This window comes from Loxodonta africana, chromosome 8 (assembly GCF_030014295.1).
Source record: "Loxodonta africana isolate mLoxAfr1 chromosome 8, mLoxAfr1.hap2, whole genome shotgun sequence".
Lineage (NCBI taxonomy): Eukaryota > Metazoa > Chordata > Mammalia > Proboscidea > Elephantidae > Loxodonta > Loxodonta africana.
In genome coordinates, this window is record NC_087349.1 from 99,424,782 (window position 1) to 99,496,870 (window position 72,089).

The following is a 72,089-nucleotide window of genomic DNA, read 5'->3' on the forward strand; positions in this document are numbered from 1 at the left end:
GGGGCTGGAGCCAGTGAGTAGGGGCCTGAACTCTGACTGGTGGGGCACAGGAGAGAGGCAGAAGGGGGTGTGAAGATGGGTGGAGGGGACTAGATAGAGGAGGACAACAGGTTGGGTTGATACTGTGGTCCTCGGCAGCTGGGGCTGCCAGGATGGGGCGGTTCTTGCCCAGAGGGGTGGGGGTTGTAGAAGCATGATCCTGTGGTTACCACATGAGAGAGTCTGGGCTCCTTCTTGAGCTGCAATCAGCAAATGTGTTCTTACTTACTGCTGGGTGTGTCCGTGCCATACCTCTATCTCCTACTGAGAATTCCATGAAGGTGCCTTTCTGTGTTCTTCATGCAGGGTCGTTGGGTTTATTCCAAGATGGTCACGCTGTGTCACGCTGTTTGGCCAGGAACCTCCACCCTGTATCTCTACTCCTTCACCTTTTTCTATCAGTTTCTTCTTCTTGATGTCTTCTGATCTAATATTTTATCTCTTCATTTAAAGTTCAGGGCTGCAGGACTGAAACCTGTATCTGTTTTACTTGGTTTTTCAAGTCTTTGTTGCAGTGGGATGGCTTAATGAGTCTGACTAGTCTGCCATCTTGGCTCTGCACTCAGCCAGGGTATTTTCATGTCCCCTCATATGCATGCAGAAACTGGACAATGAATAAGGAAGATCAAAGAAGAATTGATGCATTTGAATTATGATATTGGCAAAGAATATTGAATATTCCATGGACTGTTAGAAGAACTAACAAATCTGTCTTAGAAGAAGTACAGCCAGAATGCTCCTTAGAAGTGAGGATGGCAAGACTTTGTCTCATATACTTTGGACATGTTATTAGGCGGGACAAGTCCCTGGAGAAGGACATATGCTTGGTAAAGCAGAGGGTCAGTGAAAAAGAGGAATACCCTCGATGAGATGGATTGACACAGTGGCTGCAATGATGGGCTCAAACATAGCAGCGATAGTGAGGGTGGCACAAGATTAGGCAGTGTTTCCTTCTATTGTACACTATGAGTTGGAATCGACTCGATGCCACCTAATTTTTTTACAATTTTTACAACAGAAATTGTAAAAGCCTAGATTGCCTTGAAGGGGCTGTTGGTAGAATTATGGACATCAAAGGTTACTCTGGTAAGGGCTCAGAAGGAAATGAGAAGAACCATAGAGAAAGTCTCTATTGTTTTAGAGAATACATATGAGGCCATCAGCAGAATGTTGCTAGATTAGTGGATGTTAAATGTGTCTCTGGTGAGGCTTTAAAAGGAAATTATGAACATATGATTGGATATTGGAAGGAGGGTGATGCATTTTATGCAGTGGCAAGGAACTTGTCTAAATTATGTTCAAATGTTTTATAGAAGATGGAACTTGTAAGTGATGAATTTGGGTATTTGGCTGAGGAGCTTTCTAAGGAAGATCTCAAAGGGGCCTCCTGGGTTCTCCTTGCCACTTGTAGTAAAATGCAAGAAGAAAGAGATGAGCTTAAAAATGAATTGCACAAAATGAAAATATAACATTAAGATTTGGAAAATTATGTTGTACAAATGCAGGACATGTGTGCTGGAACTTTAACCAAGGACATGGCTACACAATCTTTTGTTAAAGAAATTAAGCCTGTGACTGATGAATCTAATCAACTATCACAGCAGAAAACCCTCATCTTAGACCAAAGGTGACAGAGATAGGATGAAAGGAAGGAAAGCTCTTGAAATTCTACAAACAGGATGTTGTCCTCCAAGAAAAGTAAAACAGCATCCCTGGAGAAGCTCGAAGATCAGCAGAACTGTTAGAAGGAACTCAGGAAGCAGGGCTACCTTGGTTTCAAAGGGCAGACTCACAGTCTGCTAGGTTTCGAAAGGTAGAGCCAGTGCTACCACCTCAGTTCCTGAAGCGGGGGCTGCCATTTCAGGTGATCCAAGAAAATGGAATTCAGTGTTGAGGGCCTGTCATGCCTAAGGTCCAGAAGGATGGGGCCTATACCCATAGTTCAGGGGGCAGCACAGCCATTGCTAAGGGGCAGGGGAACGGAGTTGTCTGGGGCCAAGGAAGTGGGGTCACCACTCAAGTGGACCAGGCCAACAGGGCCACCCAAAGCTGAGGGGGTGAGGTTTCCATCCCAGTGGGCCTGAAAGGTGGGTTCTCCACCCAAAGCCAAGGGACCTCCACCCAAAATCAGGAGAGCATTGCCAACACCCAGAATCTAGAGATTGGGCCATTGCCCAGAAGGTCTGGGGGAACAAAGGGTTATTTTTAAGTCTTGAGAGTTAATGTAATTTGTTCTGCTAGGTTTTGGGTTTGTTTAGTACCAATGACTCCCTCTTTCCCTCCAGTATCTCCCATTTGTAATGGAAATGTCTACCTTGTGCCTATTCCACCATTATACTTTGGAAACTGATAACTTGTATTCTAGATTTCGTAAGTTCACTGATGAAGAGGAATTTTGCCCCAGGATGGAACACCTAAAGTCCCACTATATTTGATTTAGATGATTTAGAAGATGGGATTTTGGACTTGGAGTTGATTTAAGACTTTTGGGATGATGTGATGGAGTGAATGTGTTTTGCGTGTAGAAAGGACATGAATTTTGGGGTGCCAAAGTATGAAATGTTTGGAATGAGCTGTGTCCCGCCAAAATATGTGTTGTAAATTGGTCATAATCCTATCTGGGAATGGGTTTCTTTGTTATATTAATGAGGCAGTATTAATGCAGGGCGTGTCTTGAATCAATCTCTTAGATTGATACAAGACACGCCCTGCATTAATAAAAAATTAACCTGCATTAATTTTTTATTAATGCAGGGTGTGTCTTGAATCACTCTCTTTTGAGATATAATACAGCAGATTAAACAAGCAAGCACAAATGGAGGGGAAGATATACACTACATGATTGCCAAGGAACTGGGAGTAGAAGCAGAAGACAGACAGGGACCTTCCCCTAGAGCCAACAAAGAGAAAGCCTTCCTATAGAGCCAGTGCCCTGAATTTGAACTTCTAGACTCCTAAACTGTGAGAAAATCACTTTATGTTTGTTATAGCTGCCCTACTTGTGGTATTTCCAGTATAGCAGCACTAGATAACTAAGAAAAACTATATATATTATTTACATTTATATGTTTTCGACATATTTATATCTTTTCTATTAACAAACTGGGGGAAGAAAAAAAAAAACCTTTAAGTTAACAGAGAGTTGGAAGATGAAGTGAAGAAATCTCCCAGAATGTACAATAAAAAGACAAAAAGAAGGAAAATTGAAATTAAGATTAATGAGCAGGAGGCAGAGCTAAGATGGCAGAATAGACAGACTCTTTAGGAGAGCCCTCTTTACAACAAAGACCTGAAAAAACAAGTGAAACAAGTATATTTGTGACAAGCTGGGAGCCCTGAGCATCAAAGGCAAGCTTAGACAACGAACTGAGGGGCAGGAGAAGGAAGAGACCGTTCAGAAGCGGAGAGGACTTACTAGACCTGAATCACGGGGAGCCCTCAGGAACCATTCCCGGAGCAGCAGCAGAGGCGGCAGAGGTGGGCTGGTCCTAGCGTTCTGCCGCAGTTTGCTCAGGGAGGAGCAGCCAGCCACACAGCCCACTCACACCTCCGGAACCTGAGGAGAAGGGTGCTCTCAGCAAAAGCTAAGTACCTGCACATATTTTACTGTGCCCCCTGCCAACCCCAAGCCAGCTTTAGCGGCTGAATCCCTGGGCCTGAGATAGACCCTGGTGAGCAGCTGGAACCTTCCTTCCAGCCTTGGGGAAGGAAAAAATTTGCAACTGGGGGGAAAAGACAATTTGCTAGCTCCATTAACTGGGGGAGCTCAGGACAGAAGTGGCTCCTGTTTAGGCATAAACCATCCGTGGACCTTGAGCACCTTTCCCTTCTGCATGGACCTGTGTGGGCCTATTTTGGGAGAATAGGCCCTTGTTGGCAAACTCCAACCATTTCAGCAGTGCGGTGGAGAGGTGGGTGTTTGATGTTTGGCATTGCTTTGCCTATTAAACAAGGTCCTCACCTACCTACAACAGGGACCTAAGGACTGGTGGCTCCACTTGGGTCACCCAGCCACCCGCGACAGGGGTCCAGGGATAACTGGTACCTCCCAGTCCTTACAACAAAAACTTTGGGTACCCATGGTCCCTCTGCAGAGCCCACCCACCAGGACGCTTTAGGCAACAGAGACACGTTTGCCTCAGAGACACTTGGGGGTCAGTTTTCAGCCCCCTGCCTTGTTCAGAGCGTGACCCCCTGCTGCAATCAGATACCGGTATATACGCCAATCACCCCTGTGCCTCTAAGAATGTAGGACAGAGCCTATACCACACACTTGATATCAGCTACCTGGAAACCTGACCTAAATTCATACAAGAAAACTGAATGGACTCCTAGACTGATATACCTGATAACAGCTCTAGCCAGCTGAGGACAGGACACCAGAGCTCCAAAGGTGAGAATAATCAAGCTAGCTCACTCAAGCAACCCATAAGGGTATACCAAAACAAAACAAAGCAAGCAGCTATGACACAGTAAGCAAGCATAAACTAATACAATAACTTCTAGATGGCTTGGACAACAGTCAATATCAAGTCACATAAAGAAACAGGCCATGATCACCTCTACAGGCTCTCAAAACAAAGAATCCAGGGATCCTTCAGATGGAAGTACATTCCTGGAATTACCAGATGCAGAATACAAAAGTTTAATATACAGAACCCTTCAAGACATCAGGAAGGAAATGAGGCAATACACAGAACAATCCAAGGAACACACAGACAAAGCAACTGAAGAAATCAGAAAGATTATTCAGGAACATAATGAAAAGCTTAATAAGCTGGAAAAATCCATAGACAGACAGCAATCAGAAATTCAGAAGATTTACAATAAAATTACAGAATTAGATAACTTAATAGAAAGTCAGAGGTGCAGAATTGAGCAAGTACAAGCTAGAATTTTGGAACTTGAAGATAAATCACTTAGCACTAATATATTTGAAGAAAAATCAGATAAAAGAATTTAAGAAAATGAAGAAACCTTAAGAATCATGTGGGACTCTATCAAGAGAAATAACCTACGAGTGACTGGAGTACCAGAACAGGGAGGGATAAAAGAAAACACACAGAAAATTGTTGAGGATTTGTTGGCAGAAAACTTCCCCGATATTGTGAAAGATCAGAAGATATCTATTTATCGAACTCCACATAAGGTAGATCTTAAACGAAAGTCACCAAGACATATTATAATCAAGCTTGCCAAAACCAAAGATAAAGAGACAATTATAAGAGCAGCGAAGGATAAAAGAAAAGTCACCTTAAAGCCAATAAGAATAAGCTCGGATTCCTCGGCAGAAACCATGCAGGCAAGAAGGCAATGGGATGACATATTTAAAAAACTGAAGGAAAAAAATTGCCTGCCAAGAATCATATATCCATCAAAACTGTCTCCTAAATGTGAAGGTGAAATTAAGATATTTCCAGATACATACAAGTTGAGGGAATTCATAAAAACCAAACCAAAACTACAAGAAATACTCAAGGGAGTTCTTTGGTTAGAAAATCAATAATATCAGGTATCAACCCAAGACTAGAACACTGGGCAGAGCAACCAGAAGTCAACCCAGACTGGGAAATCCAAAAAAAAAAAAAAAAAAGATTAAAAAAAAGGCCCAATACAGGGTAACAGTGATGTTATTATATAAAAGAAGACAGCATTAAAATAATAAAGAGGGACTAAGAAATGTAATCATACACCTTCCATATGGAGAGGCAGATATGGCAATAAAAGAAATAAAAGTTAGTTGTAAATTTAGAAAAATAGGGGTAAATAATAAGGTAACCACAAAGGAGACAAACTATCCTACTCATCAAAATAAAATACAAGGGAAAAATACAGACTCAGCAGAAACCAAATCAACAGCAACAAATGTGAGGAAAGGAAAATATATAAAGAAAATCTACTCAGCACATAAAATCAAGTGGGAAAAAGAAACTGTCAACAACACACCAAAAAAGGCATCAAAATGATAGCACTAAATTCATGCCTATCCATAATTACCCTGAATGTAAATGGACTAAATGCACCAATAAAGAGACAGAGAGTGGCAGAATGGATTAAGAAACAAGATCTGTCTACATGTTGCCTACCAGAGACGTACCTTAGACTTAGAGACACAAACTAAAACTCAAAGGATGGAAAAAATACATCAAGCAAACAACAATCAAAAAAGAGCAGGAGTGGCAATATTTATTTCTGACAAAATAGACTTTAAAGTTAAATCCATCAAAAAGGATAAGGAAGGACATTATATAATGATTAAAGGGACAATACACCAAGAAGATATAACCATATTGAATATTTATGCACCCAAAGACAGGGCTGCAAGATACATAAAACAAAACTCTATCAGCATTGAAAAGTGAGATAGACAGCTCCACAATAATAGTAGGAGACTTCAACACACCACTTTCAGTGAAAGACAGGACATCCAGAAAGAAGCTCAATAAAGACACGGAAGATCTAAATGCCACAATCAACCAACTTGGCCTAATAAACATATACAGAATATTTCACCCAACAGCAACCTAGCATACTTTCTTTTCTAGTGCACATGGAACATTCTCTAGAATAGACCACATACTAGGTCATAAAGCAAGCCTTAGCAGAATCCAAAACATTGAAATATTACAAAGCATCTTCTCTGACCATAAGGCCATAAAAGTGGAAATCAATAACAGGAAAAGCAGGGAAAAGAAATCAAACACTTGGAAACTGAACAATACCCTGCTCAAAAAAGACGGGATTAAAGAAGACATTAAGGATGGAATAAAGAAATTCAGAGAATCCAATGAGAACAAAAACACTTCCTATCAGAACCTTTGAGACACGGCAAAAGCGGTGCTCAGAGGTCAATTTATATCAATAAAGGCACACATCCAAAAAGAAGAAAGGGCCAAAATCAAAGAATTATCCCTACAACTTGAACAAATAGAGAGCAATAAAAGAAACCCACAGGCCCCAGAAGAAAACAGATAATAAAAATTAGAGCTGAACTAAATAAAATAGAAAACAGAAAAACAATTAAAAGGACTAACAAGACCAAAAGCTGTTTTTTTGAAAAACTCAACAAAATTGATAAACCATTGGCCAAACTGACAAAAGAAACACAGGAGAGGAAGCAAATAACCCGAATAAAAAAGAGATGGGCCATATCACAACAGACCAAACTGAAATTTAAAGAATCATATGAGATTATTATGAAAAATTGTACTCTAACCAATTTGAAAACCTAGAAGAAATGGATGAATTCCTAGAAACACACTACCTACCTAAACTAACACAAACAGAGGTAGAACAACTAAACAGACCCATAACAAAAGAAGAGATTGAAAAGGTAATCAAAAAACTCCCAAGAAAAAAAGCCCTGGTCTGGATGGCTTCACTGTAGAGTTCTACCACACTTTCAGAGAAGAGTTAACACCACTACTACTAAAGGTAGTATTTCAGAGAATAGAAAAGGATGGGATACTACCAAACTCATTCTATGAAGCCACCATATCCCTGATACCAAAACCAGGTAAAGACACCACAAGAAAATTATAGACCTATATCCCTCATGAACTTTGATGCAAAAATCCTCAACAAAATTCTAGCCAATAGAATTCAACAACATATCAAAAAAATAATTCACCATGACCAAGTGGGATTCATACCACTATGCAGGGATGATTCAACATTAGAAAAACAATTAATGTAATCCACCACATAAATAAAACAAAAGACAAGAATCACATGATTTTATCAATTGATGCAGAAAAGGCATTTGACAAAGTGCAACACTCACTCATAAAAACTCTCAGCAAAATAGGAATAGAAGGAAAATTTCTCAACATAATAAAGGGCATTTATACAAAGCCAACAGCCAACATCACCCTAAATGGAGAGAGCCTGAAAACATTCCCATTGAAATCGGGAACCAGACAAGGATGCCCTTTATCACCACTCTCATTCAACATTGTGCTGGAAATCCTAGCCAGAGCAATTAGGCTAGATAAATAAAGGGCATCCAGATTGGCAAGGAAGAAGTAAAAGTACCTCTATTTGCAGATGACATGATCTTATACACAGAACATCCTAAGGAATCCTCCAGAAAACTACTGAAACTAATAGAAGAGTTCAGCAGAGTATAGGGATACAAGATAAACATACAAAAATCAGTTGGATTCCTCTACACCAACAAAAAGAACATCGAAGAGGAAATACTAAATCAATGCCATTTACAGTAGCCCCCAAGAAGATAAAATACTTAGGAATAAATCTTACCAGAGATGTAAAAGACTTATACAAAGAAAACTACAGTACACTTCTGCAAGAAGCCAAAAGAGACTTACATAAGTGGAAGAACATACCTTGCTCATGGATAGGAAAACTTAACATTATAAAAATGTCTATTCTACCAAAAGTGATCTATACATTTAATGGAATTCTGATCCAAATCCCAAGGACATTCTTTAATGAGATGGAGAAACAAATCACCAATTTTATATGGAAAGGAAAGAGGCCCCGGATAAATAAGGCATTACTGAAAAAGAACAAAGTAGGAGGCCTTACTTTACCTTATTTTAGAACCTATTATACCACCACAGTAATCAAAACAGCCTGGTACTGGTACAACAACAGATACATGGACCAATGGAACAGAATTGAGAATCCAGACATAAATCCATCCACATATGAGCAGTTGATATTTGACAAAGGCCTCAGAACTGTTAAATGGGGAAAAGACAGTCTTTTTAACAAATGGTGCTGGCAGAACTGGATATCCGTCTGCAAAAAATTTAAACAAGACCCATACCTCACTCCATGCACAAAAAACTAACTCAAAATGTATCAAAGACCTAAATATAAAATCTAAAACGTTAAAGATCATGGAAGAAAAAATAGGGGCAACGTTAGGAGCCGTAATACATGGCATAAACAGTATACAAAACATTATTAAGAATGTAGAAGAAAAACTAGATAACTGGGAAAAAAAAAAAAAAAAAAACTGGGAGCTCCTAAAAATCAAACACCTATGCTCATCCAAAGACTTCACTAAAAGAGTAAAAAGACTACCTACGGACTGGGAAAAAGTTTTTGGCTATGACATTTCTGATCAGCCCCTGATCTCTAAAATCAACATGATACTGCAAAAACTCAACTGCAAAAAGACAACCCAATTAAAAAATGGGCAAAAGATATGAATAGACACTTCACTAAAGAAGACATTCAGGTAGCTAACAGATATATGAGGAAATGTTCATGATCATTAGCCATTAGAGAAATGCAGATCAAAACTATAGTGAGATTTCATCTTACTCCAACAACTATGAATTTCCCAGTGAGATAAAAGAGGTCACATACAAAGGATCCAGAATCAGGATAACTTTTGACTTCTTATGAGCTATCTTGGAAGTAAGAAGACAAGGGCTGAATACTTACAAAATTGTGACAGCAAATCATCTCCTCTCGGCTTTGGCAGTTCCTCAGACTTTCCTTGTTTTCAATGGCCTTGACAGGTTTGAGGAGTGATGATCAGGTATTTTGAAGGATGCCCCACTACTGGAATTTGTCTGATGTTTTTCTCATGGTAAGACTGGAGTTATATGTTATTGGTAGGAAGACCACAGAAGTAAAGTGCTATTTTCATCACATCACATCATATTAAGGGTACATATTATCAGCATGATTCATGACTCTGAATGTTGACCTTGATCACCTGGTTCAGGTAGCGTTTGTTAGGTTTTTTGTTAAGGTTATTTGTTTCCTCCCCTTTCCATAGTGAACTCTTTGAAAAGAAGTCACTACGTACAGGCCGGAAATCCTGGTGGTGAAGTGGTTAAGCGCTACAGCTGCTAACCAAAAGGTCAGCAGTTCGAATCCACCAGGTGCTCCTTGGAAACTCTATGGAGCACTTCTACTCTTTACTACAGGGTCACCATGAGTCTGAATGGACTCAATGACAAACGAGTTATGTACAAGCCACATTAAAGAGTGTAAAGTTATGCTCCCCCTTCCTGAGGATAAAGTCCCTTCATAAATTATTTGGAGTTCTGCATGAGAAATTTGTCTTTCCTGCCCCATTTATTAATTTATTTAGTTATTTATTTATACCAGTATGGACTCATAGATATGTATTTTATATTCTGGGTTATAATTCAATGCTGTTTCAGTATTATTTTTTGCTCAAATTATCTTTGACCATTTGGAGCTCTTTCATTTGGCTCCTATGCCCCTTTGACATACTATCCATGTGTTTTTTGTTTTGGTTTGGTTTTATTTTGAACGCTTCTTTACTTTCTGGCACTACAAGATGCTTCAGTTTTATTTTTTATATTTCCTGTACCAGTCCTAGAATCCATTTCTCTAGGGAGTTTTGGTTCTTTTTATTGGAGAATGATATTAGAAACCAAAATCTGGGTTCTATGTGTGCTTGTTAATACTGGAGTGTCAATTATTTTAGGATTTTGCAGCTGATGGAGTACAAAAATATATCTGTGTATAACAACTCATGTACATACACATACCTATAAATATTTCTACATGTAGCCATCTCTATACTAAGTTAAGCATGAGCGCCTACTGATGTGTCCAACTGTAATCAATTATGACACAGATAATTCAAGCCTCGTCCACGTGCTTATCTGTAAACTCCCACACCAACACTGACAAACTTGGTTCTCACCATCTAATTTACTTAATTATTCAATTCCAGTATATATATGTGATGGTTAAGATTGTGTGTCAACTTGCCTGGGCCATGATTCGCAGTGTTTTGGCAGTCATATGATGCTGTGATAACTTCCCTGTTGAGATTTGATATGTGATCACACCCATGATGGGATCTGCTAAGTGGTACCAGCAGTAGTGGGGCCTGTGTTGGCTTACCTTCCCCTCAGCCTTCATCTCTCCATCCTCCACTGCCTAGTCCTTCCTGCTGTCTTTGTTGGGGCTTTTGCTTCTTTTGGATCCTGCAACTGGGTCCTGTTAGTTTGAACTCTGGTTCATGGGTCTTGGGTTAGCAGCTTACCCATGGTCTTGCCTGTTGATCTTGAGATTCACAGATCTTCACAGCGTACAACAGCCCTGCTCTCCGGTCTGCCAATCTTGGGCTCGCCAGCCCCTGTGGCTATGTGAGTCAGCAGAAGCCTGCAACAGCACTAGTTTCCGGCCTGCCAATATTGGGTTTGCCAGCCCCTGCTGTTATGTGAATCCAGAGGAACCTCTTTCCTGTCCCCATGGACTTGGGATGTTACAGCCACTAAAAACCATGTGAGCCAGTCCCTTGTTATAAATCTCTGTATATCTTGTATATCATGTTTTACTTCTGTAGGGAACCCAGACTGACCTTATCAACTAAGACAGCAACTAACCACACCAACAACAACTAGTTGATAAGGTTAGTTTCCATAAGGGTATGGATTAACAATCATGATACTTTTTTTTGTGTGTGTGTATCTTAGGCTGGGTTCTCTAAAAAAAAACCCACTGCTGTCAATTCTGACTCACAGCGACCCTGTAGAACAGAGTAGAACTGCCCCATAGAGTTTCCAAGGAGCGCCTGGCAGATTTGAACTGCCTCTTGGTTAGCAGCTGTAGCACTTAACCACTACGCCACCAGGGTTTCCATATACGTACACACACACCCATGAAAACTCCCTTTCAACTGATTATCTATTCACAGTAGATTCCATCATGGAAGTGATGACAGTATATCAAATCTCATCATGGAAGTGATCACAGCATCATATGACTGCCAAACCACTGAGAATCATGGCCCAGCCAAGTCGTCACACAACCTTAACCATCACAGCTGCTGTTGAGTCAGCTCCAACTCATGGCAATCTTATGTATCATAGAATAAAACATTGCCCGGTTGTGTGCCATCTCCATGATCTTTGTTATGTTTGAGCTCATTGTTCAGTCTATTGTATCAATTCATCTCATTAATGGTTTTCCTCATTTTTAGTGACCCTCTATCTCTATTTTTCTAGCAATTGGGCTTTCCTCACGATGTGTTCAAAGTAAGCAAGATGAAGTCTCCCCATCCTCTCTTCAAAGGAACATTCCACTTATATTTCTTCTAAGACCAATTTGTTCGTTCTTTCAGCAGTTTATAGTACGTTAAATATTCTTTGCAAACAACACAATTCAAATGCATCAATTCTACTTCTGTCTTCTTTTTTCATTGTGCAGCTTTCACATACTTATGATGCAATTAAAAAGACCATAGCTTGCTCAGGCACAACTTAGTCATCAAAACGACATTTTTGCTTCTTATAACTTTAAAGAGGTTTTTTACAGCAGATTTGCCCAATGCAGCATGTCATTTGATTGCTTGACTGCTGTTTCCATGGATGTTGATTGTTGATCCAACGAGAGTGAAATCCTTGACAGATTCAATTTTTTCTCCATTTATCGTGATGGTGTTTATTGGTCCAGGTATGAGGATTTTCATTTCTTTAGGTTCAGGTGTAGTCTATAATGACGAGCGCAGTGCTTACATGCTGTTATGTTTGCTTTTAGTTTTAGATTTCACTTCTTTCCAAAAGTTACTTAGCACAGCATCTTCCCCTCCGGCTTCAATGAGGTTGTTTCTTGCATTCTTAATACAGTTTGATTGTCTTGTCAAATCTACATTCCTTCCTGGGATTTCCTAAATGATTAGTGATACATAATTTTTAATTTGCATATATTAATGTCTGCTGCTTCAGCTATAAAGTTTGAGTTTTCACAAACACATAATGTCATGTATTAACCATTGTAATATAATACAGAATTTTTTACTGCTCTGGAGTTAAACCCATCAAAGTGTGGCAAACCTTACCCCCTTATAAAGATTGGGCTCTCAGAGTTTGTAGTTCTTAGTCTAGGCCACACTCATCTCCAGCAATTTGTCAAAATTACATTTAAGTGTTCCTACTAGTTTATGGCTTCAGTGGCTCCTTTCAGTGAGCTGATATTTTCTTATATTTGCCTGTCTCTTCAGCTATCAGTGGGTTGCTCCGCAAATGCAATTCTTTGATGGGTCCAAAAAACTCCAGTTGATTTTCAGTTTGCTCATCTCTTTTCCTTGTTGTGAGGTCAGGTGTGATGACTTCCAAGATCTTTACATGTTAGAGCTGAAACTAGAAGAGGACCTGTCTCCCTTTTTATGAATATAGTTGGGCAACAAATTTCATAAAATTTCTAGCCAAATCTCTAGTATCTACCAGGCTCTCAGACACAGCTAAGAGTTGGATGTCTTCCTAGTACCACTTCCTGGCTCTGACATTGTCTGCATTTATTTATTTTTTAATGTGTTTTCTCTTATAATGCTTCTTCCATTCGGGCACTCCCTGTCTGCCTCTGCCCACTTAAGACACTTGCCAGGACTACCTTTTCCAGATGAGTGAACTAGTACCAGCCACACCACTATCATCATCAATATTGTTATTTTTGGGGAGTTAGTCTCTAGCTAATTGGGTTCTGACTTGCCTGGGATGGGAGAGAGTGGAAGAACAGTCCCGGTGAGCCCAGTGCTATGTTAAGGTCAGCTGGCAACTTGGTAGCTGCCTAACTACTTGCCGGAAATAATGTTCTTTCTCTCGTAGTGAATATTTGGAGAATAAATGATTGCATCTTTGTTTCCCTTCTCTCTCTCTAATCCCATTTCATCAGCCTTGAAATTAATGAGAACATTTCTTAAGTTTGGACAATGGGCAAGATAGACTTTTATCTGTTTTTGGTGATGACAGGCTTAACTCTGTGTCCATCCAATTCCATTTAAATACTTGTGATAATGTGTGGGTAATTTGGAGTTACACTCCAAGGACATATCCATTGCATATCCATGACATTTTTTAACAAAGTCCATAGTAAAGCTATGGGAATAATAGAATGGAACTTAGAACTGAACAAAAGCTACCGTCACTACTTTCTGAAGCTTTGTCCAGTGGACAAAAGCAGACACTCTCATTAATCCACGCTTACTTTTATTAAACAATCATGGTCTTTCATTAATCACTAAGGGACTTTTACTTCTCCATAAGAAACTTAACTCTCTGTTCATTTGCAGGATAGACATGTGTGATTAAGTTCATGTTTCCAGTTTTCTCATTTTTCCAGTTTCTTTACAGTTCATTCTTTTGATTCTATCAATTGCCTTTACCTGACTACAAGATACCCACATGTCTGTCAGTTTGTCATACTGTAGGGCTTGCATGTTGCTATGATGCTGGAAGCTATGCCACCAGTATTCAGATACCAGCAGGGTCACCCATGGAGGACAGGTTTCAGCTGAGCTTTCAGACTAAGACAGACTAGGAAGAAGGACCTGGCAGTCTAATTCTGAAAAGCATTAGTGAGTGAAAACTTTATGAATAGCAGCAGAACATTGTCTGATATAGTGCTGGACGATGAGGCCCCCAGCTTGGAAGGCACTCAAAAGATGACTGGGAAAGAGCTGCCTCCTCAAAGTAGAGTCGACCTTAATGATGGGGATGGAGTAAGCTTTTGGGACCTTCATTTGCTAATGTGGCATGACTCAAAATGAGAAGAAACAGCTGCAAACATCCATTAATAATCAGAACCTGGAATGTACAAGTATGAATCTAGGAAAATTGGAAATTATCAAAAATGAAATGGAATGCATAAACATTGATATCCTAGGCATTAGTGAACTGAAATGGACTGGTATTGGCCATTTTGAATCAGACAATCATATAGTCTACTATGCTGGGAATGACAACTTGAAGAGGAATGGTGTTGCATTAATCATCAAAAAGAACGTTTCAAGATCTATCCTGAAGTACAACACTGTCAGCAACAGGATAATATCCATATGCCTACAAGGAAGACCACTTAATACAACCATTACTCAAATTTACACACCAACCACTGGGGCCAAAGATGGAGAAATAGAAGATTCTTATCAGCTGCTATAGTCTGAAATTGATCAAACATGCAATCAAGATGCATTGATAATTACTGGTGATTGGAATGTGAAAGTTGGAAACAAAGAAGAAGGTTCAGTAGTTGGAAATTATGGCCTTGGTGACAGAAAAAATGCCGGAGATCGAATGATAGAATTTTGCAAGACCAACAACTTCTTCATTGCAAATACCTTCTTTCACCAACATAAATGGTGACTATACACATGGACCTTGCCAGATGGAACACACAGAAATCAAATTGACTACGTCTGTGGAAAGAGATGAGAGAAAAGCTCAATATCATCAGTCAGAACAAGGCCAGGGGCCGACTGTGGAACAGACCATCAATTGCTCATATTCAAGTTCAAGCTGAAACTGAAGAAAATCAGAGTAAGTCCACGAGAGCCAAAATATGACCTTGAGTATATCCCACCTGAATTTAAAGACCACCTGAAGAATAGATTTGACGCACTGAACACTAGTGACCGAAGACCAGACAAGTTGTAGAATGACATCAAGGACATCATACATGAAGAAAGCAAGAGGTCACTGAAAAGACAGGAAAGAAAGAAAAGACCAAGATGGATGTCAGAGGAGACTCTGAAACTTGCTCTTGAGCGTCGAACAGCTAAAGCAAAAAGAAGAATTCATGAAGTAGAAGAACTAAACAGAAGATTTCAAAGGGCCTCTCGAGAAGACAAAGTAAAGTATTATAATGACATTTGCAAAGAGCTGGAGATAGAAAACCAAAAGGGAAGAACATGCTCGGCGTTTCTCAAGCTGAAAGAACTGAAGAAAAAATTCAAGCCTTGAGTTGCAATAGTGAAGGATTCCATGGGGAAAATATTAAATGACACAGGATGCATCAAAAGAAGATGGAAGGAATACACAGAGTCATTATACCAAAAAGAATTAGTTGATGTTCAACCATTTCAAGAGGTGGCATATGATCAGGAACCGATCATGCTGAAGGAAGAAGTCCAAGCTGCTCTGAAGGCATTGGCGAAAAACAAGGCTCCAGGAATTGATGGAATATCAATTGAGATGTTTCAACAAACAGATGCAGCGCTGCAGGTGCTTACTCATCTATGCCAAGAAATATAGAAGACAGCTTCCTGGCCAACTGACTGGAAGAGATCCATGTTTATGCCTATTCCCAAGAAAGGTGATCCAACTGAATGTGGAAATTATAGAACAATATAATTAATATCACAAACAAGCAAAATTTTGCTGAAGATCATTCAAAAATGGCTGCAGCAATATGTTGACAGGGAACTGCCAGAAATTCAGGCCGGTTTCAGAAGAGGACGTGGAACCAGGGATATCATTGCTGATGTCAGATGGATCCTGGCTGAAAGCAGAGAATACCAGAAGGATATTTACCTGTGTTTTATTGACTATGCAAAGACATTTGACTGTGTGGATCATAACAAACTATGGATAACATTGAGAAGAATGGGAATTCCAGAACACTGAATTGTGCTCATGAGAAACCTTTACATAGATCAAGAGATGGTTGTTTGGACAGAACAACGGGATACAGATTGGTTTAAATCAGGAAAGGTGTGCATCAGGGTTGTATTCTTTCACCATACCTATTCAATCTGTATGCTAAGCAAATAATACGAGGAGCTGGACTATATGAAGAATGGGGCATCAGGTTGGAGGAAGACTCATTAACAACCTGCATTATGCAGATGGCACAACCTTGCTTGCTGAAAGTGAAGAGGACTTGAAGCACTTACTAATGAAGATCAAAGACCACAGCCTTCAGTATGGATTGCACCTCAACATAAAGAAAACAAAAATCCTCACAACTGGACCAATGAGCAACACCATGAGAGATGGAGGAAAGATTGAAGTTGTCAAGGATTTCATTTTACTTGGATCCACAATCAACAGCCGTGGAAGCAGCAGTCAAGAAATCAAAAGACACATTGCTTGGGGTAAATCTACTGCAAAGGACCTCTCAAAGTGTTGAAGAGCAAAGATGTCACCTTGATGACTAAGGTTCGCCTGACCCAAGCCATGGTATTTTCAATCACATCATATGTGTGTGAAAGCTTGGCAATGAATAAGGAAGACTGAAGACGAATTGATGCCTTTGAATTGTGGTGTTGGTGAAGAATATTGAATATGCCATGGACTGCCAAAAGAACGAACAAATCTGTCTAGAAGAAGTACAACCAGAATGCTCCTTAGAAGCAAGGATGGTGAGACTGCATCTTACATACTTTGGACATGTTGTCAGGAGAGATCAGTCCCTGGAGAAGCACATCATGCTTGGCAGAGTACAGGGTCAGCGGAAAGAGGAAAACCCTCAACAAGGTGGATTGAACAGTGGCTGAACAATGAGCTCAAGCATAACAACGATTGTAAGGGTGGCTCAGAACCAGGCAGTGTTTCGTTCTCTTGTGCATAGGGTCTCTGAGTTGGAACCAACTTGACGGCACCTAACAACAACAACAAGATATACCAAATAGAAAGTTTAACCCAGAACAGATTAAATAATTCACATAACAATTGTATCATATCTATGTACCATTGGTATTATTATTTATCTACTATTTCCCTATATGTACCTTCTGTTGAAACTCATTATCCTCACCACTTTTTTTTTAAACATGGTTATGTCCCATCAAAAATTACTGTGCCTACTACCAGACTATACAGTGTAGGCTTTCAGAAAAAAACAGAGAATCTGAAGTGATAATCATTTTTGGAAATCTTAAGGAAGAGGTTCAAAAATATGGGAAAGTATTCATTAGATATACACAGTCTAAAGGAATTCTATCTGTAACCTTAATAAGGAGGTTACCTGGCCTTTGTCTTCATTTCCGGCAGCCAACCCTGAGTAAAGGGATACTTTGCAGTCTATCGTGGGTGACCATAACTTTCCTTGTCTTGGTCACCAGAGCTGACTATCATGATCTGGGAATGTAGATGTGATGTTTCTTGGCCTGTAGAGCAGTGAAAATTATACCGTTGCTAATGAGCAGTCAGGAAAACATGAAGAACCAAGAAACATATGTTTTCTCAGACTCAAATCTCTGGAGGATCCTCCTAGGTCTATACTGTGGTGGTCATTCTAAACACCCTTATGCTAAAACTTCTCCTAAAGTGGCTGGAGGCACATAGTTTACATGTCTTGATAAGTTTCCTAGAAATCTCAAGCTGTGATAATCTTATTTAACTCATTCCAATATTTTTTTTTTTTTTTAATGTGTCTTAGTCATCTAGTGCGGCTATAACAGAAATACCGTAAGTGAATGCCTTTAACAAAGACAAGTTTATTCTCTCATAGTCCAGTAGGCTAGAAGTCCCAATTCAGGGTCCCAGCTCCAGGGGGAGGGCTTTCTCTCTCTGCTGGCTATGGAGGGGAAGGTCCTTGTCATCAGTCTTGCCTTGGTCTGGGAGTATCTCAAGGCAGGAACCTCAGGCCCAAAGGATGCACTCTGCTCCCAGCACTGCTTTCTTGGTGTTATGAGGTCCCCATGTCTCTCTGCTTACTTCACTTTTTAGATCCCAAAAGAGATTAGCTTAAGACACTACCTAATCTTGTAGACCTCATCTACATAACTCATCCATCTTATTACATCATAGCGATAGGATTTACAACATATAGGAAAATCACATAAAATGGTAGACAATCACACAATACTGAAAATCATGGCCCAGCTAAGTCGACAGATGTTTTTGGAGGACACAATCCATGATACCATGTTAAGATCTTTTCCTGTCATACCTCTTTTATCTAAAATATCGTTGATGTATTTTCAGCTCATTTCCTTCTCTTTGTGTCATCCAGTGTTTAATAGATTTTTATCTCAGTGTCAATCATATAGGAGCCCTGGTGGCACAGTGGTTAAGAGCTCAGCTGCTAACCAAAAGGTCAGCAGTTCAAATCTACCAGGTGCTCCTTGGAAACCTGATGGAGCAGTTCTGCTCTCTCCTACAGGGTCGCTATGAATTGGAATCAACTGAAGGGCAATGACTTTTTTGGTCAATCCTATAAAAGATGTTAAACGATAATCCCTATTACCATTGTCACTCTCCAAAAATAAAAATTCCAAGCAGACCTAGGGACTTCCACTGAAAATTAACTTATCTGGTGTTCCACCCATTCCCTGGAGACCCTGATTTAGCCCAAATCCCTGAAGATTTGAGTAAAGGCTCTTCAGTCCTAGATAACACATTTCGTTGGCTCAATTTATAACCTCTACACATTATTCTAAAGAACTAACTTTTGAAGTTTGATGAGGTAAATTCAAAGAGCCTCAAGTCCTATCTTATTGCATTCTCACATCATACCTGGATATATGCCAACACAGACCTATCTATAATGATCAAAGTGGACTATTTGTTCAACAAAGATAACTTGACATCATTTCTGATCTCTTATCATCTTTGTTCTCTTCTAAAACACTCCTAAGTCACCTATTCACACACATATCTTCTTTGGCAAATATAACGTCATCAGTTTGTTCTCTGCTAAGGCCCATCAGGGGTCCATAGGTGGTGCAAATGGATAAATAACATGCTCCACTTCTAACCAAAAGGTTGAAGGTTTGAGTCTACCAAGAGATGCCTCAAAAGAAAGGTCTAGTGATCTACTTCCATAAGATCAGCAATTGAAAACCCTATGAAGCACAATTCTAATCTGATACACATGGGGTTGTCATGAACTGGAATTGATTCAATGGCAACTGGTTAAGGCCCGTCATGCACATCATACTTCTCAATCTTTTGCACATTTCAGCTGTAACACTCTGGTGGCTACAAATCCTCAGCTGTCTAGAATGTACCATTTATTATTTATTGTTGGCAAGGTCTTGTACTCATGATAAGGCAAATGTCTTAGACTGCTTTTGAATTTCTTTCCTCAGTGTTTGATGTCCTTTTGCCTAGCTAGCTCGATATTCATAATGCTTTGTCAGTGTCTCAATTTATATTTGGAAAAGAACTTGTTCAAATTATCCATTTCACCTCCATTTAATGTAAATGGTGGTAAGCATTGGAAATTCTCTTCAAGGTCAACATCACTATGAAGAAGCCACAAGGAGATAATACTTGCCCTTTAGTTGGAGTAATTACTTGGCCTTTACCAATTGTACACTTCTCGGTGTTGATAGGAATCATTCGACAGGTTCTTTTTAAAAATAAGTAATGACCCTTTAGAGGATGATGCTCCATTTTATAACATGCAATTTTGTTAACCACTCTGTTTGGAAAACCAGTCTTCCTCTGGCTTCCCAGCACCCATAGCTCCGCTTGACGCATGAAGTTGGGGCTGTGTTGGTCATGCTACTTTAGATTACTGGATCTCACAGGATGCTACAGGGCAGACACACCCCAGGGTGACTCATTGAGTGGGAAGTTTAAAAAGGTGGTTTTCTTCACCCATCAATTAGGTAAACCACATTTTCCAGGAGAAAAACAGCATCTTGAAAAGTTCTTTACAAACAGAGCTTCTGGCTCATAATGCTTTGGGTCATGTTTTCTTGTGAAGGGAAGTATGACTTCAACCTTAATTGCACTCACAAATTACCAAGTAAAATAATGCCACCCTTTCTCCTCTTCCTTCCTTCCTTTTTTTCTTTTCCCTCAGAAGTAGACACTTTCATGATTTCAGCTTTTGAAAAATGAGAGCATTCTTACTCTTTGCTTCTTCCCTCAAAGTTTGGTTTTGACCAACCACGTGATGAATAAGTTATAGGTGCAGACCTGAGTTCTATTTCCTCTGTTGTGGGTTACTCTTTGTTACATGTTTTCTTTTTACCTTTTATTGTAACCTCATTGAAAATATACTTAGGAAAGAACATTTACAGGTTGTGCTGTTTAGAGAATGGCAATTTGAATTTCAGCTGTATGTCTTCAACTGTATGTATATTCTTCCCCTCTCAGGAAGAATCAAGCCCTGAGCAACTGATTTAAACCTCCTAGTCTCATGTTTTGCCAGTGCTGACTGCATGTTTGCTAAGTATGGAGTAGGTTTCTTCCACTGTAGTGTAGGATTCCCAAGGACCCAGGGAAGATCTGTGGTTTCTACTTTCAGGTGTACCACTGTACCTAATACACATTTAGTTACATGTTCAAAAGCTGACCTTCATCATCACATAAAAGAGTAAATAATTAGAGGAAAAACATTCAATAAAATATTCTGTACAAGGAACCATTCCCAAAGCTAACTCTTCAGACAGGGATTAGACTGGAATAGTGGATGGAAAATGATACTGGTGAAGAACGAGCTTCTTGGATCAAGTGGACACATGACACTATGTTGGCATCTCCTGTCTGGAGGAGAGATGAAAGGACAGAGAGAGCCAGAAGATACCTGAATGGACACGAGGAGAGAGAGTGGAGGGAAGAACTGTGCTGTCTCATCAGAGGGAGAGCAAATAGGAATGTAAGGCAAGGTGTACATAAATTTTTGTAAACTTTCACTTAAATCACAATAAAAATTAATTAAAAAAATATTCCGTACAATATTTCGCTTTTCCAAGACTATACTGACCACCCAAAACTTGAGAAACAGGTAACAATTGATGTTGGTTAGGGGTCCAGCAAGATAGAGATTCTGAGTATGGAGACATATCATGCATACTCTTAATATAGACATCTCTTGGATCAGAGAACAGTAGTAGGTTATCACCCTCCTCCTCCTGAACTACTCTTGTGAATACAAGTTGCCCTAGGTACTGTGAATTCCAGGAACCTAGGAATCTTCCATAGAGATTATAGCCTTGGAAACCCCATGGAGCAGTTCTACTTTGTCCTATAGAATCACTATGAATTGAAATCAACTTGAAGGCAACGTGTTTGGGTTTTTTTTAGAAACACTAATGTGCTTCCCTGCTGGCTGGTCTCTTAGCATATTGTTTTCAATTTATAACAGCCAAGGATAACATGTGCTCAATAAACGCTGATAAAAGTAGTGACGACAGATGAGAACAATGTAATCAGGTTTACTGTGTGATTATAAGCGTGGATGTATGTACATAATATTCTATTTAGGTCTCATAATAGAAAACAAAAATCCTCACAACTGGACCAATGAGCAACAACATGAGAAATGGAGAAAAGATTGAAGTTGTCAAGGATTTCATTTTACTTGGATCCATAATCAACAGCCATGGAAGCAGCAGTCAAGAAATCAAAAGACGCATTGCATCGGGTAAATCTGCTGCAAAGGACCTCTTCAAAGTGTTGAAGAGCAAAGATGTCACCCTGAAGACTAAGGTGCACCTGACCCAAGCCATGGTATTTTCAATCACATCATACGCATGTGAAAGCTGGACAATGAATAAGGAAGACCAAAGAAGAGTTGACGCTTTTGAATTGTGGTGTTGGCGAAGAATATTGAATATACCATGGACTGCCAAAAGAATGAACAAATCTGTGTGGCCAGAATGCTCCTTTGAGGCGAGGATGGTGAAACTGCATCTTACATATTTTGGACATGTTGTCAGGAGGGATCAGTCCCTGGAGAAGGACATCATGCTTGGCAGAGTACAGGGTCAGCGGAAAAGAGGAAGACTGTCAACGAGGTGGATTGACACAGTGGCTGCATCAATGGGCTCAAGCATAACAACGATTGTAAGGATGGCGCAGGACTGGGCAGTGTTTCATTCTGTTGTGCATAGGGTCGCTATGAGTTGGAACTGACTCGACGGCACCTAACAACAACAATAGTTGAATAGTTAGTGGAGATAAGGTATTATCTCCATTTCGCAATAGAGAAAGTAGGGGTGCATATGAGTAGTTTGATCAAAATCATAAAACTAGGAAATTATTGACCCTGGCTTCAAGCATGTGAGCTCTTAAATACTAAATGATGCTGCTTCTACCAAGTTATGTTTCCTCTCTAGTATCAGATATTCTGCCACTTATTTAATTCCATTAAATATTTTTTGAGAGTTATTTCATAGCAAAGTGAATGGTGGTATTATGGTATTTTCTTCTTGCCCAAAGGCTTCACCACTGGCTCTTCTGGTGGGGATGGATGAAGATTACAGTTCTTGAGCTGGATCTGAACAATAGCAACCCAAACCTTTCCATATCATCACTGTCCCTTTCTGTGCCCTGAGCCCCATCCTCTATTTAGGTGGTCTTCAAAGTACCCTGGATCTATGAGTCAGTCGTTTACACAAGGTAACTAAGATGACAGTCTTAGAGTATAGCAGGGCATCCTTTTGTTGGACAAGCAGTAGGCAGTACAGCTACCTGCAGTCACTGCTCACCAGGGGGGAAAGGGATGGCCCATAGGCATCATTGACTTGGCTTACAAAAGGCTCCTTGGTGCTTCATGGTGCTGACTGAATAGAGCACATGTTGGATTATGACTCTGCTCCTCTCCTCCCAATCCTTCTCTATCTTCCATCCAGAGCACCCAACTTATTGCTTATGATTAAACTTTATGCTCTTTCAGGCATCTTTAGGAGCATGATTTAGAAGTCAAAAGCTGAACACTAATTGGTTTCTCTTTATGTCTTTATCACAACAATCCTAATCTCCTAGGTAATGGAGGGACTTGAGGAAGTTAATGAACAAGGAAATACAAGGGGGGAAAAAGAAAGAGAATCACATTAACACATTTTAAAATATCAGACTACACTTTAAGACTCCAGAGAATCTTACATGAGCTTTTTTCCTAATACAGCTGAAGGATTTTGAGTAGCATCACGTACCATCAAGTTTTTAACAACTGCTGGGAAATGGATTCTCTCCTGACTTTTGTATCAGCATCCACACTTGGTTGATGATACCCATGATAGTGTTATAACCAGTTACTGTTAGGTTGACTCTGACTCATGGCGACCCCATGTGTGTCAGAGTAGAACTGTGCTCCATAGCGTTTTTGATGGCTGATGATTTTTTGGAAGTAGAACAGCAGGTCTTTCTTTGGAGTCAGCCTCTGGGTAGACTCCAGTTGCCAACGTTTTGGTTAGCAGCCAAGTGTGTTTACTCTTTGCACCACCCTGGGACTCCAAAGCATTATAACAGGCAAGTTTTAACAAAGTAACTAAGGCAATTTACCAATTAATGATATTAGTCCTTGACCCCAAAATTAGTTAGATGGGCCCATCATTTAATATTTACCTCAAAGCAACTTGGGAACCTAATGAGTGGCTTACAGTCTTGATTAGTGAACATCCCTGATTGATAACTTTTCTTCCTAAGTAGTTAATGGTTAACTTTTCTTCCTAGAGAGTTACTCTTCTTGGTCCTAACCTTGGTTCTAAGTTTGAGTTGACTGTAGAGCAAGTTGTTATTTCTTTTCGTGAGAGAATTTTGAGGTGTCCTGGAAGGTAATATTGGGTAATGGAAAAAATATAACAACTGACCACATTCCTCCTGGGAGTTTCCTATTCAAGACCTGTACCTCTGTCCATCCTAACATTTCTAATTCTGGCTGCACCTAATTCTGTGCACCTGAAAGTCTTCCCAATCAAAACAAATTGACTCACTTAAAGTTTGCTACCCAATGGCAACAGATCCTGACTACCTTTTGGAAGCAGTGATCTACTCTCTATTTAGCATTCCTCCTTAACCAGCCTGCCACCACTACCAATTTTTTTTTTTGCTTTCTAGAAATATGGTACATACTATGTACCATAAATTCCCATTTCTTCTGTTCAAATTGATAGAGATAACATATATTGAGCACTTACGATGTACTAGTTGCTATCATCACAACAAAGATTGAGGTAGGAACTATTACTATCCACATTTTATAGATATGGAAGCTAAGAGGGGCTTAGTAAGTTTCTCAAGGACACTAGTAAATGGCAGCTGACATCCTAACAATGGTAGTCCCAGAATCCAGTCTCTAAAGCACCTGAACCTATTCAGATTTTTTCTCCATTATCTCCTGACAAAAAATAGATGCATCTCCTTCGAGGTCTATATTTGCCATTTGCGTTTTTATATTTACATGTTATTTGAATCCTGTTTTCAAAAATTCTTTGTAATTGTCTTCTCTATCACAAAGATCCAATAAAAAAATAAAAACAATGATCTGATTAGGGAGCAACTGAATTTGCCAAATGTTGACCCCACAGCTGTCAAGTCAATTCCCACTCATAGTGACCCCGTATGACAGAGTCTTACTGCCCCAGAGGGTTTCCAAGACTGTAAGCATTACAGAAGTAGGTTTCCACATCTTTCTCTGGTAGAGTGGCTGATGGGTTTGAACTGTCAACCTTTTGGTACACAGCTGAGTGCGTAACCACTGAGCCACTAGCACTCCTTGCCAAATGTTGAAATCAGTACATCTCTGCTATACTAAACTCATGTCATTTCCAACATTGTAATTTGCTGATTGTATACTATCCAAACACTCTCCCAATAAATTTGAACTTCAGAGAGTCTTTTTACAAGGTATCTTGGGAAAATCTTTCTTGGGAAAGTTCTTATCATTGTGAAAAGGGATAACTAGAGATGAGTAAGTTAGAGAACTCAAGGTGTTTGATTTAGCTTGGAGAGGCATTTCTAGGGGTGCTTAACAAATCAACAACTTGAATGATGTTAATAAGGATATACTCATCCAATTTGGATGATGTGAAACTGGAGAGGACAATGACAGATACTATCTCAACGTAAAACTGAGAAGCCTTTAAATGTGCCTGATCATTAACAGGCAAACATGATCACTAAAAACCGAAAAAAAAAAAAAAACCCGTTTCCGTCGAGCTGATTCCGACTCATAGAGACCCTATAGGACAGAGTAGAACTGCCCCATAGAGTTTCCAAGGAATGCCTGGTGGATTCGAACTGCTGACCTTTTGGTTAGCAGCTGTGGCTCTTAACCACTACGCCACCAGGGTTTCCAAACATAATCACTAGGCAGAGCTAATGCAAAATACTTCGTCTAGGTTAAAAATGAACTGTACAAAATATAGTATGTAGCTTAACAACACCACATGGTAAAATAACAACAAACCAAACTAAACCCATCGCCATCAGTCAATTCTGACTCCTAGCAACAGTATAACTACCCTCTGAGCAAACATGAGAAGGACCACACAAATTCAGTGGAAGATTAGAATGATAGGTATATGTGTAAATCTAAAGAGATGACAGTAGACTTGATATAGCCTCACCACATCTAGCAGCTGGAGTTCAGCTGTGGGACATAGTCAGAGAACAGTGAAAGGAAAATAAAGCCATACACAAATAAGAATGATTGAAAAGTCAGAAAACTGGTCTGAATCAGCATTGATGCCACACTATTTTGCCACTCAGAAAATGTATTTTCTTAACTTCAAAATATAGATAACACTGATAATTTATTTTTTGTTACTTGCCTATCAAAGTCATTTCTAATGAAGTGCCGGGAATTATGTCATAGAAATGGAGATACTCAGCACTCTCTGGCCATTGCTAGTAGAAATTCAATAAATATATTCTTTCCCATAGATAAGGATGCTGGTCTAATTTGGTAACTTAAAAGTAATATGATTCACCTGCAAGTCCTTTATTGTTTCAGAAAATAACTGAGAAATTTATATCTTCCTGAAATAAAGATGATTCAAAGTCAATAAAAATTTTCCCACAAAGAAAACATCAGACCCAGACAACTTGACAGAGAAGTTCTACCACGCGCTCAAGAAAAAAACAAAAAGAGTCAGGTTTTCACAAAACTCTTCCAGAGAAGAGAGGAAGAGGGAATACACTCCACCTCATTTTATGAGGCCAACATTTTGATACCCAAACCTAACTAGAGCTGTTCAGTAAATAAAAATTATATAACACAGTTCTACCCTGTCACACATGGGGTTGCCATGAGTTGGAATCGGAAAAAAAAAAAAAAAAAACTACAATGACAGAAAGTAGACCAGTGGTTGCCAGGGATATGGGAAGTGAATGAATGGACAGGAGGGTGAGAAAACATTACTGGAATGATGAAAATGTTGTATACCTTGGTTGTGGTGATGGTTACATGCCCATATGCTTTTATGAAAATTCACTGAACTTTATATAAACTGGGTGAATTTATTGTATTATAATTTTTTCCTCAATAAAGCTGACTAAAGAAAAATAAGTTTTTTCTGATAATAGATTAACCCAGTATTTTCTAGACATTTAACTATTAAAATTCTTTTCCTGTTGTTGTTGTGCTTTTGATGAGGGTTTGCAGAACAAATTAGTTTCTCATTAAACGATTGATACACACGTCATTTTGCAACATTGGTTGCCAGCCCTGTGACGTGTCAACACTCTTCCTTTCTTGACCTTGGGTTTCCCATTTCCATTCGTCCAGCTTTCCTGTCCCCTCCTGCCTTCTTATTCTTGCTCCTGGGCTGGTGTGCCCATTTGGTCTCATGTATGTGTTTGAGCTACATTTATTATTGCTTGTTTTGTGGGCCTGTCTAGTCTTTGGCTTAACTATTAAAATTCTGTAGGCAATTCCACCTTTTTAAAAAACTCTTGTGTGACTTCAGAATGAATAATAATAATAATAAAAGACTGATTGGTATTGATTCATTAATTGTAACAAATGTACCATACCAATGTAAGGTGTTAATAATAGGGCAAACTGGGTTCAGGGTTTATGGGAACTCTCTGTATTATATTTTATAATTTTTTGTAAATCTAAAAACTGTCCTAAAAAATAAAGTTTATTTAAAAAATGAAAAAAATATATACAACATACACTATCTTGATCAAAAATTCAAAATACTATCAATTAGATAAAATATTAGCAATCCATATAAGGAATTTACATTTATATATAGATATATATACACATACATACAGATATACAGATATATATATATATATATATATATATACACACATCAGTGCATCATGAATACGTTAAGTTTATTCCAGAAATGAGATGTTGGTTTAATAATTGAAAATCAATTAATGTGACTTACCACAGTAAATAGATGCAGAAAAAGTATTTTTAAAAATTAAATATCCATACATGATTTTAAAAACATTTTAGGAAATTAGGAATGGCATAAAATTTCCTTAACTTGATAAAAGGCAACTAAAAATAAAAAATATAGAGCAAACATCAAACATAAAGGTGTAATGTTGAAGGTATCTTCCATAAGATCAGCATCTTAGTTTTCCAGGGCTGCCATAACAAAATACCACAAAGTGAGCGGCTTCAAAAAAACATTTACTTTCTCACAGTCCTGGGGGCCAAAAGTCCAAACCAGGGTCTCAGCCATGTGGATTCCTTTTTCGGGCTTTGAGAAAGGCACTGTTTGTGCCTGTCTTCTAGTATCTGACGGCTGATGGCAATCCTTGGTGTTCCTTGGTTGCTTGTAGATAAATCTTCACATGTTGTCTTCCTCCTGTGTGTGTGTGACTGTTTCCTTACCTATCTTTTTTTTCCAATCCCACTCTCTTTTATAATCCCACTCAAAAGATTAGGATTAGGGCCAACCCTATACCAGTAACCCGTTGCTGTAAGTCGATTCTGACTCATAGCTACCCTACAGGATGGAGTAGAACTGCCCCATACGGTATCCAAAGAGCAGTTGGTGGATTGAGATCTTCACCACTGCACCACCAGGGCTCCAAATGACTTTGTTAATTTAATGGATAACATCTGCAAAGAAAAACTCTATTTCCCCAAACAAGGTCATATTCACCATTGCAGGGCTTAGGACTTCAACATATCTTTTTGGAGGGATACAATTCAATCCATAACAATCAGGAAAAATATAAGGATGCTTGTTATCATCACTTCTATTCATCCATTTACTGGAGTGCCTACCAAGTGCAGTGAAGCAGTAAAAAAAGAAATAAAGCAATAAAAAAGGAAAAAGGAGAATCAAAACTCATTTTCTTGAAGATAATATAATTTTCTATGTAGGAAATCTAAAAGAAGCTATACAAAAATTAAGAAATTTAATAGGAAAGTTTGGCAAGTGTTTTAGTTTCTTAGGGCTGCTGTAACAAAGTACCATAAACTGAGTTGCTTAAAACAACATGAATATAAGTCTGAAACCAAGGTGTTAGCAGTGCCTGGTAGTCACATATTGTGGATATGATTGTGGGTAGGATTTGCCACCAGCAGAATCTTGGCCAACACAACTGAGGACTTAAAGAGCAATTTACCAACAGAGAACACGTGATACTACCTAACATTGTCTAGGACCATGAGACCCACTTTGCAGCAAAGGTGGTACAGCAGTAGGCACATGTCTATGGGGTCCATGGGTCCTGTTATGAAATACACCATCCTGCATGTACTGGTCTCATAGAGTAATCCAACAGCCATTTGAAGGTACAGCTGAGGCATTAACTTGGACATGATAACCTAAAAAGATAGGGAGCCACACTCCAGGATGTGGTGTACGCCCTAGATCAACAATCAGTTTATGATGCTGTGTCCCCAAGCGGTAAAATACATCAGTCTAAGAAGCAAGCAGTATAAGTAGGAGTTGTCCTGCTTAACCACCACTCTTAGTGGCTTACTTAAGAAGTTTGGACTTCTTCTCTCTGCAACGTTAGGTTCTGTAGGTCTAAAGTTTCTGGTTCACAGAAGGACAATGCTTCCACCAGGGAAACAGTGAGAGATTCACTGAACTTTAAGCTATGGCTACTGCCCAGTCCCTGCAGTCTCCTTGTGTCAAAAAAAGCAGAGAAGGAAAGGGGTAATTAACTCTAATCATTATCGAGAGGAGGAAGGGCTGCTATTATACAATGTGGGCAAGGTGTGATAAGTTCAATACCTAGGTGATCCACTGGAGCAACTCTTGCCACTCTCTTGCTTAATTTAGACAGTAAATGGACAAGTTCAGGAACCGTGTCCTGAGAAGGGCATGATGACCAGAGTCTCAAAAAAAACAAAAACCAAATCCATTGCCATCGAGCGACCCTATAGGACAGAGTAGAACTGCCCCACAGTGTTTCCAAGGAGTTCCTGGTAGATTCGAACTGCTGACATTTTGGTTAGCAGCCTGTGCTCTTAACCACTATGCCACCAGGGTTTCCACCAGAGTCTCAGACCCTAAGAAATGAGGGTCTGGGTCATGCAATCTGTAAGCACCTAGATCAGCAGAGGTGCTAACTAAGGGTGAGGGAAATCTAGAAAGGGTTGTAGAAAGGAAGAATGATGAGTTTCAGTTACATCCTTGAGACCAGCAGCAATGGTAGAGTCTGTAAATAATTTCACTAGTCTTCCTCTCGAAAATTTCTCCAGGAAAAGAGACCAACGAGAACGCTGAAGGAGTTTGACTACAGTGGATGCTGTGGTCTACCACCCAGGTCCCTTCTTCAGGAACAAGGCACTTATTCCTCCAGCTTCCTGAAATGTTGTCTGAGAGCTCATAGTTGGGTCCTTCTGTGAGAACTGCTTTTGGCTGATGAGGGGTGCATTGCCCAAGGTTATGACCCCTTTGTGTAAGCAGCCCACGTGCAATGAGAGGTCAATGTTGAGATTAAAAAGCCTAGACCCTTTAACTCAATTTGAGATATCTCTGAAAAGCCAGCCCTCCCAGCTCCGGAGTTCCTCTGGGATTTGAATTGCAGTTCACCTTCTCCCTTTTCTCCATTGTGCTTCTGTCACTTCCTGTGAGGTGTTGATCACAAGGGCACTCGCCAATTAACTTCCTGCACATTAATTTCCACATCAGCATCCATTTCCCAGGGAGCCCAAGCTAAGACAAGGGTTTACTGTGGAGTTTAAAAAGCTAACTCTAAGATTTATATGAAAGAGCAAAAGCCAGGAATAGTCAAGAAACTCCTAAAGAAGAACAAAGTTGGGAAACGAGCAGTGGTGTTCGGGGGACCAGCCCTGCCAGATATCAAGACTTATTATAAAACTGTAGGGAATGAGACAGTATAATTTTGCTACAGAAACAGATATGTAAACTAATAAAAAAGAATAGAAAACTGAAATAGACCCAAACATATATGAAAACTTAATTCATGAGGGTGGGTCTCAGGGACCATTGGAGAAATGATGGACTATTTAACAAATTGTGTTGGGAGAATTCACTACCTTACACTATATACAAAAATCAAATGCAAGTGGATTAATGACTCAAATGCAGAGGAAAATGCTATAAAACTTTTAGATGACAACGTATGAGAATATCTTTATGACATCAGGGTAGGGAAGTATTCCTAAACAAGACACAGAAAAGCTTAAACCATAGAGAAAAAGATTGATAAAGACTATATTAAAATTAAGAACTTCTTATCAAAGGTCACCATAAACAGAGTAAGCAAGTAATCCACAAACTAGAAAAAATATTTGAAACTCATAAGGCTACAAAGGATTAGTGTCTACAACATGCAAAGAAATCCTACAAACCAATAAGAAAAACTAAAACCTCCATTTTTGAACAAAAAGCATGAACAAGCATCTCTTATTACTTGGATATTAAACCTTTAAACACGATTTGTATAAAATGGGAAATGTTTGAAAATTTTTACCACCCAAATATACACAAGTGGTATATACAATGCGCTTGCGAGTTTTCAGGATTCTGAATGTGTATTGCCATTCATGCAGTTTGCTCATACTTCTTTATATTTTTCCAGTGATTTCAATGCTCACTAAAATCTCATCTTTAAAAATATTCTTAACATATTATTTAACTATTAAGCAAAAACTTTTTTTATCTCAATGAGGTATCCAGTATAATTTTTAAACAAAAAATTAAAATTACTTCATTGTGCTTAAGCATGGTTATGCTTTTTACTGAAACACATTGAAATAATTTTAATTTTTTAAAGAATTATGCTAGTATATTTCATTGAGCTCAAAACAATTTTTGCTTAATAGTTAAATAATATGTTAAGAATATTTTTAAAGATGAGATTTAGTGAGCATTGAAATCACTAGAAAATATTATGTATATATATAATAGCTGTGAGTGTGGATTTTATATGTTAATACATTGTAAATACGAATATTTGGTATCAAAAACCAGCCCTCGGGGAATTTTCAATCTAGTAGATTTGGTAGTTTATGGTATAAACTGCTCAGGGGATTTCAACTAAAAATGGATTATTAGACCTGGCCCTCAAGGTAAATTCTCAACCTCCATTAGTTCAGAAATATCAGGTATGTTACACATGCGCTCCTTCTCCTCTCATACTCAGTCCTTGGCATCTTTCAGTAGCTGATTTAGCATCTTTTTGAAGAGCACCAACTCTCCACCAATCCTCTTCCGCAGAATGCTCCAGGCAGCTACTACCAGTTCATTAGTATTGGCAAAGCAAATGAAATCTATTTGCTGGCTCTACACTTGACCAAGAAACATGATAAACATTTTTCATTTTGCCTTTCAGGGATGTTAGACCCCTACAAATAAGAGAGGCAAAGTGCTTCCTCCCCTCCATGAGCATCCCTACTTGCAATGTTGAGCACTAAACCCTGAAATTAGAAAGACTTTGAAAGCACACTGGCACACACTACCATCTTCTAATGGCAGAAGAGTTTGTTTTTGTAAAAGCAAGTCTTATTTTTATCTTAGTCACTTTAGTCATTGCAGCCAAAATTATCTAAACTTTCTAAATAGACTAAATACTCTAAAAATACAATAAAACCCCAACCTCCTACCAACCAAGTCACAATATGGGTATCTGACCTAAACCCACAAAATGAGAACATGATGGGAAGGTCATTTATCAAACTACAGCGACTATCATATTCACCACCATTCTTTCAAAAATGAAGGAAACCAAATGGCTGTTACTCATAGTGATTCCATTAGTATTGGGAAAGCATTTTATCCTTGTATATCTGTAAATGCTTATCATATTTGACTTTCTATTTTAAATTTAATCATCGTGTCCTTTGAATATTTTTTCATTCTTTGGAAAATGGTGGAAATATTTCAAACTTTGTTTTCAAAATTTCCCTTGAAGAAATGTAAGTGTGGGGTATGGAAAAAGAATTTGCCTCAGTCTATTATACGTTATTATGTACACTGTGGCTTGAGGCATTTTAAAGCCTAATCAAACTGCTTTGACTTTTAGGAAGAATTGTGGACACAAGTACATTAAACATTATGACATGGTACAGTGTGACTATATTTGCCAGCCACTTGCAAATGTAGCCCCAGTAAAGTCCCTTTCCCTAAGTATTTCAGGTCATTCCCATGATTTCATTAACAGGCTCTGGCTGCGGCCACCTTCTTCCTCTTCTCCTGTTGGTGTTGTTAGCCGAAGCCCAGTCAGCCTCAGACTCATGGTGACTCCGTACACAATGGAATGAAACACTGCCTGGTCCTGCACCATTCCCATGATTGGATGCAGTTGGACTGTTGTGATCTATAGGGTTTTCACTGGCTAATTTTCAGAAGTAAATCACCAGGGGTTTCTTCCTAGTCCATCTTAGTCTGTAAATTCCATTAAAACCTGTTCAGAATCACAGAAACATGCAAGCCTCCACTGACAGATGGGTGGAGATCTCGCTACTGATGACTTTGAATCACTGAAGCATCTTTGGTGCTTTCCTGTTGTTGTCACTTGCTGTTGGAAAGGTGGCCAAGTCAAGCTTTATACCCGACACACTGTCTGAATTTACTTTCAAATATTTCAGTGTAGGCGATATGATGTATGTGCTTTTCTATAAGTTATCTTCAGTCTACAGCCTAGGCTTATTTATTAATATTTGAGGTTTCCTAAACTTGACTTCATATTCCACAGTGGATTCATTAGTGAGCCATCTTATCAGGTGTCCACTCTCCAGAGACGAATACAAAAGGCACTTTAAGCTGGAAGGTCTAAACCTCCACCATTATATTCACTGATTAACATAAGGGATGTTAGAAATAAGTTTTCATTGGTGAAATGAGTCATGATCCAGGTGAATTATTGGCTAGAAAGGTGAGTGTGGACACATTCACTGTCATAGATTGAATTATGTCCCCCCAAAATGTGTGTCAACTTGACTAGTCCATGATTCCCAGTATTGTGTGATTGTTCACTATTTTGTCATCTGATGTGATTTTCCTATGTGTTGTAAATTCTACCTCTATGATGTTAATGAGGTGGGATTAGCTGCAGTTATGTTAATGAGGCAGGACTCAACCTACAAGATTAGGCTGTGTTTTAAATCAATCTCTTCTGAGGAATAAAAGAGAGGAGCGGACAGAGAGATGGCGACCTCATACCACCAAGAAAGCAGCACCCAGGGGAAGATTGATGACAAGACTCTTCCTCCAGAGCTGACAGAGAGAGAAAGCCTTTCCCTGGATCTGGAGCCCTGAATTTGGACTTCTAGGCTGTGGGAGGGTAAAATTCTGTTTGTTAAAGCCATTCACTTGTGGTATTTCTGTTACAGCAGCACTAAATAACTAAGACATTCACCTTGACAGAAATGGGGCATAAGGAGCTGGTGAGCCCAACATGCTATGCCTTGGAGTTAATAAAGCCTTTGGACCAGAACTACATATACTACCACAACGCCAATTCTTCATCACCACCACCATTTATTTCATGGAGGATTTTGTCAGTTTATCTGACTGAAAAACAAGTGATCTTGCTGCCAAAATATTTGATTCATTTTCATCGAGACAAGCCTTTAAAACAAGATGCTCTGAGAGTACAAAAGGAGAGAATAGGGACCTCAAGGAGTTTCAAGTTACAGCTTACACTGTTTTTTTACTCGTGTGCTCAAAAATACGCCCATAAAAATTCAGTTTGAGACTTACTTTCAGTGTAAAGGTCACTGTGAAGGTTGGAAAGAGGAGTCATAATTCCCTCCCAACTCTGGTTGTTGAAGGCTACTGACATTTATCAAAAGAGCAAGAAACTGCTTAGAATAGTTCTTCACAAAACCTATCTGACTAGAAAAAAATAAAATGATCAATGACATCTACTGATGGCATGGGTATGGGGTAAAGAGTGGAAATGTAATTGGTTACATACATATATTTTGAAAACAACTAACAATAGCTATTAAAATTAGAAATTTACATACACTTCCACCCAACAGTCCCACTTCGGGGAAGCTACGCCACCAATAAGGAGCCCTGGTGGTGCAATGGTTAAGCACTCGGCTGCTAACCAAAAGGTTAGCGGTTCAAACCCACCAGAAGCTCCACGGAGAAACACCTGGCAATCTGCTTCTGTAAAGATTACAGCCTAGGAAACACTTATGGGGCCGTTACACTCTGTTACTATGAGTCTGAATCAACTCAAGAACACACAAGAACATCCCATGGGTAAAAGTGAACCAAACCCACTGCCGTCGAGTCGATTCAGACTCATAGCGACCCTATAGAACAGAGTAGAACTGCCTCATAGAGTTTCCAAGCCTGGTGGATTTGAACCGCTGACCTCTTGGTTAGCAGCCTTAGCACGTAACCACTACGCCACCAGGGATAAGTGCATCAGAATATATAAAAGAATATATGTAAAAAAAAATTTACTGAAGCATTGTTTAAAGTGACAAAATATAAACTGTAACCAAGATGAATGCCCACCAAATGGAAATGGGTAAATAAATTATAGATGGGATATTTAGAAATATTTGCAACTATTATACAACAAGAATAATTAAGCCATGTGATCCGACTTGGGAGATTACAAAATGTGTTGAATGAGGAGAGTGAAAAGTGTTCCATATTCCATTTTTGTAAAATAAACAATAGCAGAAAAGTCTGTATGCATGTATGTGTGTATACATAGAATTACAAAAGGATGCATAATTTGGGGGAGTGGAAGAGGCAATGGGTGTGAGGGGCAGGAAAATGAGCAAACTGAAAATAAAGGTGGAAGAAGACTACTAAAAAAATCCATAATACCAGTTGTGTGAAATTATATGTGCTTAAGTACACTTACAGGAGTCACTTGGTGGTGCAAACAGTTAACATGCTCGACTTTTTTTTTAACTGTACTTTAGATGAAGGTTTATAGAACTAGTTTCTCATTAAACAGTCAGTACACATATTGATTTTTTTTTACACATATTGATTTATGATATTGATTAACAACCCCAAGACATGTCAATATTCTCCCTTCTAAACCTTGGGGTCCCTATTACCAGCTTTCCTGTTCCCTCCTGCCTTCTAGTCCTTGCCCCTGAGCTGTTGTGCCCCTTTAGTCTTGTTTTGTTTTATGGGCCTGTCCAATTTTGGGCTGAAGGGTGAACCTCAGGAGTGACTTCATTACTGAGCTGAAAGGGTATCTGGGGGCCATACTCTCAGGGTTTCTCCAGGCTCTGTCAGGCCAGCAAGTCTGGTCTTTCTTTTTGAATTAGAATTTTGTTCTACATTTTTCCAGCTCTGTCTGGGACCCTCTATTGTGATCCCTGTCAGAGCAGTCAGTGGTGGTAGTTGGGCACCACCTAGTTGTACTGAACTCAGTCTGGTGGAGGCCATGATAGTTGTGATCCCTTAGTCCTTTGGACTAACCTTTCCCTTGTATCTTTAGTTTTCTTCATTCTTCCTTGCTCCCGAAGGGATGAGACCAGTGGAGCGTCCTAGATGGCTGCTCACAGGCTTTTAAGACCCCAGACACTACTCACCAAAGCAGAATGTAGAACATTTTCTTTATAAACTATGTTGTGCCAATTGAGCTAGATGTTCCCCAAGACCACATTCCCTACAGCCCTCAGCTCAGCAATTCGGTCCTTCAAGGAGTTTGGATGTGTCTATGGAGCTTCCGTGACCTTGCCTTGTACAAATTATGCTGGCCTTCCCAGTATTGCGTACTGTCTTACCCTTCAACAAAGTTACCACTTATCTATTGTCTATTTAGTGTTTTTCCATCCCCACCCCTCCCCTCCCTCGTAACCACCAAAGATTGTTTCTTTTTGTGTGTAAACCATCTCATGAGTTTTTACAGTAATGGTCTCATACAATATTTGTCCTTTTGTGATTGACATATTTCACTCAGCATAATGTCCTCCAGATTCATCCATGTTATGAGATGCTTCAAAGATTCATCATTGTTCTTTATCATTGCGTAATACTCCACTGTGGGTACATACCACAGTTTGATTATCCATTCATCTGTTGATGGCCATCTAGGTTGTTTCTATCTTTTTGCTATTGTGAACAATGCTGCAATGCACACGGGTGTGCATATATGTCTTTTCTTGTGATCACTCTTATTTCTCTACGATATATCTGAGGAGTAGGATTGCTGGATCATATGGTATTTCTACTTCTAACTTTCTAAGGAAGCGCAATATGGTTTTCCAAAATGGTGTATCATTTTGAATTCCCACCAGCAAGTGCATAAGAGTTCCAATCTCCCTGCAGCCTCTCCAGCATTTGTTATTTCCTGTTCTTCTGATTCATGCCAGTAATTCCAGGGTGAGATGGTGTCTCTTTGTGGTTTTGATTTGCGTTTTTTTTTAATGGCTAGTGATCATGAGCATTTCCTTATATGTCTGTTGGCCACTAGAATGTCTTCTTTGGTTAAGCGTCTGTTCATTTCCTTTGCCCATTTTTTAATTGGATTATTTGTATTTTTGTTGTAGAGGTGTTGGATTTTCTTGTAGCTTTTAGAGATTAGACCTTTGTCTGATTTGTAATAGCCAAGAATTTTTTCCCAGTCTGTAGTTTCTCTTTTTACTCTTTTGGTGAAGTCTTTTGATGAGTACAATTGTTTTTTTTTTTTTTTTTTTAGAAGATCTCAGTTACCTAGCTTATCTTCTGCAGTTTGTGTGTTGTTGGTTGTGGTTTGTATCCTGTTAATGCCTCCTATTAGGCATTGTATCCTATTAGGGCCTCTACTGCTGATTCTAATTTTTCTTCTATGAACTTCATAGTTTTGGGCTTTATACTTAGGTCTTTGATACATTCTGAGTTAGTTTTTGTATATAATGTGAGGTATGCATCCTGTTTCATTTTTTTTGTAGATAGACACCCATTTTTTGCCAACACCATTTGTTAAAAAGTCTGTCTTTTCCCCGTTTGATGGACTTTGGGCCCTTGTTGAAGATCAGGCGACCATAGGTGGATGGATTTACATCTGGGTTCTGATTCTATTCCATTGGTCAATGTATCTGTCGTTGTACGAGTACCAGGCTGTTTTAACTACTGTACAGTAGGTTCTGAGGTCAGGTAGTGCGAGTCCTCCTACTTTCTTCTTCTTTTTCAATAGTGCTTTACTTATCTGGGGCTTCTTCCTTTCCATATAAAGCTAATGATCCTTTTCTTTAAAGAATGTTGTTGGTATTTGAATTGGGATTGCATTGTATTTGTAAATTGCTTTGGGTAGAATTGCCATTTTCACAATGTTGAGTCTACCTATTCATGAGCATGGTATGTTTTTATATTTATGTAGATCTCTTTTGATTTCTTGCAGAAGTGTTTTGTAGTTTTCTTTGTATAGGTCCTTTACATCCGTGGTTAGATTTATTCCTAAGTATTTTATTTTTTCAAGGGGTATTATAAATGGTATTGTTTTTCATTATTTCCTTTTCATCTTTCTCTTTGTTGGTATATCAGAATTCAACTGATTTTTGTGTGTTTATCTTGTATCCTGCTAATCTGCTGAATCTTTCTATTAGTTCCAGTAGTTTCTTGTGGAATCTTTTGGGTTTTCTATGTATAGTATCATATCATCCACAAATAAGGACAGCTTAACTTCTTCATTACCAATTTGGATGTCCTTTATTTCTTTTTCTTGCCTTATTGCTCTAGCTAGAACTTCCAACACAATGTTAAATAGGAGTAGTGATAAAAGGCATCTTTGCCTTGTTCCTGTTCTCAAGGGGAATATTTTCAGCCTCTCTCCATTAAGAATGATGTTGGCCTTTGGTTTTGCATAGGTGCCCTTTATTATGTGGAGAAATTTCGCTTCTATACCTATTTTATTGAGATTTTTTTAATCAGAAATTGGTGTTGGACTTTGTCGAATACATTTTCTGTGTCAATTGAGATGATCATGTGATTCTTTTTTTCTCCTTTTATTTATGTAGTAGATTACGTTGATTGATTTTCTAATGTCAAACCATCCTTGCATACCTGGTATGAGTCCTACTTGGTCGTGATATATTATTTTTTTGATATGATGCTGAATTGTATTGGCTAGAATTTTGCTGAGAATTTGAGCATCTATATTCATGAGAGATATTGGTCTGTAATTTCCTTTTTTGTGGCATTTTTACTCGGCTTTGGTATCAGGGTTATGCTGGCTTCATAGAATGAATTTGGCAGTATTGCTTCCTTTTCTATGTTCTGAAATAGTTTGAGTAGTACTGGCATAAGCTCTTGTCTGAATGTTTGGTAGAATTCTCCAGTGAAGCTATCTGGGCCAGGGCTATTATTATTATTATTATGAGCTTTTTAAATTACCTTTTCAATCTCTTCTCTTGTTATGGGTCTGTTCAGATTTTCAACATCATTTTGTTTTAGTTTGGGTAGGTAGTGTGTTTCTAGAAATTTGTCCATTTCCTCTAGGTTTTCAAATTTGTTTGAATACAGTTTTTCATAACATGCTTGACTTCTAACTGAAAGATTGGCGTTTTGATTTCGCTTAGTGGTGCCTTGGAAGAAAGCCCTGGTGATTCAAAAGATCAACCATTGAAAACCCTGTGGAGAGCAATTCTACTCTGACACACATGGGGTCGCCATGAGTCAGAGTCTACTAGAAAGCAACTGGCTACTGGTTACGTATGCTTACCAAAATTAGAAAAGCAGGTTGGATCTCTACTTACTGACATATAAGGATATCCATGATGTATTAAGTAGAAAAAAGTAAGTATGAAGTATTATGTATCTCACAATTCTATTTCAGGGTAAAGGGAATAAGTCAAGCCTCTATGCAGGTGTACCTATGTCTGTATGTGTGTCTTAGTTATCTAATGCTGCTATAAGAGAAATACCACAAATGGATAGCTTTAACAAAGAGAAATGTATACTCTCACAGTTTAGGAGGCTTGAAGTTCAAATTCAGCATGCCAGCTCTAGGGGAAGGTTTTCTCTCTCTGTCAATTCTGAGGGAATGTCCTGTCATCAATTTTCCCCTAGTCTAGGAGCTTCTCCTTGCAGGAACCTTGGGTCCAGATGACATGCTCTATTCCCAGCACTGCTTTCTTAGTGGTATGAGGTCCCCCCATCTCTCTGCTCACTTCTCCGTTTTATATCTCAAAAGAGATTGGTTTAAGACATAATCTAATCTTGCAGATTGAGTCCTTCCTCCTTAATATAACTGCCTCTAATCCTGCCTCATTAACATCATAGAGGTTGGATTCACAACACATAGGAAAATCACATCAGATGACAAAACGGTGGACGATCACACAATACTGGAAATCATGGCCTAGCCAAATTGATACACGTATTTTTGGGGGACACAATTCAACCCATGACAATATGTTTGTATGAACAAAAAAATAAGGGTACAGAAAGACATACACTAGACTTCCAGGAACCTACTTCAGAGTGGGATAGGGAGGCATGGGGTCATGAGATTTGGGCTGGTGGGGTGGGTGATTGTTAGTTTTGTCCATTTTTTTAATTGTATTGTGTTGTTTCACTTATTACAACAAAATGTATTACCTTTGAAATTTGAAAAGTAATATATTATACAAATTATAAATTCTGGATACTTAAACAGTTTTCTTAATTGTACGGAAAATTAGCATTACTAATTGTGATATGACTTCTAAGGAATTTATTTGGTGGGAGGTGGGGTGAAAAGGAAGTTAAACAAAACTTTTGTGGAGATTTCTTTGATGTTGTTTTTGGTCTTTTTTGTTCTTGGCTGGGATGAGAGTGCAGTTAAGGAAAATATGAAGTGATAGAGAAACAGAATTGTATGATTTAGGGATAAATAACAGTAATCCGGTCCCAGAGAGACCTATGGATAAGGGTGAAAAGATGGGAATGTGAACTGAAACTGGTCCATTTTTGATTTTTGCATTTTGAATATAGGGTTGCATTTGAAGCTTTTTTTATCCCTCTAGAAAGTTTTCAGTACAGTACTGAAACTAGTCTTTATTTTAAACTTTGTGTGTGTGTATAAATTGGCAACCTACAAGCTCTAATGAGCTTAGGAAAGGCATACCAGTTTATATCTGACCATAGCATCAATGTTTATCTACCTTTCCCATAACTAAAATCAGATGTCTGACCACAAGCGAAGGGGTGAGGCTTTGCTTACCTTAAAATTGCCTTTAACCTAACTATTTGGCCACTTAACAGCCACCGGCTCTATGAATCAAATCAGCAGGGAGAAAGTAAAGAGTGTCAGAATCCACTGCAGCCGTTTAAGCTGACTCCATGCCTTATAAAAACATTCACATAAACAAATTCCAATTTCAAATATTTTTCTCTCCACATCAGGCCCATCAAATTACAAGTTAACTACTAATTCTACTTGACTGAATAATTAGACAGACCAAACATTTGTAATTATTTGCCTAAAATGCAATTATATTTGGGAAATTACACCTCAATGTTTTTATCCATGTCATGAAAAATTGCATATGTTAACACTATTCAACATTTAATCATTAGCCACTTTACAATACTCTGAAATGTTAATTTGAATTTAAATTCTCTAAAATATAAATAGTTTAATCGGATTGCACTAAGAATAGCAAGGCAGAAATTATTCAGAGCTAACTTCTTAGACTATTGTAAAGAACATGGAAATAGCAACTATGTTTACAATAGATTCAAAATCAGAAGTTAAGTCTTTCTCAAGTGAACAAGATTTATTTTTAAAAAATGTCAGTATATTATTCTATATCACGGCTTTATGAACTTACTGTATATTAGAAAAGGCTTAAAGTGTTGGCACAAATAATTAAAGACAATCACTGGTGAAATACAAAATGAATGTAGTATAGATAAGTGATTCCATTCAATTGTATATTTAATTGAGACACTTTGTATTCCCAAACATAAGCTTAATATTTTACCTCCCAAGTTTGGTCAGCTTTAATTTAACAAGTACTGCATACTCCATTCCACCTCTTTACTTTATTGGTGTAGATTGACAGATAGATACATAGGTAGATGGATGGATGGATGGATGGACGGACAGATGGACGGACGGACGGGTGGGTGGGTGGGTGGATGCATGGATGCATGCATGGATGGATGCACAGATGGATGCATGGATGCATGGATGGATATATTAACATTATCTTAGTTATTTGTTATAATTCATCATTGTTATAATTCATCATTAGTATCAGTATTAGAGGTTATTTACTAAATCCATCAATCGATGTTTGGTCAGTGGGTTTTCAGGTTGCCAACATCTTTTATTTTTGGTGAAGTTAAGTTCAGTGCACTATCAATCCATCTTCCAAGCAATTTTTCATAACTGTATCTCAGTTTGTCTTAAGAGTATCATACTATGTAAACAAACAACCATATTAAAATATTACTACCATATTAACAAATGTTTAGATACATTCATCATAAGATGCAAATATGTATCTGATCTAAAGCCCTCCTATAAAACGCTCTATCTTGCAATGTCTTTTGTCTTTAGCCATCAGCAAGGGAACTATTTGCAGACTTGAATTCTTGGTTAAGTGTACCGAAGCATTTTCCAGAGGTGCCTGATACATGGTAATAAGACTATGACCAATTTGATAAATGTTCAACGAAAGACCACAAGAGCGTTACCTATGAAATAGTTTGTATTTCAACCTATTCCTAAGAGGATACTATTTAGAATGATCACGTATAATGCAAACTTCTTTCCAAAGTTAGTGAACCCAGTTGATAAATTTTCATCAGGATCTTAATGATATTTGCAGTAAGAGCTCAGCTTTTTCCCCCCTTTTTTACATAGCCTAGATTTGTAAATATCATGATTTGCTTTTCAGTGATGGGGTCTACAGTGTAAATTCATCAGTTCATTGTTAATTATATTGAGTCAAGATTAAAAAAAAAAACCTTTGGTGTGATTCAGAAAATAAGCCATTAATTTTATTATAAATCACTGAGGACTTAAAATTAAACCAGAAGAGAAGCTTCTGTTTTATAAGTATAATGAAATAATTAATCTAAGAGGAGTGGTTTTAATGTTCTTTTTGTATTGCAGGCCCATTTTAGAACCAGAATTTGACTAAATGTCCACACTTCCCCATAAAAAGTACATATCAAAACTGAATTTCATATACAACTTCTCTGCAAGCTTTTCCTTTGACACCAAAATTAAAAAAAAAAAAAAATTTAAAGTAGAATTTGGGAACAAGTTAAAGAATACATGTGTGCAATGAGATTGTCAACATAATTATGTTTATTATTGCAAGACTTAGCCACAATTTAACTCAGGTTCCTAGAAGCCGGTAGGAAAAATGGAAATCCTAGTTATGATGAGACCCATCAAGAAAATGAAACACAGCACTTAGGAAAAAGAAAGCTTTGCCTAGCCATGAATTATAAATAATATCCCCTTGGACTGTTTAGTAAACTTTATTTTGGAAACTCTGCATAATATCAAATGAAATAATGAATTTCATATAATTTGATATTTTGACCACTTAAGCAAATAACAGGACAAAAGATTATTAGTAAACAGGCAGTCTGTTGTCTAAGTTGTAAAAAGTATGCATTCAATTCACGCTCACTTCTATCCCTGGATTATGTTCTGCAAATTTCACTTTTCACACAAGTTAGACTTTTGATAGATGCCATGAATCAGTCCTCTGGGCAGTTCTGATATATCCAGAATTATGGAAGATAGGAAAAGAAGAAACAACATATATATAATAATAAAAATTATAAGACTCCACAAATATGAAAGCCAAAGCAACAAAACTAAAAAAAAAAAAAACCAAACCTGTTGCCATTGAGTTGATTTTGACTCATAGCAACCCTATAGGACAGATAGAACTGCCCCATAGAGTTTCTATGGAGTGCCTGGTGGATTCAAACTGCTGACCTTTTGGTTAGCAGCTGTATCTCTTAACCACTATACCACCAGGTTTCCAAAGAGATACCAAAACAATCTATAATTTAAAACAAACTTTCCAGAAATGTAAAAAAAAAAAAAAAAATGAAAGTACATATTGAAAAGGCACATCAAGTAACTGGAAAATAGACTGGGAGCACTAACTCTGGAAATGAATTGGTCTTTAAAGAAAGAGAATCATTTTCTTTGTTTTTTGCATCTGAGCAAAAAGACTAAGTCATTTGTAACTGAAAGGAAATCAGATTACCTACAGAATTTTCAATAACAACATTTAGTCTTCTGGAGTAAAACCCAGAAAATAAAATCTGAGTTAAGGGTTTTATATCTAGAGAAACTAATTTTCAAGTACAAATCCAGCCTCTTATTAACATCCCATGAGTTCTTCCTGGGGTATCTTCTAGAGGACAAGCTTCAGACGACTAAAATGACTTAAGCGTGGGTGATGAATGTTACCCATTGCCATCAAGTTGATTCTGACTCATAGCAACCCTGAAGGACAGAGTAGAACTGCCCCAAAAGTTTTCCAAGGAATGCCTGGCAGATTCGAACTGCTGACCTTTCAGTTAGCAGCCATATCTTTTAACCACTATGTCAACAGGGTTTCGTGATGAACATTAAAAAAAAAAAAGCATTGCCATCAAGTCAATTCCAACTCATAGCAACCCTATAGGACAGAGTAGAACTGCCCCAATAGAGTTTCCAAGGAGCGACTGGTGGATTCAAACTGCCGACCTTTTGGTTAGCAGCTGTAGCACTTAACCACTACATCACCAGGTTTCCTAATGAACATTAGCAAATAGTAAATTATAGAACTATGACTAAATGATGGCAATTGAAGAAAGAATACAGTATGGAAGAGTTACATGTAACAATTGTAATGTTGATATTTCCCTCTAAAGGTACAGAGTGAGTAGGGTGAAGAAAACAGATAGAACACAGACTTCTCTGAATACACCTTGTTTTATAGAATTGACTTTGAAACGATGTATTTTACATAACTAAAAATAAGTTAAAAAAAACCCTAAAATTTTTAATTAAAATCGGAGAAATGAATCTAGATTATAGAAAATAGCTAATTCAAGCAACTTTAAAACATAGTTTTTTGAATATGAGACCAAGAGACAGAAAGGGCTACATAAACCAGAGACTCCATCAGCCTGAGACCAGAAGAACTAGATGGTGCCCGGCTACCACCAGTGACTTCTCTGACAGGGAACACAACAAAGAATCCCTGATAAACGGGGAGAACACTGGGATGCAAACCTCAAATTCTCATAAAAAGACCAGACTTAATGGTCTGACTGAGACCAGAAGGACCATAGAGATCATGGCCCACAGACCTTCTGTTCACCAAAACTGAAGCCATTCCTGAACCCAACTCTTTGGATAGGGATTTGACTGGACTATAAGACAGAAAATGATACTGGTGAGGAGTGAGCTTCTTAGCTCAAGTAGACACATGAGACTATGTGGGCAGCTCCTGTCTGGAGGAGAGATGAGAAGCCAGAGGGGGACAGAATGGACATGGGGAATACAGGGTGGAGAGGAGGAGTGTGCTGTCTCATTAGGTGGAAAGCAGCTAGGAGTACATAGCAAGGTGTGTATAAGTTTTTGTATGAGAGACTGACTTGATTCGTAAACTTTCACTTAAAGCCCAACAAATGAAAAAAGAAAGAAACAAAAAGAAATGGCTTTGCAAAGAAAAAAAAAATAGTTGTTGACTCTACATGTATAATGGAATATTACCTAATTAAAAAATATTGCAAATTTTTTGTAAGTTTTAAGTATTTATATTGTAGGTGGTAGGTTTTTTTTTTCTTTAATAAAGAAATATTGTGAGCATAGTGTGTAATCTGGTCGTATTCTAATTTTACAACATCAGTGTCCTTCACAGGCAAGATTGTTGGCAAGAGAGAAAGAAAAACAGATGTAAGAAAGGAGTTAGGTAAAAACTTTTTAGTCCTGAATTTGAAGTATAAATATAAATTGATGATGTTTCCTGTTTAAAATTTTTTTATACTAGTTTGTAATAACTCATCCAGTATCAGTGAGTGTCCTCGGTACTCAGACTTAGGTGTTGAAATACAATTTCCCTCTTAAAGGAACTAGAGATCCTTGCAAAAATGGTTAATTCTAGTTCTGGGCTAGAGAATACATGAAATCATCTAGGAAATACTTGTCATACTGAATATTAAGAAAGCTAATGAAGACTACTAGCTCCCTTTGTCAAAAAGACGTAGTTGAAGAGACTGTCAAATATGAAGCAATATGAGGATCAATGGGAATAAAAACTTTAAAAAGATCAGAACACATCAAATAAGTTTAAATTCATGTGTTGAAAATGATATTTGAAAAAAATAATTGGTCACCCTTTGGAAGACACTAGTGAAACAACTCATTATTTTCAAAACTCACAAACAATAGAAACACTGGGGAGACAAATAGTAAATAAAAATAAGATCATCTTTATTGTGGCATTTCAGCAAATAAATGAAAAAGAGAGATAGAACATCAACATTTTGAAATCCATAATGAATTAATGGATCTAGACACTGAGCATCAATGATGGCTAATAACAAAGAGAGAAAGATAACCAGATAGAAAATGCCTCCCGACAGAGGAATAAACATCTCCTTCAATGAAGAAGCCTTTTCAGAAAAATCAAGTCTGAGTCTGAACAATTCTCTAGATCCAATTACTAACTTACAAAAAATACAGAGGACAGAGGGACATGTTAAACTACACTACAGAGGTGCAGCCAGCAAAATCCTAGAGTACAATCAAGCTTCTTTAACAAATAAATTGCAAGGAAAAACAAAATGTGGGTGGTGGAGCCAATAGGTAAAAAGAAAGTGAAAATGTATATAAATATATATATATTAACCAATCATTACATGTAGGCCTTATTTGGATCCCGATTCAAACAAACTAGTAAAATTTATGGCATTAAAAAAACAATTGGACAAACACCTATGCTCATCCAAAGACTTCACCAAAAGAGTAAAAAGGTTACCTACGGGCTGGGAAAAAGTATTAGCTGTGACATTTCCGATCAGAGTCTGATCTCTAAAATCTACATAATACTGCAAAAACTCAACTACAAAAAGATAAATAACCCAATTAAAAAAGGGGCAAAAGATATGAACAGGCACTTCACTAAAGAAGATATTCAGGCAGCTAACAGATACATGAGGAAATGCTCACGATCATTAGCCATTAGAGAAATGAAAATCAAAACTACAGTGAGATTCCATCTCACTCCAGCAAGGCTGACATTAATCCAAAAAACACAAAATAATAAATATTGGAGAGGTTGTGGAAAGACTGAACCACTTCTACACTGCTGGTGGGAAAGTAAAATGGTACAACATGTTGGAAATAGATTTGGCCTTTTTAAGAGGCTAGAAATAGAACTACCATACGATGCAGGAACCCCACTCCTTGGAATATATCCTAGAGAAATAAGAGCCTTTACATGAACAGATATATGCACACCCATGTTCATTGCAGTACTGTTTACAATAGCAAAAAGATGGAAGCAACCAAGGCGCCCACCAGCAGATGAATGGATAAATTATGGTATATTCACACAATGGAATACTACAGATGGATAAAGAAAAATGATGAATCCGTGAAACATTTCATAACATGGAGGAATCTGGAAGGCATTATGCTGAGTGAAATTAGTCAATTGCAAAAGGACAAATATTGTATGAGACCACTATTATAAGAACTGAAAAAATAGTTTAAACAGAGAAGAAAATATTATTTGATGGTTATGAGAGCGGGGAGGGAGGGAGGGAGACAGGTTTTTACCAATTAGATAGTAGATAAGAACTATTTTAGGTGAAGGGGTAGACAACACACAATCCAGGAGAGGTCAGCTCAAGTGGACTAAATCAAAAGCAAAGAAGTTTCCTGAACAAACTGAACGCTTTGAAGGCCAGCATAGCAGGGTGGGGGGCTTGGGGGCCATGGTTTCAGGGGACATCTAAGTCAATTGGCATAATAAAATCTATTAAGAAAACATTCTGCATCCCCCTTTGGAGAGTGGCGTCTGGGGTCTTAAATGCTAGCAAGTGGCCATCTAAGATGCATCAATTGGTCTCAACCCACCTGGAGCAAAGAAGAATAAAGACCACCAAAGACACAAGGTAATTACGAGCCCAGGCAACAGAAAGGGGCACACAAACCAGAGACTACATCATCCTGAGGCCAGAAGAACTAGATGGTGCCTGGCTACAACCGATGACTGCCCTGACAGGGAACACAACAGAGAACTCCTGATGGAGCAGGAGAGCAGTGGGATGCAGATCTCAAATTCTCATAACGAGACCAGACTTAACGGTCTGACTGAGACTAGAAGGACCCCAGAGGTCATGGTCCCCAGACCTTCTGTTAGCCCAAGACAGGAACCATTCCCAAAGCCAACTCTTCAGACAGGGATTGGACCGGACCATGGGATAGAAAAAGATACTGGTGAGGGGTGAGCTTCTTGGATAAAATAGACACATGAGACTATGTGGGCAGCTCCTTCCTGTCTGGAGAAGCAATGAGATGGCAGAGGTGGTCAGAAGCTGGCCAAATGGATGTGAAAATAGAGAGTGGAGGGAAGGAGTGTGCTGTCTCGTTATAGGAAGAGCAACTAGGGAGTATATAGCAAGGTGTATATAAGTTTTTGTATGAGAGACTGACTTTGTTAACTTTCACTCAAAGCGCAATAAAATTTTTTTTTAAAAGTTGGAACATTGACTGAATTCTTGATGATATTCAGGAGTTATTATAATTTTTAAAAGATAAAATCAGGGTATTGTGGCTATGTTAAAAGAAATGGGTCCTTGTCTTTTCTTAGAGTTACATACTGAAAAGTTTGTTGATAAAATACTATCTTGTCTGGAATTTGCTACAAAGTAATTTATGCAGGGGGATGTGGGCAATGGTACACAGAAAATAAGTTTGTTGATGCTGAATATTGGTACATTCAGCCTTTATTATACAATTTCTCTCTCCCTATAAAAAAAAATTTATTTTTATGTGTGTGTATATATATACATATACATCTATATGTGTGTGTTTTGAAATATATATATATATAGTTAGTTGTTGTGAAGTTGGCTGTGACTCATGGTGACCCCATGTACAAGACAACAAAATGTTGGCCATTCCTGTGCCATCATCATGTTTGTTAGTATGCTGGAGTTCATTGTTGCTACTACTGTGTATTTTCAGTGACTTCCAACCTTTTTTTTTTTTTTTTTTCCAACCGAGGGTGCTCACCTTTGAGCACTATATCAGAATATATTCTGTTGTGCTCTATAAAGTTTTCATTGGCTAATTTTTGGAAGCAGATCACCAGGCCTTTCTTCCTAGTCTGCCTTAGTTTGGAAGATCCGTTAAAACCTGTCCACCATGGGTGATCCTGGTAGTATCTGAGATACCAGTGACATAGCTTCCAGCATCATAGCAACCTGTAAGCCACCAACAATATGACAAATTGACAGACAGGTGGGGTGTGTGTGTGTGCGTGTGTGTGTGTGTGTGAAATTTCCAAAAATAAGACATTTAAACTAAAAACTTGCATTTGTCTTCATGGCACTGCCATGCCCTGATGGTACCTGAAAGAGTTGCTATTTTCTCTACTAGGAAATTTTTTTTTCCCCCAGGGCCTATGAAAAGCAGTCAGTGCTGCATTTGAGACCAGCAAGGATTAAAGAAGACCAGCAGCTGATACATCTGGGGATCATTAGTTATATTAAGGACAAGCCAGCATGAAAAGGTAACCGGGAAGAAGCAGCTGAGTACTCTTTGGTCAAGCCTTGAGGTTGTCTGAATTACGGAGTTGTGGTTTACAGTCTAGCAAAGGCCTTGCATCATTTCAGCACTTAGTTTCAAACCCCAGCACAAGAGTTCCTTTGGTATGGAATTTCTTCAAAACTGAGTATAAGACTTCTTTATTCTCAATAAGCAATTTCAAATGTTTTCCATCACAACACCTTTTAGGACAGAATACACAGGATTTACAGTTGCAAAAATGCAATGTCTTCTGGATTTTTCTATGCTACAGAAATTCTCATTGCTCATATATGTGAATACAATGATAAACACTTATTTCAATTATCTTCCCAGTCAAAAAATACCTATAGTATCTATTATTTGGCAGCACTATAAAAATCTTAAGAATCATTTTAGAAGCACTATAGAATTTTAGAGGTATTATAGTTTCATAGAAAGCAGAACTTTTAAATCAAACGAAAATTGTTAATATCTTGACTCTGTCATTTCTCAGCTTGTTGGGTTGGGCACTTTCTGTATTTTGGTTTCCGTATCTATAAAACAGGTCCCAAAGAATTGCAGTGTGGCCTAAAGTTAATGCCTAAAGCACGTGGTCCATAGTATACATTCAATATGTGGAAAAACTGTCATTTCCACGCCTGCTTTCTTGTGGTCAGCAACTTCTACCTCTTGCCTTTGAATAAAGAAGGTGAATGCCCCTGCTCTGTGCTCTCCTAGGCTACCAACTCATTCTCTTTAGAAGAAAAACCTGGACCAAGTCAGTAGTTACAGATTAATTTTCCTCTTATGATATTTGTTATTAAAAGTTAAAGGCTGTTTGTATAACAATATGTCATAAAGACTCAAGTATTAGTTTAAATCTATTAGTACCTTGGTGTTTTAACTAAAATACTAATAGTGTTGTTGTTTTTGCTAACTAGTTGATTCCAACTCATAGCAACCCCTAGAGGGCAGAGTAGAACTGCCCTCCACAGGGTTTTCAAGGCTTTGACTTTTCCAGAGCAGATCGCCAGGCCTTATTTCCGAAGCACCCCTGGGTGAGTCTGAACTGCCAACCTTTTGGTTAGTAGTCCATCACTTAATCTTTTCTGCCTAAATGTAGCGGATTATGCTATTAGAGAAAATATCATTCTGCCTTAGTCCTAATGGACACAGAATACTGAATATCCCCACACTTCAGCCACTCACAGTTTGAGCTAAAGATGTACGAGATGACCTCTTGGTCTCTTGCCATTTACAGTTGAAAACAGCTACAAATAATACAATTGTATAAAAACACTTTGAAGCAAACTTAATGTGCATATCCTTACCCTGTGCTTGCAACCAACCATTTTGGGCTGCTTACTATGCAGAGTATGTTTGCCTTGGCCATTGCTATGTAGTAAAAGGACAATTCATTTCAGAATTAGAAGATCTGAAATCAAGTCTTTTTGTGATCTGCCATTTACTAGTCGGGTAGTTGAGAAAACAAAATCTCCCTTAGCTTTACTTTTCTCACTTTTTAGATTTTGAACGTTATTTATGTGGTAGGATCACTCAGAGTGTACTACAAGCATGAAATAAAATCAATGATCTCTCTTCAAAACAGGCATACTTGTAGAAGGTCTTATATTTCTGAAACAGCCCATATTCCCGTCCTAATTATATTGAAAGACAGACATTTACGAAAACAGGACATCTTTTCTTCCACCCATGGAATTCAGGGAGTGACAATAAATAATCCTGTCCATGCTGACTAGAAAATGTTGAAAGAAAATGAGGGAAACAGAAAGAACTCAGATGCCATAGATAAATGAAGTGAGTGAGATTATACAAAAGAAGAGCTATCCATATGTAGATTATAAATTACATGATACAATGAGCCAATTGCACTTATGGTAAAAGTAGGGCTAGCAAGGGTTTTCCGTTAGTCCATCTGGCATTTAATAAAGGGCAGAAGTTTCCAAAACAAGAGAACTGGTAGTTTGGGCAATAGTTATAAAGCTCATGAGGCTGCCCGAAAACCTTAGGAACTTCCTACCTCCAGGGAAATACTATGCTCAGCATATTTTTTATATAAGCAATCCAAGGTCATTACAGAAAAACACAGAAGCACTGAAGCAAAAAACAAAAAAATTGCCTCAAACCCCACTACTCAGAGCTAACCACTATTACATATATACGGAGATACGTTCCATAACTTATTTTTATTACTTGATACTCTCTTGTGAATATTTTCAATGGCATTTAGTATCGATTGGCATTAATTTCTGTGATAATATACTATTCTGTTACATGGAGTACTCACGCACTGAACCGAATCCCTATTGCATCCTTCTTCTTGTTGCTGTTTCTCTCTCTCTTATAGTTATGTGTCTTGAGCATATACATTTACACTCAGGAAATATGCTGTGTGAAAATTCCCAGAAGTGCAATCTCAGTATATCTTAAATTCCCCTCCATAATCGTCCCAGTTTGTGCCGCTTATAAAGAATTCTTCATTTGCTTTCCATGATAGACTTCCATATTAGGTTCTCACCTGTTAGTGACACAGTGTATTAATGGAAAAAGGCCACAGAAGTCTGGTGACAATTGGTATCTTTCTTCCATGATCCTCCTTGAACTGGCTCTCTGCCAAATGAGAAAAAATACTCTCAGGTATCTGATTTGGTCTTGGTGACAGAGCTGGGTAATGTATAAGAGCGTAGAGGAGCGAGGCAAATGATCTAGCGCTGACACCCCACGGCTACACCTGGAGTTGTCTCTGTGGAGGAAACCACATGACTAGATATTTTAGAAAGTTTTTAAGCAGCCAAAAGTTTGGCTCAGATATAGCTTAGTTCTTTGCAAAGCCAATGCCAATCTGTATCCATTTTTAATTTAAATATGAAATTTGATTTATGAACCATGGTAACGGGTGCTTTGTGCATTATGTATCTTTGATCCCACGGAGGTCACAAGCATGTTAAGATTCTTCAAAAGCTTTCAACTTTCTATTTCTACTCTACCAAAGTCAGCCATTTTCCATAAAGAAAACCAAAATAAAACATCTTATTTCAAATTCAGAATCAGATTATGTTTCTGGTTTCAATGATTATATATAAGAAATATTTTTTTCTTTTTGGATGACTAAAACTGTGTAAATCTTAGTGACTATAAGGAAAATATTTACAAAGAAAAGTTTTAGTTAATGTCTGTGTAGCTTATACACACTGGTATTCTCCAGGGCCGGCCCATTCTATGTGGATTCTTGTTTTACAATATACTGTTGGCACTACAGAGCCCCCGGGTGGTGCAAACGGCTAAGTGCTTGGCTATTAACCAAAAGGTTGGAAGTTCAAACCCATCCAGAGGCACCTCAGAAGAAAGGCCTGGCGATCTGCTTCCAAAATGTCACAGCCATGAAAACTCTGTGGAACACAATTCTACTCTGACACACTTGGGGTCTCCGTGAGTTGAAATCAACTCAGTGGCAAAGTGGCGAATGGTTTGTTTTTTGTTTGCTTGTTGGCACTACCCACCTCAAACACCTAAATTAGGAGCAATGATGCACAAAAGGGGTCAGTTTGTGGCCAAAACTAGATTTGTCTGCATTTGATAGAAGGTGAGTAGTGCCAACCGTGGCAACTGGGGAGGCAGATTTAAGACCTGAAGATGCAGAATGTCAGAATGGTAACAGAAGAGCTAAGACATGCATGACTCAGATTGACGTCAGTTCAATTGCAATCAAGGATCTGGTACCAGAACAACTGCCTAGGTAAACAGTACCCTTTATAGAAATTATGGTGCCCTGGTGTGGTTAAAGCGTTCAGCTGCTAACTGAAAGATTGGAGGTTCAAACCCACCAGCTACTTTGCAGGAGAAAGATGTTGCAGTCTGCTTCCATAAAGATTATAGCCTTGGAAACCCTATAGGGCAGTTCTACTGCATCCTATAGGGTTGCTATGAGTTGGAATTGACTCGAGGCCAGTGGGTTTTAGTAGGTACAGAATAAGGCCTTCATCAGGTCAGCCCTGTCTTATTATATCACACCTGAGCTTAGGGAATGATTCACCAACCATTTGTTAACCATTTGTTACTCATGTTAACTGTGTTGGTATACATACGCCCCTGTGGCAATTACTCATGGGTCACAGCAGAAAAGAGAATTGAAAAAGGAAAGCATAGCTTTATATATATCAGTACTCCTACAAATATCAGACTCCTTTTCAATCTTGGTTCTGGCTGTGGGCTGGTAAGCAGCTGGGGGCATGGTTTGCTTGGCTATGGGAGTCTGTGGGCACAGGTGGTTATACTAACCAGGTAGGAGTTTCATCAGGCCATCTGAGCAGCCCTTGCAGCAGGGATTATATTGCTGACAGCAACGGTCTGTTGAACATTTGTGGGTGAACTAAGATGTAACTGGATGGGAGCTTACTAAGTCAAAGAAAAGGGCAGCATAGATTTGATGTATAATCCCAATAGATATGCTTGGAGGGCAGGACTTGTCCAATGCAGGCAATGTTACAGGCCCCTGAGCTGAGGGTCCCATGGGATCAACCAGTACCAAGCATATGTTGAATTCATTAGTGGCAGGAATCCAAAGTGGAGGAAATCCCAGCTAGCTATGGTACTGAAAACTGCAGCCCCTGTAATTTGGTGGGTTAACATCATCCTAGAATTTGCTTCTAGCGTAGAGAATGACAGCTTTGTTATTGGTACACACTATTATGTTGGCCCTAAAAAAGGAGCTTGTTAAGAGTCTAAAGGAACATAGTATTAATCAAGTTTTAAAGCATGGGATAAGGGAATTTGAAATTTACAATCAATGGCCATGCTTCTAAAATATGTAATGAACTGAAGTACCAAACCCAATCAGTGCCCTACAGTGTCTCTACTCAGCTTTGATACCAATTTTGGAACTGGATAAAACCCGAACTTCCCAGGAGGAGGCCTTATGGTGTGGAGACTATCTGCTGGAGTGAGGATCTCAGTGTTCACCGGAAGTTAGTCTAGGAAGCAAAAGTGAATATGTAGGGTGGAAATGTGTTCACATGGACTTAAAAAAAAAATCAAAACCATTGCTGTCAAGTCGATTCTGTCTCATGGTGAGGTCCCTGGGTAGCACAAACGATTTGCACTAATCTACTAACCTAAAAGTGGGTGGTTTGAACCCACCCAGTGAAGCCACAAAAGAAAGGCCTGGCAATCTGCTTTCATAAAGATTATAGCCAAGAGAAGCCCATGGAGCAGTTCTACTCTGTAATACATGGGGTCACCATGATATGGACTTTAAACCAAACCAAACCCATTGCTGTCAAGTCGATTCCAACTTTAGAGGGACCCAAACTGAGGTTCCTACAGAGGTTGGGATCAGAGCTTGTACTAGTATCTCTGTGGTAGTGGTGTGGGCCCTATTATACAGCAGGAATGAACTGAATATAGCAGGGTGGAAGCTCTTAGGGCAATCTTCGTGGAACCAAAACCTGTCCTAGCTGAAAAAAAAAGTGGAGTGTGGTAGTTAATACCAAATAATATTGGATACAGAAGAGTTAAAGAAAGATCCGACTTTTTACTTAATGAAAGGCTTAATCTTCCATACAGGTTCTCCCCATAACAGTGCTGATAATAGAATCATCCAAGCAGCATTTTGGAAATTTTAGAAGCCTTTTTTTTTTTTTTTTTTTTTTTACACCACATGACTGGGAAATGCTATGGGCATTCAGGGAGAAGGGTGAGGGATCCAAGCTGTCCTGCAATCAAATCTTTGTCCCACATCCTGTACAACTTCCAGTTGTTTCATTGGATGTTTATATCTCTGTTGCTAGAGCTTAACTTCTTATTTTGGTCACATACGCAACACACCCGCATCACCAGAATGGGTAGCTATCACATCCACAATGATTCTATACACAGTTGCAAGCTTCTGGCTACTTAATTATAAGGAGCCCTGGTGGTGTAGTGGTTAAGAGCTATGGGTGCTAACCAAAAGTTCAGCAGTTCAAGTCCACCAGCCACTCCTTGGAAACCTTATGGGGTAGTTCTATCCTGTCATATATGGTCACTATGAGTAGGAATAGACTCAATGGCAATGGGCTTCTTGTTGTTGTCATTGTTGTTGTTTGCACACAACACACCTTTGCACACAACACACCTACATCATCAGAATAGGTAGCTATCATATCCATAATGATTCTATACATAGTTGCAAACTTCTGACTACTGAATTATGTACCACAGTGTAGGTTGTGTAGCCATATCTGAGTAAGAACAAATTAAAATTATTTAAATTATAAGGAAACACATAATAGAGAAAACAAAGCCAAAAGTTGGTTCTAAGAAAAACAAAAAGAATTAATGAAATACTACATTCCTAGCAAGACTGATGAATTTTTATAGATAAAAGGCTCAAATTACAAACATCAGACCTGAAAAAGGACATCATTATGATACTCTTTGCAATCGCATAAAAAATTCCATGTGCTAAAAGAGGTAAAAGATCTCTACCTAAAAAATGAAAAATATTATTGAGCAAAATTAAAGAAAACCCAATTAAATGGAGAAATAGACCCTTTCATGAATTAGAAAAACCAACATTGCAAAGTTCTCAATTATCCCCCAAAGTGATTTGCATTCCAATGAAATGCCAAAAAAATCTCACCAGTTTTTGGGGGGAGTTTTTTGTTTTTGTTTTGTGCTAATTGTCAAGCTGATTTTAAAATTCATGTGGAAATACAAAGGTCCAAGAATGGCCAAAGCAATCTTAAAGAAGAACAAAGATGGAAGGTTTATGCCACTAAATATCAAGAGTTATTATAAAGCTATGAAAATTAAGACAATGTGATATTGGGCCATGGATAGATAAATAGACTAATGAGGTGGGATACAGTCTGGTAACAAACCCACATATATACACATTTGATTTCCGACAAAGGTGATAATGAAAAACAGTGGCAAGTGATCTTTTCCAAAAGTGGTGCTGGTTAATTGGATACCCATTAAACTGAACCTTGATCCTACCCCATGTCATAAAAACATTTTCAAGTAGGTTGGTAGTGACAAGGTCAAAAGATATAAACTATGTGGAGTTATAGAGCCAGTTGAACCACGGAGAAAGTGCTTCATTTTTTAACTTTTTAAAAAAAAAAATTTTAGTGAAATAAGAGACTAAAAGGTTACATTTAAGACGTAAAAGAAAAAGTTACCTGATAGACACTATTTAGACTCCAATTGTCTTGCTTCCTTAAGCTATTTGCTTTGTCCTGAAAAACATTTATAATAGAGGAAAAAAACTATTTTTTCCTTTTATTTTGTTTGAAGAATATAGAACTACCACAGTTCCTGCAGCCACTTTGGTTCAGGTTTCTGACACATAAAGTGGCTTACAGGAGTTTATAACACACATTATTTTAATTAATAGGTTGCAGATATTCTTCATAGGAGTCAGAGTTCAGATGCATGTTTTATTTACTGAACCATGACTCAGATCTGACAGGTGTACTGTTTCTGTTTGCCGCAAATGGTGAATGGTGTCAATTGTATCAGACCCACTTATTGAAAGTGGCACAATACAAGATTAACATACAAAAATCAGTAGGATTCCTCTGCACAAAGAGAACTTTGAAAAAAAAAAAAAACCACCACATTAATACCATTTACAGTAGCCCCCGAGAAGATAAAGTATGTGAAAGACGGATACAAAGAAAGATACGAAACACTACTGCAAGAAACAAAACAGATCTCCATAAATGGAAAACATACCATGCTCATGTATTGGTAGACTCAACACTGTGAAAATAACAATTCTACCAAAAGCAATCTACAAATACAGTGCAATCTTGATCCAAATGCCAATAGCTTTCTTTAAAGAGATGGAAAAACTAATCATTAACTTTATATGGAAAGGGAAGAAGCCCTGGATAACTAAAGAACTACTGAAAAGGAAGAATAAGATAGGAAGACTCACACTACCTGACCTCAGAACCCACTATACAGCTACGGTAGTCTAAACAGCCTGGTACTGGTACAAGGACAGATACGTCAACCAATGGAACAGAATTGAGAGCTCAGATGTAAATTCATCCACCTACTGTCACCTGATCTTCAACAAAGGCTCCAAGTCCGTCAAATGCGAAAAAGTCAGTCTTTTCAACAAATGGTGCTGGCAAACCTGGATGTCCATCTTCAAAAAAATGAAACAGGACCCATACTTCACATCATACACAAAAACTAATTCAAAACAGATCAAAGACCTAAGAATAAAATCCAAAACTATAAAGATCATAGAAGAAAAACAGGATCAATGCTAGAGGCCCTAATATATGGCATTAACAGGATACAGACCATAACTAACAACATACAAACACCAGAAGAAAAACTAGATAACTGGGATCTTCTAAAAATTAAACACTTACGCTCATTGAAAGACTTCACCAGAAGAGTAAAAAGAGAAGTCACAGACTGGGAAAAAAAATTTGGCTGTCACAAATCCTACAAAGGTCTAATCTCTAAAATCTGCAGGAAAATCCAACAGTTCTACAACAAAAAGATAATCCAATTAAAAAGATGGGCAAAGGAAATGAACAGACACTTCACCAAAGAAGACATTCAAATGGCTAACAAACACATGAGGAAATGCTTGAGGATCACTAGCCATTAGAGAAATGCAAATCTAAACCACAATGAGATACCATCTCAGCCCGGCATTACTGGCATGAATAAAAAAAAACAGAAAATAACAAATGTTGGAGAGGCTGCAGGGAGATTAGAACTCTTATGCAGTGCTGGTGGGAATTCAAATTGGTACATTTTGGAAAACAATATGGCACTTCCTTAGAAAGCTAGAAATAGAAATACCATATGATGCAGCAATCCCGCTCTTAGGAATATATCCTAGAGAACAGCCATCATATGAACAGACATATGCACACCCATGTTCATTGCAGCATTGTTCACAAGAACAAAAAGATGGAAACAACCTAGATGCCCATCAACAGATGAAGGGATAAACAAACTATGGTACATACACACACATCAAAGCACTACGCAACAATAAAGAACAATGATGAATCTGCAAAGCATCTCACAACATGGATGAATCTGGAGGGCATTACGCTGAGTAAAATAAGTCAATCACGAAAGGACAAATATTGTACGAGACCACTACTATAAAAACTCATGAAAGTTTTACACACACAAAAAAAACCTTTGATGGTTACAAGGAATGGAAGGGGTAAGGATGGAAAAACACTAAATAGGTAAGTGGTAACTTTGACGAAGGGTAAGACAGTACACAATACTGGGGAAGCCAGCACAACTTGTCCAAGGCAAGGTCATGGAAGCTCTATAGACACATCCAAACTCCCTAAAGGACCAAATTACTGGGTGGCGGGCTGTGGGGACCATGGTCTCAGGGAACATGTAGCTCAGCTGACATAATATAGTTCATAAAGAAAATGTTCTACATTCTACTTTGGTGAGTAGCATCTGGGGTCTTAAACGCTTGTGAGTGGCCACCTAAGATACTTCACTGATCTCACTCCATGGGAAGCAAGGGAGAATGAAGAAAACCAAAGACACAAGGGAAAGATCAGTCCAAAGGTCTAATGGACCACAACTACCACAGCCTCCACCAGACTGAGTCCAGTACAACTAGATGGTGCCTGGCTACCACCACTGACTGCTCTGACAGGGATCAAAAGTAGAGGGTCTCAGACAGAGTTGGGGAAAAATGTAGAAAAAAATTCTAACTCAGAAAAAGAGATCAGACTTACCTGCCTGACAGAGACTGGAGAAATCCCAAGAATATGGTCCCAGACACTCTTTTAGCTCAGTAACGCAGTCACTCTTGCGGTTCACCCTTCAGTCAAAGAGTAGACAGGCCCATAAAACAAAACCAGACTAAAGGGGCACACCAGCCCAGGCACAAGGACTAGAAGGCAGGAGGAAACAGGAAAGCTGGTGACTGGGAGCCCAAGGTTGAGAAGGGAGAGTGTTGACATGTCGTGGGTTGGTAACTATAAAGGTGTAGTGAAAAACTCTTCATATCAAGTGATGTGACTTCCCCATAAAAATTACCCCAAAACATACAGTGGTCTTCTGCCATGGGCTAGTAGGGCTAATGCTGGCATCCCCGGGGCTCTCTTCTCTCCTTGGATGTCTTGACATTCGTCTTCAATTCTAGACACCAATTTGGACACATCAATAACATTTTGAAACAAATTATAGCATTTCAGGTGGGCTATTTTTTTTTTTTTTTTTTATAGATCTAAGTTTCTAGCCAAAGACACTAAAACTTGATGGAAGCAGTGTGGCCACACAGAATAGAAGTGCAGCATGTCTCAAAGCAGCTTTCCCTGACAGACAGCACCCCTAGTCAGGATACTGCCCATGCAAGGAGGAGTCTAATTTGGGCTGAGAAGCTTTATTTTGCAGTGTCAACTATTTCCATAAGCAAGAGATATTTTCTGGTTTGTTTGATCTATTTCAAATATACACTTATTTGTTTTCCTGTTCATGTCCCAACACTAGACTATATTAAAAAAAAATATATATTACTGTAGCTTTATAAAAAAGTCTCGGTATCTGGTAATTTCTCTCATCTTTTACTTCTGTAAAATGGTCTTGACTATTTTAAGCCCTTTGCATTTCTTTATAAACTTTAGAGTCAGCTCATCGAATTTCAAAAAACCCTGTAAAAATTTAGATTGTATCATTTCACAAAGACTTGACATATTTACAAAACTGAGTGTTTCAATCCATTAATACATTATTGTTACCCCTTCAATTTGTTTAGGTTTTCTTTAATTTCTCTTAACATTTTATAATGTTCTGTATAGAGGTCTAGCACTTTAAAAGCACTTTAGTTACTGATATTTCATTATAATATTATAAAAGCATTTTTTAAATTTCATTTTCTAACAGTTGCATATAGAAATGAACTTATTTTTAAATATTGATTTTGTGTACAGAAATCTTACAAAACTTTTTAATTCTTATGATTTATCTGTGAACTTTTTTAAATCTTCATGTATAACCTTGTTAGTGCATGTAGAAGAGATGTATTTTTTCTTCTTTTCTAAACATTATCTTTCTTATCTTTTTTTATTGCCTTACTGTATCAACTATAAACTTGAGAAAAATATTTAGCAGAAGTGGTAACAGGCATCCTTGTTATGCTTCCAGTTTCAAAGAGAATACTCTCATTGTTTCACCATTAAGTGTGGTATTTGCTTGAGTTTTGCTGTTGCTTTGTTTTCTTTGTTTTTGTAGATATTTTTAATTAGATTACTGAAGGTTCCTTCTAGTCTAATTTGCTAGCATTTTTTTTAATCATAAACAAATGTTGAATTTCATTACATAATTTTCTGCATTTGTTGAGATTATCAGGATTTTGCTCATCAGTCCATGAATGTAGCACATTACTAGGAGGCAGGTGCCATGCAAATGTGAGAAGGGTGATGGAAAAATTTGGGAACATACAAGGGGGATGGTTAAACAATATGAACATTATGAACATAATTCATGTCACTGAACTGTAAATGTAAAAATTGTTGAAATGTCAAATTATAAATATATATATATATACCACAGCAACAACAAAAATTTATAAATAAATAAAATAAAAAGTCCTGCAAAGAACGGGGGCTCAGTTTAGTCAAGGAGACATCCTACTCCTTATACTCATAGCACTTAGAAACAATTATGTGTAAATCAGAGCCATAGGCTACAAGGCACTTCTCAAACACAAGAGACCTGGCTATAGGTATTGAGAAGAAGCTGCACAAAAGCAAGAAAATTTTGAAAAATTTTTTTACAAGAGCCTTAGCATTGCTGCAATTTGCTGAGCACTTCCTACATGCAAAATCTAAATTATCTTCAAAACAACCCTCTTCTTTCCACTTCAGAGAGAGGAAGCTGAAGGCCAGTGTGGTTAAATAACTTGCTCAATGTCACACAACTAAGAGGTGATTGTTGATGGATTTCAAACTGGCTCCAAACCCAGACTCTCAAGTTTCATTTGGAGGAGGCAACGGAACATACTGGTAAGGATTTGTACATGGTTTGTACATTTTTCAAAGTGGTAGTCTTATAGATGGAGATAATAAGAGAAAATTCTACTCTGAACTATTTCACAGAGTATTCATTGTGTAGAATTATAATGTCTGAAAATTATTTTATTCTGACACCGTCACGTGAGTTTCTGTAAGTAAAAGAACTTAATTGTGTGCCTTTGGGACTGTGGGTAGAGAAAAGGATTGAATGCTTGTCTGTCTTTCGGTAAAGGAAATTCTTCAATTCCCTTCATTCCTTCCTGCATGATAACTCTGAAAGTTCTTGTAGTTATTCCCCAAAACAGTGTCTGTAGCTCTTGACACTGTTAATTACTCCAATACTTTGATGATGCTCTCTGATAACATCACATTCCTCTCTCATTCTTCTGCCCCCTCTTCCTTTTGACTTCATGGTCAGCTTTTCTTCCATCCACCCCTTAAATGTGGATGTTCATGTTCGTATTCTGGGAATCTCCTATCTTATTCACCTAGGGGCTCAAGGTAGAAATATATATATATATATATATAAATTATTCAATAACAAAAGTTGTCATATATATAAAAGTTATTCATACATCATTAATGCTGTTATTGGGCGCTATCGAGTTGATTTTTGACTCATAGTGACCCCATGTGAGAGAGTACAACTGCCGCTTAGGGTTTCTTGGCTGTAATCTTTTTTTTTTTTTAATGGTATATATTTATTTATTTATTTAACTGATCTTTCTTTCTTTCTTCCTCCCTCCTTCCTTCCTTCCCTCCTTTACTTCCTCCCTCCCTTTCTTTTGTCTTAGAGGAGTTTTCCATAAGATTTCTGGGGATTTATTCTGGTAGGAGAAACAATTAAGCAGTGTCCACACACACACACGACACATGCGGGTGATTTTTAAAAAAAATTTTTATTGTGCTTTATGTGAAAGTTTACAGCTCAAACTAGTTTCTCATCCATAAATTTACATCCAAATTATTTTGCGACATTGGTTACAACACACTTAATGTGTCAGCACTCTCCCCCTTTCCACCTCGGGTTCCCCATGTCCGTTAGTCCAGTTTTCCTGACTTCTCATTTGTGTTTTGGGGGAGGTGTTGCTCATTGATTGAACTAAAAAACACGTTCCTCATGTGTGTTATTGTTTGTTTTACACGCTTGTCTAATCTTTGGCTGAAAGACGGGCTTCAGGAGTGGCTTCAGTTCTGAGTTAGCAGGGTGTTCAGGGGCCATATAGTCTCAGAGGTTCCTCCAATCTCTGTCAGACCAGCAAATCTGATCTTCTTTTGTGAATTTGAACTTTCTTCTACAATTTTTTCCCACTCTGTCCAGAACCCTCTATTGTGATCCCTGTCAGAACGATCAGTGGTGGTAGCTGGGCATCATCTGGTTCTTCTGGGCTCAGGCTAGAGAGGCTGTAGTTCAAGTGGTCCGTTAGTCTTTCGGACTATTATTTTCCTTGCGGCTTTGGATTTCTTCATTCTCCTTTGCTCTGGACAGCATGGAACCAGTAGATGTACCTTAGATGGCTGTTCAAAATCTTTTAAGACCCCAGATGGTACTCACCAAAGTAGGATGTAGAACATTTTCTTCATGAACTATATTATGCCAATTGACCTAGATGTCCTCTGAGACTATAACCTCCAGCCTTAGCCCCAGTAACTCAGACCCTCAAGGTGTTTGAATGTGTCTAGGAAGCTTCTATGACTTTGCCTTGGTCAAGTTGTGCAGACTTTTCCTGTATTGTGTGTTGCCTTTCCCTTCATCAAAGTTAACATTTGTTTACTACCTAGTTAGTGATTTCCCCTCCCCAACCCTCTCCTCCCTCATAACCATCAGAGATTGTTTTTTTCTGTGTATACAACTGTTCTTGAGTTTTTATAATAGTAGTCTTACACAATATTTGTCCTCTTGTGATCGATTTATTTCACTTAGCATAATGCCCTCCAGATTCATTCATGTTGTGCGATATTTCGATGATTCATCATTGTTCTTTATTGTTGCATATTATTTCCATTGTGTATATGTACCATAATTTGTTTATCCATTCATCTGTTGATGGAAACTTAGGTTGTTTCCATCTTTTTTGCCATTGTTAATAATGCTGCAATGAACATTTGTTGTTGTTAGGTGCCATCAAATTGGATCCGATTCATACCCACTCTATGTACAGCAGAACGAAACACTGCCCAGTCCTGTGCCATCCTCACAATCATTGTTACGCCTGAGCCCATTGTTGCAGCCACTGTGTCAATCCATTGCATTGAAGATCTTCCTCTTTTTTGGTGATCCTCCACTTTATCAAGCACGATGTCCTTTTCCAGGGACTGGTCCCTCCCAATAACATGTTCAAAGTATGTGAGATGAAGTCTCACCATCCTTGCTTCTAATGAGCATTCTGGCTGTACTTCTTCCAAGACAGGTTTGTTCATTCTTCTGGCAGTCCATGGTACAGTTAATATTCTTTGTCAACACCATAATTCAAAGGCATCAATTCTTTTTCAGTCTTTCTTATTCATCGTCCAGCTTTCACAGGCATATGAGGCAATTGAAAACACGGCTCAGGTCAGGCTCACCTTAGTCCTTACTGTGACATCTTTGCTTTTTAACACTTTAAAGAAGTCTTTTGCAGCAGATTTACCCAACGTAATGCATTATGTGATTTCTTGACTGCTACTTCCATGGGCTTTGATTGTGGATTCAAGTATAATGAAATCCTTGACAACTTCAATCTTTTCTCCATTTATCATGATTTGGCTTATTGGCCCAGTTATGAGGATTTTTGTTTTCTTTGTGTTAATGTGTAATCCACACTGAAGGCTATGGTCTTTGATCTTCATCAATAAGTGCTTCAAATCCTCTTCACTTTCAGCAAGCAAGGTTGTGTCATCTGCATATCGTAGGTTGTTAATGAGTCTACCTCCAATCCTGATGCCGAGTTCTCCTTCATATAGTCCATCTTCTCAGATTATTTGCTCAGCATACAGATTGAATAAGTAAAGGATACAACCCTGATGCACACCTTTTTTGATTTTAAAAGATGTTTACCTGTGTCTTATTGACTGTGCAATGAACATAGGTGTGCATATTCATATGACAGCCTTTATTTCTCTAGGATATAGTCCTAGGTGTGGGATTGCTAGATCATATGGTATTTCTATTTCTACCTTTTTAAGGAGGTGCCATATTGTTTCCCATAGTGGCTGTGCCATTTTACATTCTTACCAGCAATGTATAGAGTTTAAATCTCCCCATGACCTCTCCAATATTTGTTATCTTCTGTTTTGTTTCTGTTTTTTAAAATAGTGCCAGTAATGTCAGGGTGAGATGATGCTATAGATTGAATTGTGCTCCCCAAAATGTGTGCCAATTTCCCTAGGTCATGATTTCCGGTATTTTGTGATTGTCCACCATTTTGCTATTTGATGTGATTTTCCTATGTGTTGTAAATCCTACTTCTATGATGTTAATGAGGAAGGATTAGAGACAGTTATGTTAATGAGGCAGGACTCAATTTACAGGATTAGGTTGTATTTTAAGTCAATCTCTTTTGAGATATAAAAGAAAGAAGTAAGCAGAGAGACAGGGGGACCTCCTATCACCAAGAAAGCAAAGCTGGGAGCATAGCTCGTCCTTTGGACCCAGAGTCACTGCACTCAGAAGCTCCTAGACCCAGGGAAGATTGATGACAAGGACTTTCCCCCAGAGGTGACAGAGAAAGCCTTCCCCTGCACCTAGCACCCTGAATTCAAACTTCAAGCCTCCTAGACTGTGAGAGAATAAATTCCTCTTTGTTAAAGCCATTCACTTGTGATATTTCTGTTATAGCAGCACTAGATGACTAAGACAGGTGGTATCTCATTGTAATTTTGATTTGCATTTCTCTAGTGGCTAGTGATTGAGAGTGTTTCCTCACGTGTCTGTTAACTGCCTGAATATCTTCTTTGGTGAAGTGCTGTTCATATCCTTTGCCCATTTTTAATTGGGTTGTCTTTTTATTGTTGAGATGTTGAAGTATTTTAGAAATTAGACGCTTCTGGGGTATGTGATAGCCCAAATTTTTTTCCCATTCTGTAGTTTCTCTTTTTATTCTTTTGGTGACGTTGTTTGATGAGCCTAAGTGTTTAATTTTTAGGAGATCCCAGTTATCTAGTTTATCTTCTGGTGTTTGAGCATGGTTAGTTATGGTTTGTATTGTACTTATGCCATGTATTAGGGTCCCTAGCATTGTCCCCATTTTTTCTTCCATGATCTTTATCACTTTAGGTTTTATATACAGGTTTTTGATCCATTTTGAGTTAGTTTTGGTGTATGGTATGATGTATGGGTCCTATTTCATTTTTTACAGATGGACATTCAATTTTACCAGCATCATTTGTTAAAAAGACTGTCTTTTACCCATTTAATGGACTTTGGTCATTTGTCAAATATCTGCTGACCATAAGTGAATTGATTTATATCTGGGTTCTCATTTCTGTTCCATTGGTATATGTATGTGTCGTTGTACCAGTACTAGGATGTTTTGACTACCATGGCTTTATAGTAGATTCTGAGATCAGGTAGTGTTAGGCCTCCTACCTTGTTCTTTTTCTTCAGTAATGCTTCACGTATCCAGGGCTCTCTCCTTTCCATATAAAGTTAACAATTAGTTTTTCCATCTCCTTAAAGAATGCTATTGGTATTTGGATCAGGATTGCATTATATCTGTAGATCCTTTTGCGTAGAATAGACATTTTCACAATGTTGAGTCTTTCTATCCATGAGCATAGTATGTTTTCCCATTTATGTAGGCTTCTTTTGGTTTCTTGTAGTTGAGTTTTATAGTTTTCTTTATATAGGTCTTTTACATCCCTGATTAGATTTATTCTTAAGCATTTTATCTTTTCTGGGGCTATTATAAATGGTATTATTTTTCCTGTTTTCCTTTTAGAACTTCTCTTTGTTGGTGTATAGGAATACAACTTTTTTTTTTTTTTATGTTGATCTTGTATCCTGCTACTCTTTTGAATCTATTATTTCCAGTAGTTTTCGTGTGTAATCTTTGGGGTTCTCTATGTATAGGATCATATCATCTGCCAATAGGAATAGCTTTACTCTTTCCTTTCCAATTTGGAGGTCCTTTATTTCTTTTTCTTGCCTTACCGCTATAGTTAGGACTCCCAGCACAATGTTACATAATAGGAGTGTTGATAAAGGACATCCTTGTTTTGTTCCCTTTCTCATGCAGAATGCTTTCTCCATTAGAATGATGTTGGCTGTTGGTTTTGTATACACGCCCTTCATTATACTGAGGAATTTCCCTTCTATTCCTATTTTATTGAGAGTTTTTATCAGTAATGAGTGTTTACCAAATGCCATTTCTGCCTTGATTGACATGATCATGTTATTCTTTTCTTTAGTTCTATGTATATGGGGGGTTACATTGATTGGTTTTCTAATGTGGAGTCATCCTTGCATATCTGGTATGAATTTCACTTGTTTGTGGTGTATTTTTTTTATATGATGCTAAATTCTAATGGCTAGCTTATTTCATGAGAATTTTTGCATCTATACTCATGAGATATTGGTTTGTAATTTTTCTTTTTGTGGTGCCTTTGTGTGGATTTGGTATCAGGGTTATGCTGGCTTCACAGAATGAATTCAGGGGTATTCCTTTCTTTTCTATGCTCTGATATAGTTTAAGTAGTATGGTGTGAGCTCCCCTCTGAACGTTTGGTAGAATAGACAAAATTTCTAGAAACACGTTACCTGCCTAAACTAAAACAAATGACATAGAAAACCTGAATAGACTCATAACAAGAGAAGAGATTAAAGAGGTAATAATAATTAAAAAAAAAAAAAAAAGACAAAACTCCCAACCAAAGCCCTGGCCCAGATGTCTTCACTGGAGAATTCTACCAAACATTCAGAAAGGAGCCAGCTGGTGTGGGTGGGGTGGGCCTGGGTGCCAGCAGGAAGAAGGGAGAGGTGGTGTACAGGGGGTAGGTAGGAGGAAGAAAGAAAAGAAGAAAATAAAATATAAAAGAAAAAGAAAAAAAAATTAAATAAATAGCAACTTGTTGGGGCCCTGCAAGTGGGGGTTAAACAGACCTTGGGCAGTGGTGGGCCAGTTGCTCTCTGGCCACAGTGGCACAGTGAGGGTCAGCAAGAAGGGAGGGAGGTAGCACATGGGCTAGATGGGAGAGAACAAGAAAAGGAAGAAAAGGGGAAAATATGATGGCATAGTGGGGGCCAGTGAGTGGGGTCAGACAGATCTGGGGGTTGATGGGGAGGGGAGGTGGCATACAGGGCTAGGTGGGAGGGAGAAGGACATGAAAGAAAGAAAAAAAAATAGCAGGGCAGTGGAAGCCAGCAGGAAGGGAGGGATTTGTGTAGAAGGCTAGGCAGGAGGGAGAAAGAAAGAAAAAAAAGAAAAAGAAAAAAGGTGGTTGTGCAGGCCCAGGAGATGAGGGCTTATATTGTGGACCCCAGCTGTAGAGACTGCAGAGTTGGGGGGTTTGTTACTCTGGTTACCAGATGCTCTGTCTCCTGATGGGAGCTCCATGAAGTTGCCTTCCCGTACTTCCTGTCCGGGGTTGTTGATGGCTTTGTTTCAAGATGGTGATGCTACGCCATTCTAGTTGGCAGGGGACCTCCACTCCATATCTCTTTTCATTTTCTGTTTTCCTTCAGTTTCTTCTTCCATTCAGTCTTTGATCTAGTTCTTTATCTCCTTATTTGATGCTCAAATTTCCAGGATTAACGACTGTATCTGTTTTACTCAGTTTTTCTGGTTTTTGCTGCAGTGGGGACAGCATGGTGCATTTGTCTAGGGCTCCATGTTGGCTCCACCTTCCTTGGCTATAATCTTTATAGAAGCAGATCACCCAATCTTTCTCCTGTGAAATCACTGGGTCAGTTTGAACTGCCGACCTTTTAGTTAGAAGAAATGCTTAACTGTTGCACAACCAGAGCTCCTTACATTACTAATAAAAAAAAAAAAAAAAAACCCACTGCCGTCGAGTCGATTCCGACTCATAGCGACCCTATAATCACTAATACATCTAAGTAAATATATGTTATTCCTGTTGTTGTCAGTCCTGACTCATGGCAACCCAAGTGTGTCAGAGAAGTATGCTTCGTAGGATTTTCAACTTTTAGATGCGCACGGCCAGGCCTGTCTTCCAAGGTGCCTCTGGGTGTGTTTAAACCACCAGTGTTTTGGCTAGTAGTTGAGTGCTTAGCCTTTTGTGACACCCAGGGACCACAGTAAACATATATATATATATATAGTTTTTGTTGTTAGGTGCTGTCAAGTTGGTTCCATCTCATAGCGACCCCATGCACAACAGAAGGACACTGCCCAGTCCTGCACCATCCTCACAATTGTTGCCATGCTTGAGCCCATTGTTGCAGCCACTGTGTCAATCCATCTTGTTGAGGGTCTTCCTCTTTTTCACTGAACCTCTACTTCACCAAGCATGATGTTCTCCAGGGACTGATTCCTCCTGATAACATGTCCAAAGAATGTGAGATGTAGTCTCACCATCCTTGCTTCTAAGGAGCATTCTGGTTGTACTTCTTCCAAGACAGATTTGTTCATTCTTTTGGCAGCCAATGGTATATTTAATATTCTTCTCCACCACCACAATCCAAAGGCATTAACTCTTCTTCAGTCTTCCTTATTCATTGTCCAGCTTCCACATGCATATGAAGCGATTAAGAACACTATGGCTTGGCTCAGGCATACCTTAGTCATCAACGTGACATTTTTGCTTTTCAACACTTTAAAGAGGTCTTTTGCAGCCAATTTGCCCAATGCAATGGGTCTTCTGACTTCTTGACTGCTGCTTCCATGAGTGTTGATTGTGGATCCAAGTAAAATGAAATCTATGACAATCTCATTTTTTCTTCAATTATCGTGATGTTGCTTATTGGTCCAGTTGTGAGGGTTTTTGTTTTCTTTGTGTTAAGGTATAATCCGTACTGAAGGCTGTGGTCTTTGATCTTCGTCAGTAAGTGTTTCAAGTCATCTTCACTTTCAGCAAGCAAGGTTTTGTCGTCTGCATAATGCGGGTTGTTAATGAGTCATCCTCCAATCTTGATGCCCTGTTCTTCTTCATACAGTCCAGCTTCCCAGATTATTTGCTCAGCATACAGATTGCATAGGTATGGTGAAAGGATACAACCCTGACACACACCTTTCCTGACTTTAAACCATCCAGTATCCCCTTGCTGTGTTCGAACAATTGCCTCTTGATCCATGTAGATGTCTCATAATTAAGTGCTCTGGAATTTTCATTCTCCACAATGTTATTCATAACTCGTTATGATCCACACTGTAGAATGCCTTAGTATAATCAATAAAACACAGGTTAAACATTTTCTGGTATTCTTTGCTTTCAGCCAGGATACAACTGACATTAGTAATGATATCCCTGATTCCACATCCTCTTCTAAATCCGGCTTGAATTCTGACAGTTTCCTGTTGATATACTGCTGCAGTCACTTTTGAATGATCTTCAGAAAAATTTTGCTTGCATTTGATATTAATGATATTGTTCAATAATTTCCACATTTGGTTGGATCATCTTTCTTGGGAATAGGCATAAATATGGATGTCTACCAGTCAATTGGCCAGGTAGCTGTCTTTCCAGTTTCTTGGCATAGATGCGTGAGCATTTCCAGCACTGCATCCATTTGTCAAAACATGTCAATTGGTATCCCGTCAATTCCCAGAGCCTTGTTTTTCACCAATGCCTTCAGTGCAGCTTGGATTTCTTCCTTCAGTACCATCAGTTCCTAATCATATGTTACCTCCTGAAATGGTTGAACATCAACCAATTCTTTTTGGTATAGTGACTGTGTGAATTCCTCCTACCTTGTTTTGATGCTTCCTGCATCATTTAATATTTTCCCCATAGAATCCTTCACTGATTTTTTCTTTAGTTCTTTCAGCTTGAGAAATGCTGAGTGTGTTCTTCCCTTTGGTTTTCTATCTCCAGGTCTTTGCACATGTCATCATAACACTTTACTCCGTCTTCTCAAGCTATTCTTTCAAATCTTCTGTTCATCTCTTTTACTTCATAATTTTTTCCTTTTGCTTTAGCTACTCGAATTTCAGTAGCAAGTTTCAGAGTCTTTGACATCCATTTAGGTCTTTTCTTTCTCTCCTGTCTTTTTAATGACCTCTTGCTTTCTTCATGTATGAAGTCCTTGATGTCACGCCACAACTCATCTGGTCTTTGGTCATTAGTGTTCAATGCATCAAATCTATTCCTGAGATGGTCTCTAAATTCAGGTGGGATATACTCAAGGTTGTACTTTGGCTCTTGTGGACTTCTAATTTTCTTCAGTTTCAACTTGAATTTGCATATGAGTAATTGATGGACTGATTTGCAGTTGACCCCTGGCCTTGTTCTGATGATATTGTGCTTCTCCTTGTATTTATGTGTGTGTGTGTATATCTATATCTATAGATATATATGGAGCTCTGGTGACACAGTGGTTAAGAGCTCAGGCTGCTAACCCAAAGGTCAGCAGTTTGAATCCACCAGCTACTCCTTGGAAACCCTATGGGACAGTTCTACTCTGGCCTATAGGGTCGCTATGAGTCAACATCAACTCGATGGCAATGTGTTTGATTTTTTGGTTTTATGCGCATGATAAAAAAAAATTTTTTTATACATATGTGTGTATACATATGTATATATATAGATATGTGTATATATATATATATGGAGCCCTGGTGGTACAGTGGTTAAAGCACTCAGCTGCTAACCAAAAGGTCAGCAGTTTGAACCCCACAGCCCCTATGAGGCAGAAAGATGTGGCAGCCTGCTTCTGTAAAGATTTACAGTCTTAAAAACCCCATGAGGCAATTCTACTTTGTCCTATGGAGTTGTTATGAGTTGGAATCAACTCATAATGGGTTTGGTTTTGGTATATATGTATATATATTATTAATACATACATAATATATAAACATATAATAGAAAAAACAGTATTATTTTTTGTAAATTTGAAACATGCTTCTTCATTACATAGAACTCCAACTTTGAGGAAAATAAAAGATGAAAATTACAAACAGAAACAAAGTTTAAAAGCCCAGAAGACAATGTTGTGTATATATCTAGAAATGTCTAAACATGATTTAAAAGCAATAAAATGTGTCTTGAAGTGAATAGCTGAGAAGAATGATCAATTCCAGAGAGAAATGCAAAGCAATAGGATCAGTGAAGAGCACATAAACAAAACAAAACCCACTGTCCTTGAGTCAATTCCAGCTCATAGACACCCTATAGAACACAGTAGAACTTTTCAATAGGGTTTCCAAGGCTTTAATTTTTATGCAAGCAGACTGCTGCATTTTTCTCCCATGGAGCAGCTGGTGGGTTCCAATCGCCAACCTGCTGGTTAGCAGCCGAGCTCTTAGCCATTTAGCCACCAGGACTCCTTGAGGAGTACATACCCACCATAAACCCATTGTTGTCAAGTCAATTCTGACTCATAGTGACCCCATAAGAGAGAGTAGAACTGCCCCATAGGGTTTCCAAGGAGCAGCTGGTG